The sequence below is a fragment of the Aspergillus pseudotamarii genome (genome assembly GCF_009193445.1).
Source record: "Aspergillus pseudotamarii strain CBS 117625 unplaced genomic scaffold BDV38scaffold_121, whole genome shotgun sequence".
Classification (NCBI taxonomy): Eukaryota; Fungi; Ascomycota; class Eurotiomycetes; order Eurotiales; family Aspergillaceae; genus Aspergillus; species Aspergillus pseudotamarii.
The window spans coordinates 1-60,623 of NW_022475135.1; the positions used below are offsets into that span (position 1 = coordinate 1).

General features: G+C 44.4%; 22 protein-coding genes across 22 annotated transcripts; 13 read left to right on the forward strand and 9 right to left on the reverse strand.

Moving 5' to 3' along the window:
* Nucleotides 1-1,772: 1,772 nt before the first annotated feature.
* BDV38DRAFT_290610 (uncharacterized protein) lies at nucleotides 1,773-2,702 on the forward strand (the record flags this gene model as incomplete). Its single annotated transcript, XM_032061521.1, has 2 exons — nucleotides 1,773-2,177; nucleotides 2,244-2,702. 2 exons carry the CDS (start codon nucleotides 1,773-1,775, stop codon nucleotides 2,700-2,702), a joined length of 864 nt encoding a protein of 287 aa, XP_031907255.1.
* Nucleotides 2,703-4,204: 1,502 nt separating this feature from the next.
* On the forward strand, nucleotides 4,205-5,064 carry BDV38DRAFT_265122 (uncharacterized protein; the record flags this gene model as incomplete). Its single annotated transcript, XM_032056331.1, has 2 exons — nucleotides 4,205-4,421; nucleotides 4,443-5,064. Coding segments are annotated over exons 1-2 (245 nt in total), but the record flags the coding sequence as incomplete, so codon positions are not given.
* BDV38DRAFT_276146 (uncharacterized protein) lies at nucleotides 4,854-5,341 on the reverse strand (the record flags this gene model as incomplete). Its single annotated transcript, XM_032058161.1, has 3 exons — nucleotides 4,854-5,117; nucleotides 5,165-5,248; nucleotides 5,306-5,341. 3 exons carry the CDS (start codon nucleotides 5,339-5,341, stop codon nucleotides 4,854-4,856), a joined length of 384 nt encoding a protein of 127 aa, XP_031907257.1.
* Nucleotides 5,342-7,383: 2,042 nt separating this feature from the next.
* Nucleotides 7,384-8,564, reverse strand: BDV38DRAFT_30191 (uncharacterized protein). The gene is made up of 3 exons (XM_032063136.1): nucleotides 8,238-8,564; nucleotides 7,633-8,179; nucleotides 7,384-7,565 (listed from the first exon to the last, which is right to left on the reverse strand). The coding sequence occupies exons 1-2, from the start codon at nucleotides 8,466-8,468 to the stop codon at nucleotides 7,700-7,702; spliced, it is 711 nt and encodes a 236-aa protein (XP_031907258.1). The 5' UTR covers nucleotides 8,469-8,564; the 3' UTR covers nucleotides 7,384-7,565; nucleotides 7,633-7,699.
* Nucleotides 8,565-11,840: 3,276 nt separating this feature from the next.
* BDV38DRAFT_30243 (F0F1 ATP synthase subunit alpha) lies at nucleotides 11,841-13,978 on the reverse strand. The gene has a single exon (XM_032063137.1). The coding sequence runs from the start codon at nucleotides 13,860-13,862 to the stop codon at nucleotides 12,201-12,203; it is 1,662 nt and encodes a 553-aa protein (XP_031907259.1). The 5' UTR covers nucleotides 13,863-13,978; the 3' UTR covers nucleotides 11,841-12,200.
* BDV38DRAFT_265130 (SBDS family protein) lies at nucleotides 13,977-15,800 on the reverse strand. The gene is made up of 3 exons (XM_032056332.1): nucleotides 14,965-15,800; nucleotides 14,717-14,840; nucleotides 13,977-14,617 (listed from the first exon to the last, which is right to left on the reverse strand). Exons 1-3 carry the CDS (start codon nucleotides 15,126-15,128, stop codon nucleotides 14,561-14,563), a joined length of 345 nt encoding a protein of 114 aa, XP_031907260.1. The 5' UTR covers nucleotides 15,129-15,800; the 3' UTR covers nucleotides 13,977-14,560.
* A 143-nt stretch (nucleotides 15,801-15,943) lies between these two features.
* On the forward strand, nucleotides 15,944-19,340 carry BDV38DRAFT_30272 (V-type ATPase subunit a family protein). The gene is made up of 5 exons (XM_032063138.1): nucleotides 15,944-16,281; nucleotides 16,347-16,576; nucleotides 16,656-16,734; nucleotides 16,805-18,264; nucleotides 18,311-19,340. Exons 2-5 carry the CDS (start codon nucleotides 16,451-16,453, stop codon nucleotides 19,211-19,213), a joined length of 2,568 nt encoding a protein of 855 aa, XP_031907261.1. The 5' UTR covers nucleotides 15,944-16,281; nucleotides 16,347-16,450; the 3' UTR covers nucleotides 19,214-19,340.
* A 1,779-nt stretch (nucleotides 19,341-21,119) lies between these two features.
* On the reverse strand, nucleotides 21,120-21,942 carry BDV38DRAFT_30322 (uncharacterized protein). The gene is made up of 2 exons (XM_032063139.1): nucleotides 21,677-21,942; nucleotides 21,120-21,542 (listed from the first exon to the last, which is right to left on the reverse strand). Exons 1-2 carry the CDS (start codon nucleotides 21,909-21,911, stop codon nucleotides 21,349-21,351), a joined length of 429 nt encoding a protein of 142 aa, XP_031907262.1. The 5' UTR covers nucleotides 21,912-21,942; the 3' UTR covers nucleotides 21,120-21,348.
* Nucleotides 21,943-25,295: 3,353 nt separating this feature from the next.
* BDV38DRAFT_290613 (mitochondrial carrier domain-containing protein) lies at nucleotides 25,296-26,918 on the reverse strand. Its single transcript, XM_032061522.1, has 2 exons — nucleotides 26,231-26,918; nucleotides 25,296-26,161 (listed from the first exon to the last, which is right to left on the reverse strand). Exons 1-2 carry the CDS (start codon nucleotides 26,604-26,606, stop codon nucleotides 25,503-25,505), a joined length of 1,035 nt encoding a protein of 344 aa, XP_031907263.1. The 5' UTR covers nucleotides 26,607-26,918; the 3' UTR covers nucleotides 25,296-25,502.
* Nucleotides 26,919-27,847: 929 nt separating this feature from the next.
* On the forward strand, nucleotides 27,848-29,333 carry BDV38DRAFT_265141 (zinc-dependent alcohol dehydrogenase family protein). Its single transcript, XM_032056333.1, has 2 exons — nucleotides 27,848-28,595; nucleotides 28,647-29,333. Exons 1-2 carry the CDS (start codon nucleotides 28,061-28,063, stop codon nucleotides 29,174-29,176), a joined length of 1,065 nt encoding a protein of 354 aa, XP_031907264.1. The 5' UTR covers nucleotides 27,848-28,060; the 3' UTR covers nucleotides 29,177-29,333.
* A 3,131-nt stretch (nucleotides 29,334-32,464) lies between these two features.
* BDV38DRAFT_276152 (eukaryotic translation initiation factor 5A-2) lies at nucleotides 32,465-33,669 on the reverse strand (the record flags this gene model as incomplete). The annotated part of the gene is made up of 6 exons (XM_032058162.1): nucleotides 32,465-32,482; nucleotides 32,631-32,701; nucleotides 32,764-32,890; nucleotides 32,941-33,180; nucleotides 33,341-33,366; nucleotides 33,618-33,669. 6 exons carry the CDS (start codon nucleotides 33,667-33,669, stop codon nucleotides 32,465-32,467), a joined length of 534 nt encoding a protein of 177 aa, XP_031907265.1.
* A 2,266-nt stretch (nucleotides 33,670-35,935) lies between these two features.
* On the forward strand, nucleotides 35,936-36,574 carry BDV38DRAFT_30393 (uncharacterized protein). The gene has a single exon (XM_032063141.1). It carries the CDS (start codon nucleotides 36,047-36,049, stop codon nucleotides 36,368-36,370), a length of 324 nt encoding a protein of 107 aa, XP_031907266.1. The 5' UTR covers nucleotides 35,936-36,046; the 3' UTR covers nucleotides 36,371-36,574.
* A 205-nt stretch (nucleotides 36,575-36,779) lies between these two features.
* BDV38DRAFT_276154 (uncharacterized protein) lies at nucleotides 36,780-37,257 on the reverse strand (the record flags this gene model as incomplete). The annotated part of the gene is made up of 3 exons (XM_032058163.1): nucleotides 36,780-37,023; nucleotides 37,084-37,116; nucleotides 37,196-37,257. The coding sequence occupies 3 exons, from the start codon at nucleotides 37,255-37,257 to the stop codon at nucleotides 36,780-36,782; spliced, it is 339 nt and encodes a 112-aa protein (XP_031907267.1).
* A 3,542-nt stretch (nucleotides 37,258-40,799) lies between these two features.
* Nucleotides 40,800-41,748, forward strand: BDV38DRAFT_265148 (SBDS family protein). The gene is made up of 3 exons (XM_032056334.1): nucleotides 40,800-41,087; nucleotides 41,191-41,314; nucleotides 41,438-41,748. Exons 1-3 carry the CDS (start codon nucleotides 40,924-40,926, stop codon nucleotides 41,492-41,494), a joined length of 345 nt encoding a protein of 114 aa, XP_031907268.1. The 5' UTR covers nucleotides 40,800-40,923; the 3' UTR covers nucleotides 41,495-41,748.
* A 309-nt stretch (nucleotides 41,749-42,057) lies between these two features.
* Nucleotides 42,058-43,713, forward strand: BDV38DRAFT_265151 (uncharacterized protein). The gene is made up of 2 exons (XM_032056335.1): nucleotides 42,058-42,195; nucleotides 42,249-43,713. Exons 1-2 carry the CDS (start codon nucleotides 42,129-42,131, stop codon nucleotides 43,553-43,555), a joined length of 1,374 nt encoding a protein of 457 aa, XP_031907269.1. The 5' UTR covers nucleotides 42,058-42,128; the 3' UTR covers nucleotides 43,556-43,713.
* A 60-nt stretch (nucleotides 43,714-43,773) lies between these two features.
* BDV38DRAFT_265153 (uncharacterized protein) lies at nucleotides 43,774-43,982 on the forward strand. Its single transcript, XM_032056336.1, has one exon. It carries the CDS (start codon nucleotides 43,782-43,784, stop codon nucleotides 43,968-43,970), a length of 189 nt encoding a protein of 62 aa, XP_031907270.1. The 5' UTR covers nucleotides 43,774-43,781; the 3' UTR covers nucleotides 43,971-43,982.
* Nucleotides 43,983-44,463: 481 nt separating this feature from the next.
* Nucleotides 44,464-47,459, forward strand: BDV38DRAFT_265156 (E1-E2 ATPase-domain-containing protein). The gene has a single exon (XM_032056337.1). The coding sequence runs from the start codon at nucleotides 44,690-44,692 to the stop codon at nucleotides 47,348-47,350; it is 2,661 nt and encodes an 886-aa protein (XP_031907271.1). The 5' UTR covers nucleotides 44,464-44,689; the 3' UTR covers nucleotides 47,351-47,459.
* A 163-nt stretch (nucleotides 47,460-47,622) lies between these two features.
* Nucleotides 47,623-48,517, forward strand: BDV38DRAFT_30436 (uncharacterized protein). Its single transcript, XM_032063142.1, has one exon. The coding sequence runs from the start codon at nucleotides 47,896-47,898 to the stop codon at nucleotides 48,433-48,435; it is 540 nt and encodes a 179-aa protein (XP_031907272.1). The 5' UTR covers nucleotides 47,623-47,895; the 3' UTR covers nucleotides 48,436-48,517.
* Nucleotides 48,518-48,922: 405 nt separating this feature from the next.
* BDV38DRAFT_265158 (uncharacterized protein) lies at nucleotides 48,923-49,342 on the forward strand. Its single transcript, XM_032056338.1, has one exon. The coding sequence runs from the start codon at nucleotides 48,951-48,953 to the stop codon at nucleotides 49,131-49,133; it is 183 nt and encodes a 60-aa protein (XP_031907273.1). The 5' UTR covers nucleotides 48,923-48,950; the 3' UTR covers nucleotides 49,134-49,342.
* A 920-nt stretch (nucleotides 49,343-50,262) lies between these two features.
* BDV38DRAFT_276157 (hemolysin III family protein) lies at nucleotides 50,263-51,223 on the forward strand (the record flags this gene model as incomplete). Its single annotated transcript, XM_032058164.1, has 3 exons — nucleotides 50,263-50,712; nucleotides 50,778-51,008; nucleotides 51,065-51,223. 3 exons carry the CDS (start codon nucleotides 50,263-50,265, stop codon nucleotides 51,221-51,223), a joined length of 840 nt encoding a protein of 279 aa, XP_031907274.1.
* A 1,367-nt stretch (nucleotides 51,224-52,590) lies between these two features.
* BDV38DRAFT_30447 (aegerolysin family protein) lies at nucleotides 52,591-53,328 on the forward strand. The gene is made up of 2 exons (XM_032063143.1): nucleotides 52,591-52,898; nucleotides 52,951-53,328. The coding sequence occupies exons 1-2, from the start codon at nucleotides 52,804-52,806 to the stop codon at nucleotides 53,279-53,281; spliced, it is 426 nt and encodes a 141-aa protein (XP_031907275.1). The 5' UTR covers nucleotides 52,591-52,803; the 3' UTR covers nucleotides 53,282-53,328.
* Nucleotides 53,329-54,555: 1,227 nt separating this feature from the next.
* Nucleotides 54,556-56,267, reverse strand: BDV38DRAFT_290619 (uncharacterized protein; the record flags this gene model as incomplete). The annotated part of the gene is made up of 2 exons (XM_032061523.1): nucleotides 54,556-56,045; nucleotides 56,088-56,267. 2 exons carry the CDS (start codon nucleotides 56,265-56,267, stop codon nucleotides 54,642-54,644), a joined length of 1,584 nt encoding a protein of 527 aa, XP_031907276.1. The 3' UTR covers nucleotides 54,556-54,641.
* Between the last annotated feature and the right edge of the window lie 4,356 nt (nucleotides 56,268-60,623).

Here is a 60,623-nt window from a genome sequence, read left to right on the forward strand (position 1 = left end):
AAATCCCTTAACGCTGCACCGTACCAGCAACGGTACCAAAACGGAAAGAGGGCACACCGGAGAGCTCCTCGATCTTTTCTCGAATGGTGTTATTTATGTGCCCAGTGGTTTCGTACAGAGGAAGATTGGCAAGAACACTGTCGCTTCCACTTGGATCATCTAGAACCACGTTGTGGACCAATGACATTCCGATACACAATGGTAGCTCCTGGATTCTGTCCGTTCTGCTTAGGCGACGAGTCTAAAAAGCCTGAAGAGCGGTTCCAACAATGGCGTGTAAAGTCCACCCTAATCAACCACATTGACAGCCAACATCTATCTGGGAAAAGAAAAGGCGACCTAATTGAATGCCCCCATCCCTGTTGTTTAAATAAGTCCTATGAAGGCCCTTCGCGTCTGCGCCGTCACTTTCTTGATGCACATTCAATTGAAGAGCCACGTCGCAACTGTGTCTCCGTGAAGAGGAAATGGATCCATGACACTGATGATATCGGGCACCAGCAAATGAAAAAGGTCTTAAAAGCAGACGAGAAGCACCCAGACCCAGTTCATTTACTGACGCCAGCTTCAACACCACCTACTCTCAAAGTTGAATTTCATATAGAGAAGGAACATTATTAGTAGGCTAGTCATTTGTTACTTAGTAAAGATTTAGAGCTATGTGTTCAAAGAATTGAAATTTACATCTTATAAGAGACCAAAGCAACAACTGCCCCTATTTAGTATTTATTATTTCTTGTCATGATAGACATATACATTTGTAATTCCTTACAATAACAATATAGATTAATGTATAAGAGAAACAGAGGGCCTATTACTAACTGTGATGAAAGTGTCAGACATCGGGCTTTTTGGATTATTATCAGCTGGGTATAGGTTCAGCTATAGAACACTCCAGCACCGAATACCCTAAATGTAGAGCTAACCGTCTTGCACTCTATACACGCTTAGTCTCAATTCGTATCATGCTACCAGTCGACATATGAAAACATCGTCGTTAGATGATGCCCCTATTAGAATGTGGAAAGCAATCCGTCCAGGGCATGTCGTTTATTTCGAGAAAAATAATACGCTCCTGCTCCCACAATGCTGAATTCTATTGCTTCAATATTTGATAGTCTCCAAAGTCGCCGAAGCGACAGAAAAAGTCCTGAATACATGCCACTTGAATCGGAAAGCTATTGGAAATTAGCTCAAATTGAGTCCCGTTACAAAAATCTTCAATAGATTCAAGAAATCGCCGGTGTTGGCAGTACAATACTTTGAAACTCTTTTACTGAGTAAAAGAAGCCCGGTCTGCAAGCTGATTCGGGGTCGCACAACCCGGTCTAATCTCCACTGGTTGGTTGCGACCCCATTCCGTACCGCAAACCCCACAGAGAGCGATCGTATCCATCTAGCTAAGCTTACGAAATCAAAGGTGAAAATACTTTTTCGTTTTAAGGATCGGCTTTACCTAGTAACGGGGAAGCTAGCTCTCCCAAGTATTAATAATCCTTATATTAGACAGTAAAGTTTCATGCAATCATTTATATTAATATAATCTTTGTAGAGCCGGGACTATTCTTGAGTCAAGTTCACATAGGAACACCAATGAATGTCTTTTCTACAAGATATGCTGCTGATTATACATCTGTTATCAAAGTCTGGGTCATGATCACAACATGACGACAACAAATTCTATACATCCTTTATTATTAGGGTCATCCTGCTAATATTTTATTTAATACGATGAAGTGAGTGGTATTAATACCAGTGTTCCTACAAGCAATATGTCTTCAGCAGCAGCAGTATACATTGAGTCGCACAAACGTCTTTCTGACTGGAACGATAAGTTAGAATTTTTAGGTTTTGTTTTATTAGAAATTGTTGACCCAGAAGGTATTGAAGAGAGGGGTTTCTGTTGGCATCAAGCTGTCGACCTGCCGACGATAATCGACACGCTGCAACATGCATGTTCCATTCCCAATGAAAAGCTTCGCCAGACTTTAATTAAGAAATCCCTGAAATACTTCAAAACCCTGCTTGATCAGTGCAGGCAGATACGAAACGCCGTGGCTCACCATCAATCACCGGATGAAACCAGACTGAGAATACTCCAAGAAAAGAAAGAGAACCTAAGTAGTTGGCTGCAGTCTATCATCAGACTCGTAGCATCAGAGTTCGACATTCATGAGGTAAGAGCTTTGTAAAAGTCACATTGGCTGACTTGTCAGTAATTGCTAACCTTCTGTTTAACTCAGGTTAAATGGTGTCCTTATACCGCCCAGTCGCAAACGAAAGCAACGTATCACAAGAGCACTATTTCACTTGACGATGGGCCACTATTGCTGCAACGCGAGAAAATTTTGGAGAGCGTAAAGAAGCCGCAAATTAAGCCTACATCAGTAAAACGTAAAAGCAAAGCCACGGAGGAAGGTCGTAAAAGACACTGGGAGGCATTCAAGATCGCCCAAAGGCGCAAGGTTGAGAGAAGGAGGAGGATCGATACCCAAAAAGACGAATATAGGAGATATAAACTCCAGGAACTGGATGGTGACTACTACCAGCGGCGGCAGCTGAGGTTAATGCAGGTTGATCGAATTCATTATCTTATGGCGAGTGAGGAAAAGGAGTGGAGATTTCAACGCACAAGGTATCTTGAATATGAAGCCTCAGCCGTAACTTCAGTTCATGTATATCCTTCACGCTGGCGTTGCTAGCCGTAAGTGCACCCCTGTGGCTTGGCCTATTTATCCGCTGCGTATGGAAAGGAGCACAAGAGAGTTTCAGGAGATTGTTCAGCATTAAGGAGGTATCCTTCTAGATACACTAGTTGGTTGGTTGGTTGGTTGATTTCATTTACCCTGACCCCTCGCATCAAAAAGCGATATGCAGGCTACAACTACTTTCTAAATACATGCTAATTGATCCCTGAGATTGTTCCAAACTTCCTGAACGGTGAACTTTGAGCCTCACCTGGTAAAGCCTGTCGTGGCCTTGTTACCGTTTGCGGTATTAGGCTGCCCTCATGGCGCGGCTGTAATGAATTTGCGAATGAGACGGACAACAGATGTCCGATTTTGGCTGCATCTCAGATAAGAACCGCGATAATGCAGGTAATGCTGAAGTCAAGAATCTGGACAATGACTTTGTTGCTGATAGGGTTTTGTTACGAGTTAGAGCTGAGCGTTTCCTTGCCTTTGTCTCGAGCTGGAACGGTGACGGTTTATTGTGAAATCGGTGGTGAAGATCTTCCATTGTGAGTATAGGTCTGGTATGTATGATAGGTTCTCGGGGTTTAGAAATCAATTGAGGTGAGGTTGTGGCAGGATGCCGAAGGACCGATGCATAGGTTGGTTGAGTATTTAGAGGGAAAGTTATATTTGGGGTCGGATAAGGAGGCTGAGGAGAGTAGGTCGCTCGTGTGGAGTGGCGGGAGTTGCGGATTTGGAGAGAGAGGATGGTCGGCGGAGGGTTGGGAACGGCTTCCTGCCCGCCCCGGGGCCTGGAAGCTGAGGATTCATGCCTCGTCGGTCCGCCATCCAATCCCGCGTCGGCACCCGTCTTTTCTTTTGAAGTACACCATCTCCTTTAACTACACTCTAAACGTTTACACTCCTCGGTTCTCTCTCGTTACAGCTCTGAGGGATCTCTAGATACACTAAAATTCAAAACCGGCGCCCGGGTCTTGTATCCTTTCATTGTTTCCCAACCCTATGCCAAGAAAGCCCTAACCTCTTATGGAATACCCCGATCCTTGGTGAAGGTATTGTATCGTACTCATGCATATTATTACAGTAATATTATCGTACTGTATGTTTTGCTAATACAATACCATATGGCCCTACACCTCCATACCCCTCCCTGGTGATGATCTGTCAATCATGCTTGTTCTCCCGAAACGATCTAACGGCAGAAATGACACCTAATCTTGGTGCATCAAAGATAGAGGCCGCCAATATGATAATGACAACCGGTGAACTCACAGCGGCCCAGATGGTTGATTTTTGTTGACTGTCACGAACGTACAATTAGAAGGCTACGTACTTACAAACGCTTATTTGGGAGCGTGAAAGCACCCCAAGGGTGGGCGGCCGCTGTTACGCCCGGGTATCCATCCAAGGACTCTGCGACCAGTTAGCTATCTTGGTTAGATACGACTTACCCCGATGACTAGAATTCCCTAGTGATCGATGATAACAACGAATAAGTGCGAATCGAGTATCACACAAGCAAAGACTTCAAGTAATGACGACTATGCGCCGCTCCCCAACAGCATTAAATGAGTACAGCAATGCTATGAGCCTATATACGAGAGTTCAGCTAGGGACAGTTATGACACCAGACTTAATAGTCCCAAGAACAGCAGCGATAGTGCTTAACGTCACTTGTACTCTACCTCAGGAAGCAGCTACCGCAAGCTATAATTTAACACATGGGTTTCCCGAAACTGGTCCTAGGAAAGTTTTGACCATGAACGATGCAAGCGTGAAGAGCGGGCGCATTCCTCACTTGTATTAGCCTTTTGGGAGATAGCATGGAGATCATAGTGGGGGAATAGTACTGCTGCTCGAGTAGTTTCACGCGTGGTAGAAACCCTGAGAATGGCCTGGTGGGTGGCACCGATTTTTTATATTGAACGTCTTTGTATCACTGTCCTAGCGGGAAAATATTTCCATTTGGTAGTAAGCTCGACATGATTATATCTGGGTAAAAGTGATACCCCAGCAGAAACGACAATAGTGGTATAAAATTGCTGTAACTAAACATGTGGTCTCTTTCTACCAAACCGGACATGGGTATCACATAAGGTTTTTCTGAATTGAAATCAAACTGAAACAAATGTCAGAAAAGCATCCATCCTAAACTGTTCATTCTGGTTTCTGCATCTTCCTATTCGCATTGTTGATTTGTTGGTGCAGAGGGCTATCTATCATTTCTGGAATTTGGGGTTTCTTGCCACTAAAGCCTTTGTTTGCATCTTTTTTGGCATTAGTGGCGTTGGGAACCGGGGCATAAGGGCGAGAAATGCTGTCACGTATAGGATGGGCTGTGCCGGTTTGAATTGCACCTTCATCAGTCACTCTATCGGCTGTAGAGAGAGCCAAATCACCCGAATCAAAGTACCTCCGTTCCTTTCACTTGTCAGTAGCTGCCTTGAGCTGCCTTATCAGAAACATACTCTAGACTGCTGTCTGAGCAGTCCTCCTCCATGAGGCAGCCGATCATAAAGACGGAGGCGGCGTTTCTCATCTTCGGAGAGAGTCTAGTAACATATTGGCCCAGTGCGCTATATCTTAATGATGCTGGTGAATCGTCTAACCTGCGAATGGGTTTCCTTATCCTCTTTTGCTTCCATTATGATTTTTGTCACGTACATAGGTTATTTTCGTTAATAGTGAAGAACAAAGAATGATGCATATTAAGATGTTGAACTATATTTATTGCCACTTAATATAAATGCCAGTGTTAGCCCTATGGATGAGAGCCGCCCAACCGAATCATCATGTCATCATTTGATCACTTGCCTTCCCATCCATAGAGTATTAACCCCTTTAGAGTTAAATATGGGAGGTCACATGTCGGGGCCTGAAAGACAGAAAAGCATTTTTAGAACACTTGTATAGATTAGTCACCGTATCGTACAAGTAAGGTGTAACTATTAGGAATATGATACATAAATTAGGTCATAATTATAGTTCCCATGGACTTAGGTACCTCGTCATTTTGCCAACGCTCATGGCCTTTGGATACATAAGAGTTAGATGTCCTAAACCACTTAGTAATTAATTTATATATAGAAATGCAGTTGTTTTGGTGAAGAAGACTCTAGTAATTGGCCCGCAGGCAGAAATCGGAGTGGAGGTGCGGCGCTCGTTGGTGTGCGGCGCTCACTAGTGAAATACGTTAATCGTCGGCTCTTAGTAAGCAATCTAATAGACCCTCAGTCCCTGCCGTATAACAATCCCACGGCCCCTAGATAGCCGTGCACAATAATTTTATGGAATAGCAGAGAATATTCTAGCCTCACCACAGGCACTACATCTGTGCACATTAATTGCTGCCTAGTAGTCTTACGGGAGGCAAGAAAGTTTAGTACGTATTTAAGCGAAGTGGGCCCAATTGGCTAACTGGGTTCCAGTGGGCCTCTGTTGTACTACACAGTATCTTACTACCCCGAGGCCTGGGTCAAAATGACTCCAATAGTACCGGTCCGATGGTCTTATCTTCTTTGGATTCTGCTTCTTTGATTTACTGTAATATTGCATTTCAGGATCTTAGGGACTGATAGTGAAGCAATGATTCAACCAGTAATTCTCCCCGTCGGTGGATCTCTCCGTCAGCATAAGTACGAGATTACAGGCAGATGTGTTGCTGTGCCAGAAGACGGCTTCTTGAGGCGCACATGAAACGCAACCGGAACACACCTGGGATACTCTTTTCACGCAACTGACGTCCTTTGATACATATTGCAGCGAGTCCATCTATATGGTGGAATGGAAGATATATGCTGAACCCAAATACCACAATTCATATGGTAATCTGGTTAGTCATTCCGTATGCAGCAGGTCATCAGTAACAACAGGCGGTGGATAGAGAAATGTTCAATATTGGATATCTGCAATTACAAGAGTCATCCTACTATATTCTTTTTAGCCTCTGTCAATATGTTAAGTCGCACTCATCGGGAGTCTAATATATCTTTCGACAGCTCATTATCCTGGCTCCACGTGGAACTATTTCTGTGACTGATAAAGGATTATCCTATTTCTTATTTACTGATATTGCCCTCCCAGGTAGCTAATACTTCTGATGAGAGGCCCATACCCAAGCTATCCTTAGACATGTGTCCAATGATTTCAATGGATTTATTCCGGTGGCTTTGTTCTATAAACCTTTTTCTGATTGTTAAGAATACATTGACCTATTCTATTCATGGATCAGGGGTCGACTGACAGGCCTTTGTCCAACATCCTTCGAAAGTGTACTTGGATAGTGCGGCTGACGTCACTTCCTTGTCCACCATCTTGCCAGCAAGCTGCCGTTCGCTATCGATCGCCGGATACTCATTCCTATAACCTTCTTGATTCTCCTGTATCAGCCCTGCCGCTGCCGTTGCTTGTCATTCTGCAATCCGCGCATACACGTTGATAGCTCTGGTTTGCACGGATATACTTATCATGAGATCTCTTCGCACGTTTCCGTGCCCGATGATGGTGATATGACAGCTTCTTGTCGTCCCTAACCTTCTTCAGATGCTGCCGTTCACCAGAGACTTGCTAGAATTCTTGGTGGTCGTTTCCATTTGAACGTTTTTTCTTGTCTCGAATCTTCTTCCGCTTTTGAATAAGCTCTTGTAGGCCACGTACACGGGGGATGACAAAAGATTCTTCGACCATGTAGAGCTTGACGGGGATTAATAGATTGCCCCAGTGATCATCCGAACCGTCTCAACTGCTTCTGGGCGGGTGGAGCCCAAACAAAGGCGATGCATGTCGATATGGATCCCAACGCTGGAGTTCCAAACAAAGGTGTGTATTTCAGCATGTTGCAGCATTACGTTTTGAAGTCATTCATCACATCTGCTCCGGATGACAGTGTTAGTCGTTATGATACGACTAAAAAAAGCAAAGGGGGCGCGACACTTACGGCTGTCGTTGAATGAAAGTCAGGGCCATCCTTGTCCAGGAAGTAGATAATGATCCAGAATACAACTTCACAAAGCTTCTATCTCCGTCTGCAATGTTTTGAGCTTAGTCTGAAGACTTATAATACGATCAGATGCATTCTGTAGAATCGATGCCTTCCTACCCGGTCTCCTGCCCTTCGCAGACTTAGCATCAGAACCTGCAGCTGCAGTTCCTTGTCTGGTGGCATCATCGAGTTGCTTGAATCTAGCATCTAGATCTGCTCGGTAGCGCTTTTCAACTTGATTGTGCCTTATTTTCCGCAGAATGTGGATTGTTGGATCATCTTTATTACCGGAGTGTGTAGATCGGCGCCTATGCTGTACGGAAGTGTCTTGTGATAATAGCTGTTTTGCAACTGGCTTCGATCTTATAGAAGGCGCGGATGAAGATTCCGAATTAGCCATAGGAGTGAGAGACCCAAGTAAAAGCTTCGGCTTTAACTGCTGTGAAGTGTCCATCATGACGCAACCTTCGATAACAGGCTTTAATGGTTCTCCAAACTGCGTCTGTTTATGTGTTAGGCCCGTAGGTAGAGCATTCAGTGGACAGTCGATCGAATCTTACATTGAATGGTATGTAAGGATCATGCAAAACCTCCTTTGTCATATCAACGCTACCGTACTCGATAGGTGGAGAGTCCGTATTTTGCAACTCAGTAGTGAATGCTGCCCAGTTGCTTTCAGAAGGCGTAAGGCCAGATCCCGACCTGTTTCCACATGTAAGGAGTGGGTATTCCATTGACCATTCATCAGTTTGGTCAACCTGGATAATGCTTTCTGCAGGGTAGAATTCCATCCTAATAATGTGAGATGATATGATTTAAGGAATAGAACCAATATGGAAATAGATGTATAGTAAGCGGAAATTAAGGGATACTTTTTCCACACCTTTAATCATGGGGTTCTGGAGGCAGAGGAGAGCCTCCAAGGTGAAACTATGCATGACGACAGTGGCGGGACCATGTGATCTCAAAAGCTAGAGTCACTAGGCATTGGAACAGTGGTTCTATCCGACGGTTCCTTTGGAACTCTATTCTAAGAAGTACCCGCTGACTATTCGACTTGAATACATATAACTAGTTAAAATTGCAGCTAAGTGCGAGTCCTGAACCCTCCGTAACCATGACGCTCGGCTCCTTTTCGTCATGCCTGGCTTATCTGGCTAAGTGGTGGTCAGCTTCGGAACAATGAAGCTTTTCCTCGGCCAGTGATTGACTTTTGACTACGGAGACGACTACAGTCTAATAAACTGTCCTACTGAAGGGACCTGTAAAGTGCCAGTGCTTTGCAAGCCAAATACTTGGCGCGGGATTCCACGGTTCTGTATGACAGGGATCCGCTCATGTAGTTATCGTATTCCCTCCTTGTACCCACCTATGTCAAACCCATGGGACAATGCTGTGAATAAATCTTCTCTGCTGAGCCTTTCAATTTACACAAGCATGCTTGACGGTGATTGATGCCAGAAAGCTGAGGGCCGACGATGAACTAGTGCCTCAGGCTCCTCAGCGCCACGGTCTGCAAAAGCATGAAGAATTCATAACTCATTGACGTATGGAGTAAAGCTCAGGGTATTCTCTGTCGTGTTACCCCACTTACGGGACACAGCGACTGAAGGTTTATCAGTAGGACAGAACACTATTGGACTGCGGCCAGCTCCATAGGTAACGTGCGACCACTGCTGGCAGAGGAGAAATTTCCTTGGGTCTTAAGACATATCTCAGCGTAGTTACGTATTGAAATGAGACAAACGGTAGAGAGGAGGACGGAAAACAATTAGTGTGCCGGATAGTACGCTAGATGTGGGCGTAATTTACGATGCAATGAACGCCGTGTGAGTTCAGGCGAACGCCATGGAAGGAGCCAGAGAAAAGCACCCAAGCAGAAATAACGACAAAGTCATGCTTAGCTTCTACCTATAACGGCTAGAAGTGTAACCTGTGGATAGTTGGTAAGTATATGGTCGTATCGTAACACATTACGCAAGGAAGTTCTATTCTAAATCGTCTATAGAAAATATCAGTCACATTGATACCAGACAAATATTGTGGTCGAGGTCGAAGCGAGACCTCCGCCCAGTGTAGGACTGCCGTCGAAGAGCTCACATCAAACATTTCCCGCCCACTGCCGTCTTCCTGTTGCAAAAACTAAATGTAGGCTAGACTACGCGCCAATAATTTTCCTTGATCCCAAAGCCACTAATCAGCCAAAATATCCCGGAAAATCACGTGACTAACATGCGCCTCACCTGTATACGAATACATTCTTCCGTGTTCCCCGTGCGCAATTTTTCAATGGTTCTGTATGGTAATCCTAATATCTCGCGTGTTGTCTTTCATATTAACTCTAGACCCTACTTCTACCTCAATATCAGTCCCCAGGCATCCTTCTTGTTCTGTTCGGCCTTGATTGCTAGTTCAGCGAATCCTGCTTCACACTACCGTGGCAGTGTGCGATGGGGCAACGCCTGAGCGGTCAAGATTAACTATTGTTCACTGCCGTGGTGCTTACATAGTACAATGTGAACGGCAAGATATTTAATTCATGTGCCATTCCAACAGTTGAGCGTTAATACGATGTATTATATATGTTAAGCCGAAGCAATGTGATATTAAAAGGCGTTGGGATATACTTAGAAGTATACAGCGTCGCGACTTGGAAATTGACAGTGCATCACAAATCACTACTATTATATGATCCTAGAAAAGAATAAGAAAGGTAATGTTGGGACTCCTAGTCTCTCATTGTAGTGGGGCTGCTTTCCGTCCCTTTGAGAATACCTCATTAGTAACTAAAACCCTGCCTCCACCTACAATGATCGACTAGGCTATCCACATTATTAACTAAAGTGCGATTTCTGTTGGACCCCAATTGCCATTGAACTTTAGAAAAAGCTCTTTGGCCCACGTAAATCTTCCAGGTAAATTACTGGGTAGTGTGTTCACTGACAGCACTCACCCTAAAAGCTAGCCATAGCTTGGCAAAACATGGTATGCCTTTGGGTATCGGCTAAACCTATGTACGATAAGTCATGTGGGACGCCATAATATACAATGGAAAGTGAAGCCTTTTATGTAGTTATTGCCTGATAAGATATGAAGGCAAGCGAGTCGAACCATAGGATATTTTGGGCCTTCTGGTACACCACACTAAACTAAATTCATTTCATACCTTGCCGGGAGCCATAATCGTTCCAAATATAGAGTTCCTTGCGGTGATTATAGGCAAACGGCATTCGAGACCATCTGGCGGGCCATGCTTTCCCGTGGCGAACCACACTTTTACGATTCCTGCATACCCTGTGACAGTTTCGGCCTTATGGGAAATTTCTCCCCGTGAAGCGCCATGTAGTGCAACATAATAAGCGCCCCACGAGGAATCTTGGCATGCGGATGGCTAGTCCTCGCGGAGAACCACACTTCCACGCAACCATGAACACCTTAGGGGAGGTGGGGACGTATGGGGCTTCTAGCCCTGTGGAACACCACAATTCCGAGGAACTGTTTAACCCCCCTGGGTTAATTTAGGCGCATGGAGATATAGGCCGTATGGCAAGCCACATTTTTACATATTCGCGAACACCCTACGGGCATTTCAAGCCTATGGACCGTTCAACCCTATGTAGAGCCACTCTTTGATAGACTTAAATGCACCCTTTGAAAATAATATCCGCAGGAATGTTTTCCCCTTGTGGGACGCCACGTTTCTACCAAATTTATCACAACCTGCGGTCGCTCCAGCCCCGGGGAAACGTTGACCCCATGAAGGTCCACACTTATCATAGACTCCACGGTATCCTATCGACATCTACAGAAGCTATAATGCCCTGCGGGTTTTCTTGACATAAGGGAGCGTCGATCCTACGGTATGCCATGGTTAACAGATTTGGTAACTTTATTTGCGGCCCTGAGGGTTACTCACCTTCACGGACCGCCACGGCTGATTATCCATAGCAAAATCGCCTGGCGATTGTCTCATACACTCGAATTTTATGATAGGGAATAGAGAATCTTTGTATATAGGGTGCTGAGATCCCTACGACACGCCATAACTAAAGTGACTTCATTTTCTCTGCTTTCATAATGAATGATCTCTCCTGTGCTTTCTCAACTCAACGCCTTGTCCAAGACCTGTTAGGCGGCGGCCGAAAAGGGCTACTTCTGCGGCCGTTTTTGGTGTCTCACTAATGGGCGACGGTCTTGGCACAACCTCTGCTTAAACCCACGGTCGACAGCCTCTACCGCCACACCCAGCTCTCGTTGGTCTCAGCCCGTTCCTGGTGCTTGGCAGTTCCTTTTTACTCGTGATGGTGCCGCAGGGCTCCTTTGTTGCACAACCACAGCTAAGGGGAGCCAGAATCGGCTCCCCAACGACCACTTTATTCGCTGCGATTCTATAAATATCCCCCCGACCGCCGTGCTTGCACCATTGCATAATGTGGTCGAGCATTAATGGTGTCCGTGCAGGTATGACAAAATGACAGCATGGATTTGAATCGAACCAGGTCAATCGGGAATGATTGGCTAACTTATGAGAAAACTCTGTTGAATGCCATAATTTTTTCCTTGATTTGTGTTTCTAGCTCATGGCTTAAAATGCCGTCCTTTTCGATCCTGGAAAGCAGCTCAGGCTCAGAATACTTGAAATGGGCGAGCACGTTAGCTTCCCAGCGTTGGATCTGACTAACAGGAATTCCGTCGATAAGACCGTTGATCCCAGCATATAGCAAGGGCACCATTTCATTGACAGCCATCGGAGCGTACTGCTTTTGCTTCAGCAGCTCTGTCAGATGCTCACCACGTCTGAGAGTTTGCTTGGTGGCAGCATCAAGGTCTGATCCAAATTGAGAAAACGCAGCAATCTCGCGGTACTGTGCTAGGTAGAGCTTGAGTGAGCGAGCAACTTGTTTCATGGGCCCGAGTTGAGCTGCGGAGCCAACCCGAGAAACGGAAAGCCCAACATTAATAGCAGGCCGAATGCCCCTATAGAAGAGTTCGGGTTCTAAATATATCTGACCATCTGTGATCGAGATAACATTTGTAGGGATGTACGCTGACACATCGCCGCCTTGTGTCTCGATGATGGGAAGAGCAGTGAGAGAACCGCCGCCATGCTTATCGCTCATCTTTGCTGCACGCTCCAAGAGGCGAGAATGAAGGTAAAAAACGTCTCCTGGGTAGGCTTCACGTCCAGGGGGGCGACGAAGTAATAGTGACATCTGACGGTAGGCGACTGCATGCTTCGACAAATCATCATAGATGATAATGGCGTGTCGACCATTGTCGCGAAACCACTCACCCATAGCGCAGCCAGAGAACGGAGCAATATATTGTAGCGGAGCAGCTTCAGATGCCGTGGCAGCGACAATGATAGAATATTTCAGAGCATCATTTTCTTCCAGGATCTTGACAAATTGAGCTACCGTGGACCGCTTCTGTCCGATAGCTACGTAAACGCAGTACAATTTCTTTGACTCGTCATTCGAGTTGTTCCATCTCCGCTGATTTAAAATAGTGTCCAGGGCAATAGCAGTCTTTCCAGTCTGTCGATCACCAATTATCAGTTCACGTTGGCCTCTACCAATAGGTACCATAGCATCAATCGCCTTCAGGCCTGTCTGAACAGGTTGATTGACGGAGCGGCGAGGCAAGATGCCGGGAGCCTTAAGTTGAGCACGACTCCTTTCGGTGGTCTCAATGGGCCCCCTTCCATCAATAGGGTTTCCTAATGCATCAACAACCCGTCCAAGCATCTTAGGACCAACGGGAGCATCAACAATTTCACCGGTTCGCCAAACGGCCTCACCTTGTTTAACGAGACGATCAGAACCAAAAAGCACGATACTAACATGAGCAGCTTCCAGATTCATACACATTCCATTCACTCCAGATTCAAACTCAACAAGTTCTTCAGCTTGGACATTTCTCAGCCCGTGGGCGCGAACAATACCGTCACAAACAGACAAGACATGGCCAGTTTCAGCAAGGTTAGGTGGCCCTCTGACACCATGTACCCTCTGCTGTAGCAGCGAGGATACTTCGGTGAATGTATCTGTTGCATTACTGGCAGAGGAATAATGTTGCTTCCGAACAAAGACCCGGACAACTGTAGGTTTGGGGATGGATTTCCGTCCAAGAATCAAGGTAGCTGCAGTCGGCCGACTAACTAATTGCAAAGTATATTTTAACATACCTAAATATCAAAAAATCAAGCTGAATGAAACGGCCTGAACGGAACATGTGGAGCCCACCAACACCTTAATATTCTTCATGGTCGATGACGTAATTATGATGGTCAATCAGATGCTCATTCAATACCTACAATTGTACCATGGTTGGTGTACTTGTCTGTTCAGACAGGGGAACAGTTTTTGTTCGAATGTTGTTGAAGATCTGAAAGAACTCCTGACAAGCAGCGTATCCTATGAGCCAGCGCCGTACTGCATGGATGAATTAAGAGTATAAAGCAAAAGGTCGATGATAGTTTTCCATGATCTGATGATGTTCGAGGTTTTACTTCTGGGAAGTATAAGAACCTCATGTAACCTCGTCTCGGAGGCTTTTAACAAGGAAACACAGTATGAAACGTATATGTTTGAAGTGAGTTTTACCATTCTTTTCATAGTTGTGAATATAGAACTAAAGGGTATATGGCACACTACACCTGTATGAAGGAGGTATATCATGGAGAATTCCTGCAATGTGATAACTCACAAAGAATTCGACGCCTATGCATTGAAAATACAACGAATGGAACTCTTTAGATGTTAAGCGGCAAATAAAAAGACGGAACAATAAGCCAACCACATATCCAACTTTTCAAGAATTTTCTGCCTTGGCAACATAACACTTATGTAAATTACTACTCAGATATCTTCCCTTTAAACTCTCAGTGGATCCCCCGGGGCCCTTGTGATTCATTTCTTATGCCCTGTCTTTCAGTGTTCTGTGCTCTCACCAATGGTTAGCCAGATGCTGACATATAGGAAAGACTTTGCGATAGAAAATTGAACATAGTAGGATCTGGATAGAGGACATTACGGACAATATTCTCCTGGATTTCTCCTTCGTTTAATATCCTTGAGATAACGTCATTGTAATTTGACGTCCCGAACTCGCGTTCAAGCGTAGCTCTGCTAGCTTCATTATGAATCCCTTGAGGCCCATGTCTAGCCACATCGCAGATGTGGAGCAATAGTTAATTTCTTCTGCTCAGTAGACCCACCTAACCGATGCGTTTTCTTGAAACGACATAATTTCTGAGAATAAAAATACACAGGGCCGAATACTCACTGACGAGAAGTAAATATCTTCCATCCGTCCAGCACCTGCGCAAGAGGAACGGAGTGGTCTCTTCTCCAGTTCTGCACGGCAGTGACATCCTCAACCATGATGACGAAATCTTCAGTCAGTCCTTTGTAGAAAACCTTAGATTGCCTGGTATTCCCTCGGGTCATTTTGAATGATTTTGGTTCGGTTGTCTGTGCTATGCTTGCTGATCGCTAATTTGACCAAGATTAGACGGGAGTTTTCTTATAAAACCACGCAAACTGTATATCTCTGCAATATCTTGAGTTTCCGACAGGTAAAAATGGTGGCGATACGAAGAGAGGAGACGCCACCATATCCTCCTCCCCCGTCATCATGACGGGCAAAACACTTTCTATTGTAGGGTCTTGGAAGGCCTCGCCTCCTTGCACAGACTATCACATCCACCTGGTGGTAGCAGGGAGTACCACGGTCCAGAGTGTCTGAACTCTCAACCATTGCCATATTTCTTTTCATCTGCCTATATAGCAAAAATACAACTGGCTAGGTTATTGCTCCTTCTGTCATTGGCAAATATATGCTATATTGTGGCGAACAAACACCGCTTTCTCGATCGTGATCAGCTAGTAAAATATGTTGTGACTATCGTAGCAGTTGGGTTTGATTTATCATTAAATCTGGGTCTGAAGAGAAAATTTGTAATGTCAGAGCAACCACGTTTGCCCTTGGCACAGAGAAAGGAATACAAATATTAAGATAATGATATTCGGTATTACCTAGTGATCTAGGCCTAAAACTAAAAGGGTCTAATTGACGGCAAATTCAAGACTGATTCTTCCTATTCAGTAGCCTACGTGACCAAAATACTGAGCGTAGGTCAGCTAACTATCGGCAAGGCAGGCAGCTTCTTAATCATATATATAATGTAGGTCAAATCCGTAGCTAGCGGTATTTTACGGTTGACGACAAGTGACATCATTCAGATGAACTAAAGCCATATAAAGTTTAATACCTAATATACACCATATTCAACAAGGGTGGCAATCTTTGAATGATTGATATACTTTATTTTTTTCCTTTTTTAGGCATGGTTAGGTGAGTATTTAATCTGCAGTCTTAACGTTTCATAGCCATCATCATAACGGTGGTAAATATATCATTTTGGTTGAATGACACCGATGCCGGGAATTTTTGGCCGATGATTTTGTTGTAAAATATGTATTGGGATACAGAAAAAAGGGAGGTTATGCGGTGCGCTGACGTCATATTATCGTCGACATCTGATTTAAGCCAAATGGGATGATATAATCTCAGACACTAAGATCACGTCATGCACACTTGGTAATCGCATTTATGTCGTCTTCATCACCTTGGACATTTCACTTATGTCATATCTATTGCTCTAGGAATGAATAAGGGGCCTCCTCGCTCTTTGTTGTCTATTTTCAGAATCCCTGAGGTTTTTATGTCCTGGTAGTTGAAAGACACTGCTTCAACTTTCCCTTATACCATGGCTCCCAAAGACACTTTCTTTCGCTCAGTTGATATGAGCTTAATCCAGCTCTATATTGCTAACGAAAATGGACGTGAGGTTGTTAAGGCTCTTGGTGAACTTGGTCAAGTTCAGTTCAGGGATGTGAGTCGAAGATCTGACGCTGAGATTAAGACGGCCCACTCCATACCCCGCAAGGAGGCTGATGATGGACCTCACATAGCTTAATCAAGATAGCAATGCTTTAAAAAGGACTTTCACTGGAGACATCCTTCGCCTGAATGAGGTTGAGAGACAACTGCGTAGGTTATTTGAATCTTGGACAAGCTGCTGCGTTTTGATCCGCGAGTCTGAATTGACTACCTACGATAGATTACATCCGTTCACAGCTAGATAAAGCAGATATTACATTACAACCTTCATCTGAATGCTCAGATACATCGGCAGCTAATCTGACATCAGAGATTGACGAGCTCATGGGCCGCATTCAGTGTCTGGAGCAGCAGATATCTTCCTTGAGCGAGAGCTACGAGAACCTAGTGAGACGTGAGTTAGAGCTGGTCGAATGGCACTGGGTGCTATCAACAGCTGGTAGCTATTTTGAACATGCTCAGGGCCATGGAGAAGAGATATATCGGTCACTTAGCAATGCTGAAACTCCCTTGCTGCGCGACATTGAGCAGCAGGCTCGCCTGAACGATGTTGGGGTCCCGCATAGGCTCCAGGATATGAGCATCGGAATTATTGCTGGAATGATACCACGAACTAGGATGGGGTTACTCCAACGCACCCTTTGGCGAACACTCCGTGGTAACCTCTATATGAATCAGTCCGATATCCTTGTGCCTATTGTCGACCCAACCAACAACGAGGAGATCCACAAAAGTGCATTCATGATCCTTGCACATGGCAAATCCATTACTGCGAAGATCCGACAGATTTCTAAATCTCTCGGTGCTTCTCTGTATAGTGTCGATGAGGACTATGACCTACGAAGGGAACAGATGCATGAAGTAAGCACCAGATTGAATGATACGAGGAATGTGGTGGAAAGGACAAAAAATATGCTTCATGCAGAACTGACACAGATTGCCCCTTTTCTGACGGCTTGGATGACTATTATCAAGAAAGAGAGGGCCATATATGACACGCTGAATCAATTCACCTATGACCAGGCCAGAACGACACATATCGCAGAGGCATGGTGTCCTACTAGCTCGCTTCCATCAATCAAGATGGCTTTGCGGGACGTTAATGATCGCGCTGGATTGACTGTGCCTACAATTGTCAATCGGGTCAGAACGAATAATACTCCACCCACCTTTGTCAGAACAAATAAGTTCACTGATGGCTTCCAGAACATTGTCAATGCGTACAATATTCCAAAATATGAAGAGTCTAATCCCGGGTTGTATACAGCTGTTACCTTTCCCTTCATGTTTGCAGTTATGTTCGGAGACGTTGGCCATGGTGCATTGATAACCATCGCTGCCACTGCTATGATCTGCTGGGAGGGGACGCTGAAGAAATCACAGCTGGACGAATTGGTTCAGATGGCCTTCTACGGCCGCTATACCCTGCTAATGATGGGTCTTTTCTCCATATACACTGGTTTGCTTTACAACGATGTTTTTTCAAAGTCGTTCACTTTCTTCCCGAGCCAGTGGAAGTGGCCTGACAACATACGACCAAGCGAAACGATCGAGGCTTCGCTAAGGGACGGCTATCGGTTTCCATTTGGAGTGGACTGGAACTGGCATGACGCCGAGAATTATCTTCTTTTTACTAACAGTATGAAAATGAAGATGAGTATTCTGCTGGGTTGGATGCATGTGCGTGCTGTATGTCTTCCAATAGACAATATAATAACACTCTTAGATGACATACGCACTCTGCTTACAATATGTGAACGCCCATCACTTCCGCCAGAAGGTCGATATTATAGGTAACTTTATCCCAGAAATGATCTTCTTTCAATCAATTTTTGGTTACCTTGCCTTTACGGTCCTCTACAAGTGGTCTGTTGATTGGGAATCCCGTGAACAGTCCCCGCCGAACCTTCTGAATATGTTGATCTCTATGCTTTTGTCTCCTGGCAAAGTTCAAGAGCAGCTTTATGAGGGCCAGGCAGTCGTTCAAGTTATTCTATTGTTTCTGGCTTTTATTCAGATACCTATTATGCTTTTCTTCAAGCCACTCTATCTCCGCTGGGAGAATAACAATGCCAGAACTGTTGGTCGCAGGGCCTTTGAAGAGCGGTCCAGAGAGAGCGTACTGGGGGAGGACAGGTTTCTAGGCGAGCATGTCTCCGGATCTCGCGATCACATAGCTGACGAGAATGAGAGCGCCGCTCTGAGTGCTCAAAGCATAGCTGAGGAAGAGTGTTTTGTCTTTAATTTCGACGACCTCATGATCTACCAAGTTATCCATACCATTGAATTCTGCTTGAATTCCATTTCTCACACCGCATCCTATCTCCGTCTGTGGGCCCTCTCTCTAGCTCACCAGCAGCTTTCAATCGTATTGTGGGACAGAACAATCGGCGGTGCTTTCAAAATTGAATCATTTACCAGCCGTGTGATTATGATCATTGTTACATTCTATCTGTGGTTCACCATAACCATATGCATCTTGTGTGTGATGGAGGGTTCTAGCGCAATGTTGCACTCTCTCCGTCTCCACTGGATCGAAGCTATGAGCAAGCATTTTATTGGTGGAGGGACGCCATTCACTCCTTTTGACTTCAAGAGATTGCTCGCTGAGGATTCAGGCATATACTAGTTAAGATGACTCATTTCGAGTTAGATTAACAGTCGAGCAAACAAAAGTCAGTGTGCCGTAAAACAAAGCTTTCAATCTATGTGACCCATGTTCAAGACTTTTGGCAATACGTTCCAAAACATAAGCGAAACAAAGGATCTGAATATATGCAAAGGCATTGACACCATTTGCCAGTAGTTAGGGGAATGGGAAGACAGATTAAATGGAGCGTTTGCATAGTCAAATTAGGGTCTAGCAAAGCAGCGCCAGGTTCACTAGCCAGAAATAGAGCTTTGAAATCTCTTGTCATTTCTAATATCATACCAGTCAGCAATGATCGCCGCCCCAACCGCTATACCCAATGAGCTCAGAGATATCAAGTTAGGTTCATGTGTTACCGTGGTTACACTTATGAGACTCTGTTTTGTTCTACGTAAAAGAAAAGGGAAAAGAAAAATCAAGAGAAAAGAAACGCGACAAAAGGACATTCGAGTCTGTTGATAAAGAACAAGATTCAGGCTGCAATCTTGCGGCGCAGACATTAGTGTATCGTTCTTTGAATATAACTGATATTACTTTACCATTCGGGTTCGGTTAAGTGGAAAAATCTGTGCTGAAAGATCGTGCACTCGTATTACGGTCAATGTAGGCTCGTCTCAGTCAATATCCACGGTTCGATCCAATGTGGTAAGTCATAATTAAGTTACGTGCCCTGTCGCTTTAGTTGTTTTTCAATGCATTCTAAGTCTCAATGGGTGTCTAGTAGCTATCGAGTTTAAGTCCATTGTGATGTGTCAAACGGAAATGTGTGTATAATTTATCCCCCAGAGCATCAGTGTGAATATACAAAGAGTAATACCAGTTCAGACACATTCTAGTGTGCAATGGAGGTGAACACAGAAATTATTGAGGCTTTCTTCATGAGGTGCTTATTAGGAGGAAAGGATCAGAAATTGACCACCGGTACCTTCTGCCCCTAATGTCCAGAGACAATTAGCTAATCGGTGACATATTTGGATATCGTATTTTGGACATCATATGAACTTCTGGAGTGGCTAGAATAAACGATAATGATAGGATCACATGGTCTTAAAGTATCTACACGATTCACGCATAGTTGTAGTAAAAGAAAGTAATGTTCCTTTTGCACCGTGGTAAAATATAATTTATACTTTCTCTTTCCTGGCTTTAGTGGCTTACCGGGAGAGGCCCTTTACTTTCATTAATGATTACGGATGCTTTATTTGCACCACTCAACAAAAGCTATATATAACTGGTTTCCTACAATACTCTTTGCACATCGTCCGTATCTACTTAGGAAGTTTAGACCACAAATTTGTCCTGCTTCGACTTATTCGCCTTTCGGGCACATCTTCTTAACACAAAGAAGAACTTGAGCTTGATGACGTGATCAATGCCGGCATTAATTAATAGCACCTTAGGGTGGAGGTGGGCTCACCTACGGAGGCTCCTTTTTTTTCGCGGTTGGCTGATGCATTCAGTTAGCTTACTCGGTTTCTCCATTGGGTCTGTGACAGCCGTTGTATCCATGTACCATTACACGTTCACAAGATATAAAGTACCGAGCGAAATTGATATCATTGTGCGTACAAGGTTTATTAAGTTTTGACATGACCCCTTCCTCCTTTTCCGCAACGTAGTAATGTGTGTCGCATGATGTGACCCGGCCGCGCTGGACCACTATGCTACCACCTTGGGGCGATAGAGCCAGCTTTTTAGTTTTTGTTTTGAAACAGAGGGCTGACAAATATTGTTGCCATTCGTGGGCACGGTACTGTGGACAACAGGATCTACAAACAAAGGTTCTCGAGTTGTATCCACGCGTCACGGAATTGAACACCAAGATTAAACTGTTGGAGAACGATGGCCGATAAGCTAGTGGTGGGCAATACAAAATTGGCGGATCAAATAATTATAGTTGCGATTGTTGTTATCTTTCTGATACTCAGTGCACATTTTAAGTACATCTTGCTCACATCTCCTTATGCATTCTTCTGGACTGCATTTAGAATTGCTAAAGTTACGATTGCAAGATAAGAATAATATATTTCATCCTTACGGCCAGGGCTCTCAATGATGTAAATCATTACCCGGTCGGATCTTGTAAGTACCCTTGAGTCTCACTGTGACAAGAACTAATACCTGTCATGCCTATCTTTCATATCCTTATTATGTGCTTTAACTCCTTCCTCATCACGTTTACTGCCTAATTCACCACTTTCGGTGTTAGGCCCCTCTCGATAATTCTTAAGGCTATAGTATTTCTGCTGTCCTTCTGTGCTTTTGGGTTCTGCGGACGTCTGATGTGAAGGGTTTTTAGATAAGGATCCTTTTTTTTTTTCCATGACTGTTAGCCAACTTGAAGTCTGTGTTCAAAATGTTTCATGATTTTTGCCTCTACCATTATAGATTGACCGCTTATTCGATATTTTGTGCGCTTTCTTCGGATGCCTAGTCACTAACCTTGGTTTTTGACGTCTTTCTCAATTACTTTATCTTCGACCAAGTCATTACTGTTTGATTCTCCATTCTGAGTTGTTCTATCTTTGGAGCTAGCATAACGGTGAATCGATGTGGTGATCGAAGCGCTAGAGTTTGAGGAAGTGGATTTGATCTGGCGGCACCTTGGTGTCAGATATAATCGACGTATGATATGCATGTTCAACAGTAATCCTTTTTTGAAAGCAACAAGAGCCATAAAGGACGATCATGTAGGTTAGATGTAGTCGGAGGGTAGAGATTTTGTTTCCAAAGAATCAGGCGTCTTATATTTACTAACTGTGGCAAAAGGTTTGTGAGCCAGATGGCATCTTTCTATTCAGTTTAATAGGTAACTGCCTCCAAGGGTACGGTAATATTAACTGGAAAAGGTCTTGCTAAGGTGACCTGCGTGCTGCTAGCTAACTACACTCAAGGTTGAGTGAGAATATGATCTCTATGTATAATATATCCATACTTTAAAAAAGCAAGTATTTCTCACTAAGAGAGGAAATACTGGCTTATAGGGTCAGTGCGTAATATCCGATGAGGCTCAGACTGGTGGGTATCAAAGAGCTAGTATTTTATTCAGTATGATCCTGTATTGCCTCTGTCTTGAGACCTACATAATATGATAACCATGGAATCCGGACGCAATATTTCTAGTATGACGCGCATCTGACAGGGCTTTATGAGCATTGATCAACTAAGTTTGTTGCACAAGGAGATTAAATTTAAGCCAAGTACATAGAGATGCCTAAACTAGCGACCAGGATAATGATCCAGAGCCTTTTGAAAAGCTGAGGCAGTGCTAAGGTTTTCACGACCTGGTGATGACAGCATTTCGGTAGTTGACAATGAGATGTACGAGGTGATTGTAAACAGGCTTGAGCGAGGTTGCAAAGCTTTAGCTATTGAACTCGTACTCTGGCTTGCCCATGGCATCTGGGATTTGCGCTCAACTCAAAGAGTTCAAACTCATCCTTGGCTCAATTTTCTAGCTGACCTAGGATAGCAGATCAGCCTTTCAGAAAATGACGTCAGCTAGCCTCAGGAAAAGGTTAATGGTATGGATTTCACGCTACTGAGCTTTAATTTGCTGATTGAATTTGTCATATTTGTTAATCTAATTTTTAAATGAGACTCCTTCCACTGCCCGAGGAAATTTGATACAATATTTTCATCTGCCTGACTCTTGTCATATGTTGCTATTTTCTATTTCAAAATTCTAAGTTACTCTTGTAAAGCGTCTCTCACTATTCGGCCACCCGTTTATTCACGCTATGGATTTCCTTCTTATGTAATATGCTAAACATAGATTGAACTCTACGATCACTAGTTATGATGTCAGTGAGATTATATGATTAAGCAAGGAAACAGAAAGAAGCAAGCAGAAGAAAATAAGTTGCGGGAGAGAGGCAACACTATATAATAACTTGGTCAGCTAGAAGGAACAGTGTATAACTTTTCAACCCACTTCTGCCAAGCTTTTATTTTCCTATAATTCTTAGGTATGTCCAGAAATACTGGAAACTCAGCAAGACTCTTACTTCCTAAAACCTCAATACAGGAAGACCCTCAACGAGACTCTAATTTCGGTACTGTCTTGAAGCGAAGGCGACAAACTACGGCTTGCACGACCTGCCAAAGGAAACGTGCAAAGGTGATTATATGTTCCTTTCCTTCTCTTTTCAGGTTTCTGACAACTAACAGTGCACCGGTACGACGCCTTGTCAGGGATGTACAGCCTCGGGTTCTGAGTGCGTATTTGATTTCTCGAAGGACAAACGCCGCAAGGAAACCTTGCTAAAAGCACAGAGAGATGCATTGGACACCTACCAAATTCTTTTACAGTTAGTCTGCATTTTGTATGATGGCACTGATGAAGCTGTCAAGAGACTCCGAGGAAATATACAAGGCGTTCCCTCACTCCAAGAGGCCATGGTAAATTTGCGATCATTATTCCCTTAGTGATCATCTTCGAGCTTGTTCGCTGGGTAAGGCCACTGGCGCACTGTTAGCCAGCCTTAATTTGACCCCGAATAGCAGTTCCAGAAGGCTTGGAGAATCAATATTAAAAGGCGCCAATTTACAAATTGATGTTTAGTTTTGAGAAACTTAATAGTCCTACGGATACAAATGTGGTGGTGGCTGCTTTCTTCTACCTTACCTCCCTTCTTTTGTGCAATACATACGCTACCACAACTATAGCAATTCAGTTTTATACAGTACCGTTACAAGGCAGAAGCAGAATGAGGGCCTTGTCAAGGTCTGTGCTAGCCTTTTTGCCCTTGAAAATTTTGGTTTGATTATCGACCCTAGAAAAGCTTCTAAAATTGACTATCCTTCCGATTGAGACTGGTATAGCTTATATATGGGACATAATGTGGTTGAACGACGGATAGTCCACAATACATGTCTTATTCTGATGGATCCATTATTTTCATTAGCGCACAGTTGCGGCGTGGTTCCTCAACTGAATAAATGTGGTAGAAATATCCTAGATCAACAGACTCAAGTCCGAATATTCCGTCCTATCACCTTTTGCAATCGTTAGATTTGTATTTTAACTTTGATCTCCCTGCGATACAGAGCGAGACCCACATAAATAATTCACATTCTACCGGACGGCGAGTGCCAAAGCGGCGAAATAGTTGCCCGTAAGATAAGTGGTTTCCTTGGCTTATCGTGGGAGACCTCCTTAGAAACTATGCTTTTTTGCCTTTGGTACAGCTAACGCTCTCAACGGGAAGGCCTCAGCAGAAAACTATGTATCTAATACTCGGACAAAGACAGTGAATTTTGGATGTGATGCGATTTGCAAGGCAACAGCTGGAGTAGTTAGTTTGCGTTGGATTATATAAAACAATATATTAACTAACTTGTCACTTTTCGAGATGTCCCTCGCGCGAGCTGACATACCAACGAATACGAGCCTTTTCATGTACAGTCATGCAGACCGGGTCGCAAGGTGGCTAGTTCAGCTCATTGTAGTACAGATTAAAATATAGGTGACATAACAGAATGACAGTGAGGTGGGGAAGCTTCATTTCTCCGTGATTTGGGGCTTATAGCCAGCCGCTTATAGCTTACATGATGTGATGTACTTGGGTGTCAGGACGAGACTTTATGAATGAACAAATAGAATGTAATCCTTCTCTGATATACCCCTGTTGATAATTCCTTCCTTGGAACTATCAAAGGTAACCATGAACTAGCGAGCCATTGTACCAAAGAAGTACATCTAAATGTCAATCGAGCACTGGGGCGGCCACTAAATCTGCATTTGACGTGGCTACATTATTGTTATTATTATTATTTTAAGATGCAAGATGGCGATTGCAGCACAATATGGTCTACACTAGGAAGTTTCAGAAATGGTTATACCTCCATTCATGCCGCCACACATCGGCTCTCTCGAAGCGGATACTATAATATAAATAGACTTTGACTGTATTACGTGGCTATTCAGTGGTAGTGATACTGCATATGCTCATCATGCTGGGCTATTCCTCTATCTGTACACACCAAAATATCAAGGAGTTAACGCTGTTTCTGGACGAACGGTACTTAGATTGCTCTATAGGTCAAAACGGGTGTGCATACGGAGTCTAGCTCGTATGAAAGTTCAGAAACACTTCCCGTATGTGCTACGTTCGGTAGGGCAGTCAGCATGGTATTGCTGTACTTGGAAACAGCAATGTCCTTGTTGCACCGTACTAACTGCTAAAAATAGTAGCATAGGTTGGTTAGCTGTATAGGGTGTGGCCAGGTAGCACCGCCTCAGTGCAAATTGTTACTTGACACAGCTTTACCAACCCAATTTCCTTTCCCCATTGGCTTTAAGCTCAGTTAATTTACTGAGCATATTCTCGTAGACCAACATGGTGGCTATCGAGGCTGGTACAGCTCGCATCAAATTTGTCCCGAAGCCTGCATATAAAGCATGCCACCCCTCTTCCAACCAAATAGTTCGGGCGGTTTGCACAATCCCTGTATACCGTTGGTATAACGGTGTAGAAGATTTCAAAATCTGCTGGGTTTGAAGCCGTGTTCGGATAACTTCGTGAGGGTACGCCAAAGACGTGGAAACTATCTTACTCAGGAATCCGGCGGCTATAATCCCCGAGGTTTTATTTTGGCAGTCTTTGATTTCACCAAGCCCTGACCCTGTTAGTCCTCTCTTTAGCGTCTCGTAAAGAGGAAATTGGATTGCAAGCTGCGATAGGCCGAGAAGGGCCGGTGTTAAACCTGAATAGAAGGCTAATATGCCCTCATTGCGATAAATTTGCTGAGCTGCATCAAATGCCGACTTGTACTGCCACTTCGGCATCGCATATGTCTGACTAGATGTGTTGGTCTGAGACATTAGTCTGGTCTTGATAAATTGAATTGGGATAGTAGCAACTATAGAACAAGTGCCCGCTGTCGCTGAGGCCATTAGGGAAGAGACCCATTGGCTCTCGAGGTCTGCCCCTGATAAATCAGTTCTCAATGCACGGTACGTTGGCCAACTAAGCTGGGTCGACTGACCAAGACATGCATGAAATATTTCACGGCTTCGGTGGTAGGTACTGAAAAAGATAGCCCATCTAGGTACATGCCCTAGGAGAGTTGGGCCCAGTCCCTGGTACATCCCCTTCAGACCCTTCTCATGCCAAACTGCGTGGCCCACGCCAAGTAGGCCTCGACTTGCGAACGGTATGTTTGTGGAAATCGACTTATGTCGAAAGCCACCTTGAGCTTGCAGCCTTGTTTTAACCACATCCAGCGGGCATGTCACTATGCTGGAGGCAATACCGCTGCTTGCGCCAGCCAAAGTTCTAATAATACCTACTGAGCAATGAGCGGCTACATATTCCGCATATGATGTAGTTTCGGCATTCTTGAGTATAATTTGGTGATTGCAACGCATCGTGCGTTATGTATGTGCACCAGCATGTTGCAAAGTTGAAACAGGGGAAACGCTGTGTAATAAAGGTGTTTCTCTCACCCGACCCGTAGGAAAGTTATTCCGGGAACACAGCCAAGTGCCCAAGACCAAGCCAGCCGTCGGTACATATGTGGGGAGCAGAGATTATGACCTGGTTATTGAAACACTCAGATGGCGGTCACAGCAAGAGTACGGCTCACTATGTTGTTGAGAGAGCATGATCCCCAGGGGTTCAATTGATGGTATTAGATGTATGAAAAATCACTGCACCTTGTCTAGCATAATAATATGATGTAATAATGTAAGTTGGTTGGGTGAAATGCGATATCTATGATGGTACACACGATACTGTCGTCATAGACTACGTGTTAACATATTCTAGGCAGTACCTGTGAATGGCATCACTGCTCCGGTATTTTTCTAATCTTGTTTTCAGGGCCTTTGATATCTAAGATTGATCACACCTTTATGATTCTCATGGAGCCTTATCTACGAAAGCATGTTGACCCCAGTTTCCCACCATGAAACCAAATCTTGTCTATTTGGAATAGAGGCAGGAGCACAGCTATCCATATTGCATATAATTGGTCGTGGACCAGATGGAAAAGTATGATCATCGAGACAATCTTGGACAGTAAACATTTGATAGCCAAGTCGTATTCCTTTTTCGTAAGGGAAGTTTACCGGTAATCTCACCCAGACCAGGAAGAAGAACCGTAAGTAGTATAACAGGAAATCTAGGAGCGTATCTCGCCACTATTGAATCCTGGGAGATATATCATCATAACCGTTATTTTTTCACGCGATACTGCTTGACAGTGTGATAATAGTCAGAATCCCAAATGTGGTACCATGAGTCGTTCCAGCACATTATAATGCGATCATTCTAACCAGGCATACCTGCGATGTAGAAGTCCGTCATTATGGATATTGTTGTGAAGCATCAGTTCTGATGCCTCGTTGATATTATCCAACAGTAGTGTCTACATCGGTTTTGATATGAGCAGCTAGGATTATTGTGAGACTTTGGTCGCAGAATCTCAGCAATTCAGAGATTATTTGTGAATGGTATGTAGAAATAGGATGGTGGGTTTAGTGGTTGTGTTTTCATCCACCGTCACGTCATTGTTACGTGATATGTGACAAACCTTATAACAAGCGGTATATCTTGTTTCGAATACACATTTACAGAACTCTCAGCAGTGCTACCTCCTTTCCACCAGCGACATACGCCATCTCCATGGTGCAACCTAGCTTGTGTTTGAGAGAAATCATAGACACTATGCTTAGCAATACCGAACAAATCTAAGGGCAAGACATCTGAAAAGAACGGTAGGATACTGGGACATTCCGGGAATTCACAAGCCAATATTGACTTAGAAATCTCTTTCCGTCTCTTTTTTACTTCCTTTTTTCGTCTTTTTTCTTTTTTCTTAATGAGAAAAACCTCGCCCAAATACAGAATGCCTTCTCAAGCTGTTCTTCGTCTTCTAGGCCACGATTCCTGGGAACAACTTGCTGAATTCAAAGAGTCGGTGCCTTCCGCTGGCAAGCATGAAGTAGCCATCAAAGTGCGCAGTGTAGCATTGAACTTCCGGGATATTGCTATATCCACTGGCAAGTACCCTTTTCCTGTAAAAAATAATGTTGTGCCTGGATCTGATGCTGCTGGTGATATTGTTGGTGTTGGGGAGGGGGTTCAAGGATTCACGAAAGGAGACAAGGTGATTGTGACTTTTGATCTTGCTACCTTATATGGTCCGATCAGAAACTGGAATAATGGACTTGGTGGCCCAATTGACGGTGTTCTAAGAGAATATGTAGCAGTTCCATCGACGGCAGTCGTCAAGCTTCCGGATTCCCATCTTAGCTATAGCCAATGGGCTAGTGTTGTTTGCACCGGGACCACTGTATGGAACTCTTTCTACGGGAATATTCCTCTGAAGCCAGGAGATACTGTTCTCTGCCTTGGTAAGTCATCCGGAATTTGTAGTAGAATAGAGATCTAACTGGAAGTGATAGGTACTGGAGGGGTGTCTGTCACTGGTCTCGTTCTTGCAAAGGCTGCTGGTGCCACTACTATTATCACATCTTCTTCGGAGGAGAAGCTACAGTATATTCAGCAAAAGTACGGAGCTGATTATACCATCAACTACAAGACCACTCCAAAATGGGCAGAAGAGGTACAGAAGATCACCCACGGCAGCGGTGTAGACTACATACTTGAAAACGGTGGCTCTGGGACTATCAAGCAGTCCTTGGAAGCTGTTGCCTACGGTGGTAATATTGCAGTTATAGGCTTTCTCTCACCTTCTCTCCAGCATACCATGCCGGATGTAGCCGGTCTTGCATTGGCAAAAGGAGTAATTGTTCGTGGCATCATGGTTGGCTCTAAGCAGCTGCTTGAGGATGCTGTTCGATTCATCGGAGCTCGTAACATACCTGTCCCTGTTGAGAAGACTTTCAAGTTCGGCCGGGACCAAGTGGTTGATGCATACGCATACCTTGCGAGCAGACAGCATACAGGAAAAGTCTGTATCGACTTTTGTTAGCAAGCCTTGAAGTTTTCCATTTGCTTTTAATGAGTAGGGTGAAACGATACGCCTATAAATCCGTAACATAATATTTACGAATTTACAACTAAAGTCAGTCTCAGCCCCTAAGCGCGCCCCATTCAGATGTTCTACTGTGGCATACAGGGCTATAAATTTACGCACTGTCCGACTTGATAGGATTACTCATTTTTATATCGGTCTTAAATTCATGCTTTTTTGACCATTCTAAATTTCTATATGGCCACGCGTTGGGCCACTGGTTCACCGAGTACGTCAACTACGATATCAGTAAAATCATATAAACCGGTTAGAAAGAAGAAGCAAGCAGCACAAAACGATCGCGGAGGCGAAACGACTATATATCAACTCAGCTAACCAGAAGGATGTATTAATTTCCTAACTACATCAAGCTTTTATTTTCCAGTAAATCTAGGAAGATCGTCAACGAGGGTCCATATTGGGTACTGTCTTGAAGCGGAAGTGACAACCTACGGCTTGCCCAATCTGCCAAGGGAAACATGCAAAGATCATTATATGATCCTTTTCTTTACTTCTTTTTTCAGGTTTCTCACAACTAATAGTGCACCGATACAGCTATTTATCAAGGAAGTACAGCCTCGGGTTCTGGGTGTGTATTTGATTTCTCGAAGGACAAACGCCGCAAAGAACATTGGTAGAAGCACAAAGATGCATCAGATACCTAACAAATTCTTTTACAGTTAGTCCGCGTTCTGTATGAAGGCATCAATGAAACTGTCAAGAAACTCCGAGGAAATATACAAGGTATTCCCTCACCTCAGGAGGCTATGATAAAGTTGCGATCACTCTTCACATAGCGATTATCTTTTGAGCTTGTTCTCCTGGTAAGGTCTGTATTAAGCTCACTGGTCCACTGTTAACCTAGTCTTAATTTGACCCGAAAAAAGGTTACAGAAGAAGTAATAATCGGAATGTGGCCGGTAATATATAAGGGGAGGAGGGTGATAGCCATATTTGTCTAGATGACTGGCGGTTGCAATACTCTGCAAATTGGCCACTCTAGGCTCTATCTTACATAGATGGAGAGTGACACTAGATACCACTATCGTGATAGCGGACCACAAAGAAATATACCACGAATGTAAGTCAACCCTGTGTAGAATTCAAAGGCCATGTGTAATCGGAAGCACACCCATTAACGTCACAGTCTTAACCATGGAGGTGTTCGATGTAAGCTGCGCCAAACTAGTTGCTTTATAGAGCTGCGGGCCAGCTACAAGAGCAGTCAGGGCAGTAAACTGAAAGGACAGCATGTAGAAGCATTGAGCCTCCTGAAACTCCACTAACGTGAACTTAAGGGCGGAGAAGTGGCGGTGTCGTATGCATCTTGTGACTCCCGGAAAGAATTTTAGTATGAGTACAGCGAAATGGATAAAGGCAAGGATGCCAGATTGCATCGCCAATGAGAGCAACGCCTGCGATTCGCGCGAAAAGATAAATATTAATAAGTCATGCAGTCAAGATACAGAACCTTCTAGGCAGATTCACCCCTACACCACTAATATCTCGATTTGCGCTAACGTTGATACTACGACAGGTCACAGTTTCGAATTCTGGTTCGGGGCGGGCGAACAGGCGATAAAACTCGTCCGGAGGGTACCCCTCTGAACTGCATCCCTTCAACTGTGGATCTGGCATTTGACAGTACTGGTTAAGGCACTTCCTGATAAGGTCCCCCAAAGTACTGTTGACATGCAGATAGCAGCGTTCTGAGGATGGACCAGAGTTATCTGTGCGCTCCCGAAGACCCAACGATACTAAAGCACCTAGCCAAGGTATTGAACGATTCGAATACCTCTGATGGGTCTAGGCAGAAAGTGGCCGTTAGGTCAGATAGATCCCTTGCCATAATCGGTTAAACGAGGAAGTGGCATGTATTGGAGATTCATGGGTTGTTTGCTTTGTAAAGAGCAGAACCAGTAATTGCCAAAGATTAAATATTTATGTTGTTGTGCCTTTTGTGGAAACCCTGAGACCAGACTTATGTTATTAATAAATTCTCAGACATTGCTGTTCTTTGTTAATCCAATCAATGGGAAAGGAAGCAGTGAGACATTTGTTAAGTGGAGTACCACTTTATCTGTTATGTGAGTCGTTTTTGAATCAGTCCTACATTCGTTAATTGGTTATTTGACTGGCGTAGCTGAGCTAATCATCCTCTTTAGGATAACCACATGAAACCTGCAAAAACGGTTCGAGAGGTTCCCATGAACCAATCATATACTTATAATGTCAAATTGTCCTTTAAAGAGCCAATTCGGCTTCCTGCTCTTTCTCCCTCAAATTATATTTTATCAAGGAACTTCTGTCTTGGGTTCTTCGGTTCTTTATAGTCTAACAAACAGACTATATTTGGCCCAGAATACTATCGGCAATATTGTCGAGATCTGGAAAACACAGGCGTTTTTCGGAAACGATATACTAAAGTAAGGAAGAACAATATCAAAGGTGTCAAGGATAAGTAGACGAAGTGAGAATCTATTCCTTGTACTAGAATAAGCTCGTAGGATGCTTGCAGTGGATTGGCATGAGGTACTGCGACTTTCTCAGGGAATACTGGCTAAAATTCATTGCGGCAGCCTGGAAAAAAGATGCCATGATCTTTTAAAATCGATACTTAATAATATGTAATAAAAAGGTTCAGCAGTTCACATGAAAACTGGAGGTAATGGTGCCAAGTATATTACCAAGCTATTGGCTGCAGTCTTGACGCCAAATGCCATAGTGACATTAATGATGTAAGCTCTATCAGTGTCTCTCCCTGCTCTGTTCACTAACTACTGGCCAGTACATGACCGGCACCCTGGTGCCCTTATATAAACTAGACCTGTCTGCCGGAGACAAACCCGTTATGAATGTCGATGACTTATACCTGGTGCTTCATCATCACTGGGTACTAGACAGCACGCCATATCCTGATGGCAGGCAGATTATCCTGCCAACCTTTCTTCTTCTGATTTCCGCTTACACCGTCAGTCGGCCAGGGGCAATAGTATACGTGGCGATAAAACAAGTCGCTAGAAAACGAATCGTCGCAGAGACGGACGCAAGCTCATTGACTATATGGCAATAGGAGAGACAAGGACTACTGGCGAACAAGAAAAGTAATACGGTAAGGGAGCGCACAGAGCCTGAATAGGAACTATCAGAGAAGCAATCAGAAGAGAGTCCTCTGGTTATCCATGATATCTTTACTTCCATAAGCTAGGTGTAAAGATCTACTATCCAGTGCAAGTGGTCCGTACACTAGGTAAGGTAGGATACCTGGGAAGAATTGTAGTCTTATTCAATCAAAAATAGGCGTGGCTGCGGTGACCCTGGCACACATGTTGCAATATTTGGGAGGCTGAGGCCGCAACAATCCTTCGCAGAAGCAAAACCGGTAGAAACTGAATAGACCATAACAGCACACCTTATGCACCTTTTGGGACTCCTTACATCCAACAGCAGCTTCCTCGCCCATGGCCGAGACAACCGTAACTACTAGAGACAAAATATTCGGTCAGTGTCCTTAAATGTTGACGATATGTTCTAGTATCACTTACAGACGTCCTTGCCCGCATCGAAGTCGCTTGTAATCTGATTACCAATGTCACCTACAGGAACCTTGACATCGTCTTTTGCGACCCAATCCTGCGTCACTAGGTTGAGGAAACCTTCATCAACATTGATCTATATATGATAAGGATACTCTTTGCGTTTGCCATGTATCGTTAACTTACAAGCTGATACTCCAAACACCGCACCGCCGGGATATCGACGGAATGGTCAGGAAGAAACTCCATTTCAAGCTGTCTGCCAGTAAAGATGTCCACACCTTTCACTTGTGTCATAGCCCGACTCTCTTCGACAGAAATATCAACAACTTTGCACGGCCGGCCCTCAATAATGATGTAAGCATTCTTACGTAAATCCGAGCTCTTTTCAGACCATGTTACAGGTTTGACAGCGTTCTCCTCATCCTAGGGCATGTTAATAACTTGGTTCGACCTTTAAAGTTTCGCGTGTGCTCTAGGTGATTGTAAACACGGGGGGTCCACATAGATTTGAGGTAGCAACAGACCTCCGGTTAAATTAAGACTGTGCAGATATAAGGGAAGAGTGAGCTTTAGAGAGACATACGAAAGTGTGATCATTTTCTTTGCGGTCTGATATTGTGAATGACTACGGAAGAAAAGTCCGAGAGAAGGGTAGAAATGATGAAGAGTTCAGAGGTTGTGAAAAAATCGGTGGTAGGGGAAGCGTGCAGTGTTTAAGTAGCCTACACCCACGAGGACGATTGAATTGGATCGAATTGCTCTCGATTCACCCCCGAAGGAATTGGGTTCCGGACACCAAGGTTGGGCACTGGATCAATTCTCCGTATCCGTGCTTGCTCTTGCGCCACAATAGTTAATACCTTCAGATCGTGGAAAATACTCTCCATGCCCCGCTGAGTAGCGTGTGGGCATCACAGTCGTGGTTTGAAAGTTTTGTGAGTACAGAGCATGATCTTTGGCCTGATACTTACCTACATAATAGTTACTTCAAAGGCACAGGAAAATTACTCAGTTGGTCCGGCAAACTCTTAGCTCACCGCTCATACACTGACGCGGTAAGAGGTTCAACAGCCCCTCGTGGAACGTTTAGCTCTGAAAAGTTAGATCAAAAGCGGGCATCTGACCAAGTGCTCTACTATAACAAATTCATTTAAGAGAGCAGATAGCTTAAGTTATGATCTTGAGTTTGCAATAGGTCGTGTGGTGGGGCGTAGGCGAAGCAAAATATTTTAGGGGCTGCGCGAAAGGATCTGGGTTCTAATTGGTTTCCAATCCACTACTTAACTACTCCATTTCCTACTTTCTCTTATAATCTATCTGTATAATTAACTAGTTATTTTGATTGGTCCAGAGGTTTATATAACTATAACTATATGCAAGTTTCAACAACAACGCTATATATACGACCAACAATATATAGTTTAAATGATAAGTTAGGTATAGATAGAACACTAAGACCGATAGATCTCAATATTTATTATACATACAGTCTATTATAAGGAGATAGTCAAGTTATACCGAATCCTGCGTCGGCCTAAGACTTAGTTAATTCAAACTAGTAAGCCAATCGCCGTCGGGTGTGTATATATCCTAGCCAATAATGATATTAGTCCAATCTTTTCAGACTCCTATGTCTCATTTCCGGTTTTCACTGTAGTTCAGATAGACCCCAGTGTTTTCTAACTTTATTCCCTTTAGTTTTATGGTCCCTTTCTTCTCACTTTTCGCATGGGTTGGTCTTGCCCTTCCGCCACGCAGAAATCCAACAACCATCATAGTGGAACGTCGCACAAACACTATACGCGTGGCCTCGCTGTCGTCGAAGGCAAGAGCTGAGGATCTGGGTCCAGTATGAAGTGTGTCTAACTAATCATGATTAGTTAGGAAATAGCGGCTCTCACTGATGATCGCTGCGGATTGCTGTGGAGGGTTGCTTGTGGGATTGCCCCACCTGCTCCAGGAAACATTCCATTGTGCCTTTTCTTACCCACCCATCCCTGTGTTCATTTTAGATTAACGCTTTCAGTTGGCTTTACTGCCCCGTCCATTCTCGCCCCAAAGGGCATGCTCGTTAAAATGTAAGCTGCGCGAATACCGATTTTGAAAGCTGTTATTCATGTAAACAACTTGCGAAAGTACAATCTGTGAAACATTCTTCGCTCTTAGTAACAGGTAGCTCTGTGGCATAGTGGCAAGGCAATCCAGAGAATTGGGTCGCAATTGTACATTGTAAAAAGTTGTAGACATACTTAAATCTGGGCATTATCTCGATACATGAACTCGTATGTATATAAACGAAGTGAAAGAAGCCAAAGGACGTCTAAACAGACTCCATACTACCCTGACCCAACATGGTCTTTTTTTTCCCCCGCTTCCGGCTATTCGAAATAGAAGATCAGTCCTGGTGTCCTGACTCGATGGATAATTTCATCGAAAACTATCACTGCACCCTGGAATCTTCGCATCCCCGCTGTGAGACATACTGCCCCCAAGATCGCCAGAAGTATTATCCGTGAGAACCTCCCCAACGCTTTTCTATATACTTTTGTCAATCCTTGTGCCGGTGCTGGAGGTTGGCTCGGAACTTTGATAAGAAGATACTCTCACTCATTCTATTCTGCTAGTCGTAAAGACATGTTTGATCTGCTACTGCACGCCCAATCTGCAGAATTATTCTACTATCTCATGCTATCTGCATCTCGAATGACGCTGTTTAGTATTTGTATAATTTTGATAAAGAACGGCTAGTGGAATGGAACAAGATCACTAAATGGGAGAGGAAGGAGGGAGCTATGATATGTTGCAGAGAATCAGACGCTTCGAGCGTAGTCTGTGGCGAAAACCCCTTTCAGCGGGGCTATATTCAGTTGTGGGGTAGGGCGACCGTTGAAAGAGTGACTGGTACGCCTATTGATATCTAAGAGGAAACTCGACAAATCAATAAGGTTTGCGTTCCAAATATGCACGAGGCTGATGAGAGTCTGCATGCAGTAGCACTCCAGGGTCTAGTTATTATTGTCCGATAGTGAACGTTTATCAGAGAGGAAATTTTAGGTTCAGTGCCATGATGCAATAGTTAGGTCATACCCATATGATTTGAGAGCAGAGCCCCTACGAAATATGTGACTATAAATTCTGCTGGTTTCACATAATAGCTCTCTAACATTCCATGACATTATATGCCTTCAATGATTAAGGGAAGGTATATTGTACCAAGACACACGCAACCAGTCAACTTGGATCCTCTGCGTATCCAGTCTCCACTTTAATATTAACGTTCTGCGTCGAGATGTCTCGCAGCATACCTCTTATGCTACGAATTGGAGCAGTCATGACACCTATTATTGTCAGCGAGAACCTTTCTTACAAAGAACTTTTTGAAATTATCAGCAGACATGTCGGTACAGAGGAAGACTCATACAAACAAAGTCTCGAAGGATTTTCGGTCCTCTGGGAACGTGCCAGCCCATCTAGTCCATTCCCTGAGAGGACCCTCGTTAGTGAAGAAAACTTACAGGCTACTTTGGAGCTTATGACTTTGAGGCATGGAAGGGATGTTTTGGAAGCTGACCGCAAATTGGAGCATACATCATCTTCCGGGGTGTTTGGATAATGTCGTATCATTTCGAATTCAATTGGGTATAGCAAGTCCATATCCAGTGAAACATGGTCCTTGTTTTGAGTACCTCTACCAATGCTAGGTGATCAAATTGTTTAATCTTTCGTTGGACTTTTTAGTCCACTGGAATTCTAAGCGCTCGGAGAAGATGATAATCTGAATTAGCCAATTTTTCGGATATATGCTACAGAAAATGGTGGCACACCGTGCCAGTTTCCGAGCGTTGGAAACCAGAGATATGAACGCTTGTGCTAAAATAATTTTGTAATGCAACGGGATTGATCATGTCCTAGAGAAAATAATAGGCTTCCCTGCTACCTTCGAAATGGGCTACCAAGTCTTTTGTGAGCTTTTTGGTGAAAGTTAAAAAGTCTGATTCATACTGAAGTGCTTTTTCTGGCTTCTACATCTCCTTCTTCCCACTATCGATTTGCTGATGCAAGGGACTATCTATCATTTCCGGAGTTGGGCTTTTATTGCCACCCAATTCCCTGTTGGCATCTTTGTTGGCATTACTTGTGTTGGGAACCGGAGCATAAGGACGCGAAATGCTCTCACGTATAGGATGGGCTGCGCCAGTTTGAATTGCACCGTTATCCGTCACAATGTCAGCTGCAGAGAGAGCTAAATCACCCGAGTCAAAGTATCTCCGTTCCTATTGCTCATCAGTAACTAGTATGGGCCAGTGTCTTGTAAACATGCCTTACTGCTGTCCGAGTAATCCTCCTCCATAAGGCAGCCTTCCATAAATGCGGAGGCACCGTTTCTCATTCTCGGAGAGAGCCTGGCAATATATTAGCTCAGAGTGCCATATATTACGATGACGACGAGAGATTTCTTCCAGCCTGGGAATCGGACTTTTTGTCCCGTCCAGATTCCATTGTAAAATGCAGGGAACATATGTAGTTAATTGTTTGAGAACGAAGAACAGCGCATTGAGGAAATTGCACTTTATGAATTGCCACCAATATACCTTGACAGAGATTGCTCGATGGATTACACTAGGACAGACGAATCTCCACGTCATCGCCTTGTTTCACTTCCATGGATGAACCCTTTTGAGCTCAAAACGGAGAGTCACGTGTTAAACCTTAGAGGTTGCCATGATATAGATCATAGTCGATTCCGCAGTCCTTGTCCCATTCCTTCTCTGAAAAAAGCTTGCAAACAGAAAAGTCTTTCCTCACGAGATACATCGACAAGCTAATTGGGAGGGGCGAAGGAATTTCTGAATCGACAATCCTTTGGTGGCCTAGAGAATTCCCAGTACCGTTATTTGTTGTCAAAGATCTTCGATTTGTATCATAGTTACCCCGTTCCTCAGGGTACAGGACCCATACCCATGAATCCCTAAGGCCCTATTCATCTTTGCGCTCAAGAACCTCTTGGCAGCTTGACAGAGATGAGTTGAATACCCCAAGAGTATTCCAGTAGATATTAGGTAACCCTCTGCACATGACCACAGCAACTTTATGGACTCTCTGTTTCGCTAACGTGGAGTCAAGAATTCTCCCACCGACCATCAGCTAGAAGCTGATGCTAATATTCTCATCATCACCAGTAGCCAAACTACAGCGACATTGCCCTCGGGCGACATACTGGTTGTTACAGACACCTGATACCCTTAGGAAGGTCACGAGGGACCTCTGATCGACGATGAACGCTGAAATTGGCACTAACTTCAATACTGTCAGCTTACCGCTCCCTTATGTACTTGCTTGTATCGAGGAGACGTTTCGACTGTACCCAACAGCCCTAGGTGGTTTACAGTGCCAGGTTGTGATTCCCGTTCGAATTTCTGGCTATGATATTCCAGCCGGAGTAAGCCTATACCAACTTATCTCAGGAAATGCTGTATTAGAAATAGTACTTAGGTGTTGAACCATGTCATAGGATAAAGTCTCAGTCCATCGATCTGCGCGGCATACTAGTCTAGGGATTTCTTTATCCGGAATATTCGAAAGTATTTAAAAGGTTTGCCAAAAAAATCTGCTATGTGACCTTATTCGTTGACACTCTATGAATTTTGTTCTTCATCTACTGTATTGTCTTTCAAATATGGACCCAAAGTATTTCAGATTCAGCTTGAACTTTATCGAAATTGATGACAGCTTCTCTTGCATACGCAGCCGCGCTCAACGATCACATGTTGATTATCATCTGCTGAACGATGGAAGCGGTGATGAACTGCTGCCAGATGACCATATCTTCAAAAGACTCGTTTGGGAAATGCTAAAGAAAGCCCGAGCCCATGAACCCAGAGTATTTAGCAAGTCAATTCGATGCAACTCAAAATCATCCTACAGGGTCAGTTCCGTAGATAGAGTTTCTAGATTGGGGGTCTTGAGGTATCTCAGCGGTCTCCTCCATCCTCATCAGCCCGTGGCAGACCACGGAATGATTTGCTATGGGCACAGTTAATAGTTTCGCCACTTACAGGGAAACTATGATCACGGAAAGGAGGCAAACAGCCTACTGAATGCAGGAAAATGCAGTGTCCAACATGAACCTGGTAGACTTTCGAATAGGCTACCTTTAACGAGAAGATTCATCTCGTTAAACACAGGGTTCCTCTCGCGAATCTCCCCACCATCACCCTTATCTTCAGGCGACACAATTATGCTAGTACCGGTCTCCACTTGCTCTTCTTCGCCCCCTTTCGATGGGGCCCTTCCTTTCTTTCTTACATATGTTTCCTTTTTCTTTCTTTTTCTCGGCGTGAAATAGTTAATGACCTATAGGGTAAATTACTGGTATTCATTTGAAGTTAGATTAGCAAACATATTAGTACTTTTGAACCTTAAATCACTATTATGGCCAGCCAATTCGATCACATCAAAGCTTATGAGATAGAGTATTTGTCTCCATATAATAAAAAGGGCTGATAAGGGGTGCGGATACAACCCACTAGGCTAGGAGTAGATCATACCACAGTGCTTGATTTTCTCCCCACGACTTCGGTCCGCCCGGGATACATACCACCTTAGAGAAAAGTAAATTATTATCTCAACATAGCCAGTAAACGCCAAGAATTTCTTTGTAATGCATCTTCCAGCTGTCGTTCTGAAGAGCTTGAAAGCTTCTGGATCAGGGACTGTAGCCACCATAAATCTCTTGTGATTGGACGAACAGCCCAATACTTCATATCCCGTGTGATTCTGCTCAGTTCTCTCCTCGGCAAGAGGCCAACTGAGAGACCAAACTTAACCAGTTCGCGTCACGTAAGGGTGGCAACCATTGAAGGCCTTCTGCAGAGCTCTGCCCTGGGTCGGCTCTGTCATTTTTGCCAGGGGAGGGGAGCATACGGGGGACTACCCTCTCCTTGCTTATTGTAATCTTTCAGTTACTTGTCAACCTTTCATTATTATTATATAGTCTTTCCTACCGTTGCTCACATTGATAGACCACGAAAATGGACATGTATGCATTAATGATTCGCGTAACGGTTTGTATTGTTGATAATGCTGATTCATGGCCACGATTTGCTTCCCGGGGTCCTACGGACCATATCAACCAGAAAAGTCGAAAGATATGTTGTAGAGCTCATGCTGACATCAACGAGGTAGCCAAGAAAATCTTCTGTTCTCTTTCCTGACTTCTTCGGAAAATGACATCCAACCTCCAAAGCCGAAAGTCGTGAGGTCGACACATCTCCTGATTCTGGGTCAAAAACGTGCGCCCTACGCTATCCACACCCGGCCTTAAATTTGCCAGAAATAACTACGTCTCTAAGCGAAATTATTAAAGGAAGACCCTTGTATTTGACTTTATCTTGCAATCCTTCCGGGAAGTGAAACGTTTTCCGACGAGGAATTCATTGAACTAGACGATGCGATGCGTCCCATCGAATCTATCTCAGACCGGCAGCCACTGATATTTCCAAAATCCGAACCACGCACAACCATTCCCTGGGTAATATTTAACGCTGAAATCAACAGATCCACACAGCTCCTTCCCCACCATACTTGAGGTGTTAGCGACTTTAGTGTTTGGAAGTAGGCCGAACTTGTACTGTGCCTCATAGAATGTCTTCAGAGTTAATTGAGCTCTGATTGTTTGGGAATCAGACTTCAGTCTACCACTGACTGGGGAGCAAAGATCAAAGGATACGAATAATTAAAATCCCGCGGTGTCCAAGGAAGTTTCTGGAACAGCATTGATTCTTTCATATCCGACGAAGGACACCGTTTTCACTTAATAGTATGAAATTGATACGTATCATTACATGAAACCAATACTGGCATATCTTATCAAATTGGCGTAAACAGCCTAGAGTGTTACATCTTAGAAAGCCATCCAGCAGAAGTCCTACTTCAGTGACCTCCGACGTCCCGTGATCCAAGCGCTGCGGCATGTGTCATAATGACGCCCCATAACATTGAGAGCGCCTCCCCTCACTTCTGAAGCACCATCAAATTTGTCTCGCCGACTTATGCTTAAAAGCACTCTATGCTACGTTCTCCAAAAATCGTTGAATTATCGTCGATTGAAGAGCAATCAGCAATCAGCAATCATAGTAAATTCAAAGCGAACTAGGACTTTCCAGAATGACCCGAGGGAACAAAGAACAATCCAAGGTTATCTACAAAGGTCGGACTCAAGACTTTGTCATAATGGTTGAAAATACTGCTGCTGTTCAGAGCTGGAGAAGGGATCATTCTATTCCACTAGCCCAGGTGCTCGATGGTTGGAAGATATTTACTTCTCATCAGTAAGTGCTCCGTCCTGATATAACCTATACATTCTTCCATGGGCAATATAGTGTATATCAACTAGGAAAAATCAAGTATTAATCGAGTTTGCAATCTACCTAGACATGGAGCAGGAGGAATTCATAATGAAGCAAGCAGGGCCACAATTGAGACCGAGATCGGCACATCCGATGATAACGAAGCCATCTTAAGAATACTGGACCGGGGCGAAATCCAGGAGAACGTTGTTCGTATGATCCCTCGTTTTTACCCCAGCCGAAGTCCAGCGCTTACCTAGATTATTCTCTTTAATGAACTTACCGCCCCAAAGCCTTGTTTACCATATGGCTAACCGCTGGAGATAATGCAGAATACTGAGCGACAGGGCATCCGGAATGAGTCTCAAGGCACAAGGGGGATATACTAAGGGTATAAGCCAAGGAGTGTCTGGCAGGATAAATATACATTGTCATTCACCCATCCAGGCAAAAATCCTGAATGACAGTCACTGGCTGCCAGAAACTCTTGTCTCTGTTTCTTTACCTGTGTCATCTCAATCTTCCTATCGTATTATATTATGGATCCTCTGAAAGCCAGACTAAGATATCTACGATCCTTGTCTTCTGCCAATACATATTAGTTAGCTAGATTTATTTGCACTGTCGTATGTGTGAACTACGGAATAGCAGCCGAAACGCCCGTAAGGCGTTGGAAGCAAAAGAAAGCCAGTGAAGGCGAGAGATGACCTGGCCAGGAAGGCGGTCCCTGGCTATTTGACAAATACTGTAGCAATTATAAGAGTATTAGGACAGACCAGCAACGGCGAGCGTCATACAACAGATAGGGTTGCTACCCAACGTCATCATGATCAAAGATGGCAAAAAAAAATAAAAATAATAAAAAAATAAAAATAAAAACAAAAATGGAAACAGTAGAATTCTCAAAGGGTTATTATATTACCGGAAGAATCATATATAACGGACCGATTAACTGCACAACGCCACTCTTTGTTTCTTCCTTCATACAACTGCCTTACCTATTACAATTATCACCAGAAAAGCATGGATACTCTGCCTGAACCACTGCCGTCCTGCAGCCTGATAGGACGTACTTTCACTCTCTTCCCAGGTATTACTGTTCCTCTACATATCATTTACAGAGACAAGCTGATGAAGCATAAGGCTCGAATTTATTCGACTACCAAGAAACATTAGAGAGCGCTGAAAAAGTTCAGCTTCTAAATCTCAACTTTGATAAGGAAATAACTATCGCTCTAGGACTAAATAAGAAATATATAGTTCCCGACAATGTTTTAATTGCTCCTGGTGGGACAGACATCGTGGCAGAAGATTTACTTTGCACGACTGGAGCTGCTTTAGCGAATGATTTGGTAGCCAATCCATCATTGGGCCATCGTTACCTGGGAATCTCGACAGAAGGTGATGGAAAATTTGGTCACAGAGTTTCGTTCAATCCTAGATCTCTGTTTGGCCTCTGGAGCATTGGTAAGCTCCACTATACTGCCCAGTTCAACATAAAAAGCCTGGAAAGAGATAAGATCAACGCGGACTTTATCAAGACAGCAAGGAAACTTCCCTCCTGGAACGAGAATGATCCTTCAGCACGTGATGCATTTGCCAAGTTTTTTGCAAAATGGGGCACGCATGTTATCACAGGCTGTTCATCTGGAGCGCGGTACCACCTTCAGGTCACGAGGCATGATGCATCCAACGAATCGAAAGACAATTTCCGCGAACATATTGGAACAGAGTATAGCTCGGTTTTAGGCGTCGAAGGTAGAGCGAAAGGTACATCCCAATACAGAGAATACTTATGCCGACGTGAAAGCAAATGCTCTGTTATGGGAGGAAACCTACAGTTAAACACAGCCTTGGCTAGGGACCCTACTAGCTCGAAGCTATTCAATCAATGGAGAGAAAGTATCGGGTCAGATGGAACGCATGATATTACTGGTGTGTTCGTTGACAGCATTTGCAATTTCCTTCTCAGGAGCCCCATTCAGGAACACAAGGAAATCGCGGAGAAGGTCCAGAGAGCTTCGCTTTTCCATTCAAAATTCATTACCGCAAGAGGAGTTTTTAAAGTGAAGGGCATTGGAAATGCAACAGGCCGTGTCAGCTCATGTGAAGTTCAGGGTGCTCCTGGTATCAGCTTACAGGCGATCCCTCGTCCTGGAACTACAGTTTCTGCGCTTTCAAGGACCATGTTTGAAGCACAGCAATTGTCTGGTGACCAGATTGAGTGTGATGTCATTATGAGTGCACCTCCTCTGGCGCCGATTGATGTGATCCTCGTATCATCCAAAAAGCCGTTATCGCAAGACAACCCGTTCGTCTTTGACCTACAGTTGCAGATTTATCCGGAGGGTCTATCAGGAGCAGTAACTGTGGTTTTGGGTAACAAAGGTAATGAAGGAAAGGTTAGACTTCCTAATTTGACCGCAATAGGCGATTATGTTGCAGAATAAGTGATCTGCCATCAGCTTCTATTTTCAAGAAACCAGTACCCTTATAGTGCCAGACACAATCTCAACTTTGCCATAGGCTCGTTAAGTAGTAAATAAGATGCAGAATAGCTAAAAATTGGAGGAAGAGGAGAGAAAATAGTCTAAAACGAAGGCTACTGTTACATCATCTCGAATACGGTATCGATATTTAGGGGGTAAGGCTCCTATCCAACTGTTGAGATTATTAATGCAGCCTTGGAGAGTAGCAATCTGTTCCTCATGCTCCTTTAGTTTTAAAACTCTAGCTTTCATTGCAGTGTATGGCTATCATATTCTATATACTGAAGGTAAATTCTCTTCAGGATGCTTTTTAGAATATCGTCAGTTATCAAACTTTAAAATACTGATGGCATGCTATTTGGTGGAATGCGTTTGAGCCTTGGATTCCTTCACGCGTCGGCTTGGGCTGGTGTGACTCCGGCGCGATTAACATCATCAATTAATCGATTCCGTTTCTAGGTAACCCACTTGTGTACTTCTAGTACTGGAGCAAAGTAGGTTTCGCGGGATCATATCGGTGAGAATGAAACTACATAAGCAGATCTATATTAGTTTCCAGCTGAATAGGATGTGTTGTATTTTCTACCTCCACGTCACAGAAATTGACATGTCCCCTCAACACCAAAATGGGAAATTATCAAAAGTATGTGAGGAGTATGTAGCGATGCTTGGCACACCTCTGGTTAGCGATAAGTGCTTTAGTTTTATATTTTAACTTCTTCTAGTCATGTACCATAAATCGCCGACCATTGCGTCATAACAACGTCAATTCTAGTAACCTTTTCAACAAAAGTCTGTTCTAAAGAGAACTACTAGCCAGCCACCAGCAAGTTTAAGGCATTACACTAGACTGCCTGGTTGAATGGGCCGGAATAGGCAATTCTCGCCCCTCAGAGTTATATTGTCGTTTCTTCGTCCGTGGTCGTCCTTCGGACAAGCTCTCTGAGGCGCCGACCTCCCTATGGCCCATATACCCTTACTACTTTTACATTGAGCTTGTGCATTAAAACTTCCGTTCAACGTGAGCTTCTGCTAAAGACCGGTTCAACAAAGCCGTATACACTTGCGCACAAACTCCTCTCGCCAAAAACTAACATGATTGAGCCCGATTCCCCCTTGCGGTCCATGCCCTTTACGCAGACTTGTGGCTGGCCAGTACAACCAGAGTACAGCACTCAAATATCGAATAACTATGGAGACACCCATGTGCCGACGTCGCCTCGCAGAGTACTCGGCGAGGACAACGCCGGTGATGAAGGAACTACCAGACTGGACCCCAGCAGGAAACCCGACCCCGAAGTACAGAACAGCAAGTTTGGCTTCTCACCTGACCAGCTGAATAAACTCTTGAACCCCAAGAATTTGGAAGCTTTCCGCACTGTTGGGGGACTGCGCGGGCTGGAAAAAGGGCTGCGAACCGACGTGCGGAGCGGTTTGAGCATGGATGAGACAGTGTTGGACGGTACGGTGAGTGTTGACGAGATGGTCCCACGGGCCTTCGTGCGTCCAACCAGGTCAGCCTCTTCAGTGGCATCACCGCATGATGCCACTGTGGATGCTCCGGCAATCAAGCAGGCAGAGGACCGATTTGCGGACCGGCGGCGAGTGTTTGGAACCAACAAGCTTCCCGAGAAGCAGCTCAAATCCATTTGGGAGTTCGTGTGGATCGCGTACAATGATAAGGTGCTAATCCTACTATCAATTGCTGCTGTTGTCTCCCTCGCCGTGGGCATTCCCCAATCTGTGAGAGGAACGGGCGTGGAATGGGTGGAGGGTGCCGCGATCATCGTTGCGATCATCGTTGTTGTCACCGTCGGCGCTGCGAATGATTGGCAGAAGGAACGCCAGTTCGCGAAGCTTAACAAGAAGAAAGAGGATCGATATGTCAAGGTCATCCGATCCGGTAAGATAGCGGTTGTGTCGACTTATGATATTGTTGTAGGGGACGTGGTGTACTTGGAACCGGGCGATGTGCTCCCAACCGATGGGGTCCTGATTAACGGACATGACGTCAAATGTGACGAGTCTTCAGTAACGGGCGAGTCAGATCTCCTTCGGAAAACTCCCAGCGACAAAGTCTATTGGGCTATTGAACAGAACACAGACCTGAAGAAGATGGATCCCTTCATCATGTCGGGGTCCAAGGTTGAAGAGGGGACGGGCACTTTTCTGGTCACTGCTATCGCAGCCCACACAACGTACGGCCGGACGATGATGTCTCTCCAGGATGAGGGCGAGACTACCCCGTTGCAAATCAAGCTAAACGTGCTGGCAGACTATATTGCCAAGGTCGGCCTTACTGCAGGCCTGGTACTGTTCGTCGTGTTGTTCATCAAGTTTCTGGTCCGCCTCAAGGACATTCAGGGTGGTCCGGAGGCGAAAGGTCAAGCCTTTCTCCGAATATTTATCGTAGCCGTCACCGTTGTTGTTGTAGCAGTGCCAGAGGGCCTGCCGTTAGCGGTCACGCTCGCTCTCGCCTTTGCAACAACAAGGATGATCCAGGACAACAACCTCGTGCGCTTGCTCCGGGCATGTGAAACCATGGGGAATGCCACGGCTATATGCTCCGATAAGACTGGCACGCTCACCGAGAACAAGATGAGTGTCGTGGCTGCTACTCTAGGCACCACGTCAACATTTGGGGACCAACTGCCTTCGAATGATGCGACCAATGCACCGGATCGAGGGAGCCTCTCAGCTTTGGAGTTTATATCCATGCTTTCTATATCGGCGAAAAACCACTTACTCCAATCAATCGTGCTCAACTCAACTGCGTTTGAGAGTGACCATGACGGAGTGGGCAAGTTTATTGGATCTAAGACGGAGACGGCCTTGCTGTCATTCGCGCGAGAGCAGCTTGGGCTTGGGCCAGTGGGCGAGGCTAGAGCAAACACGAAGATTGTGCAAATGTTCCCGTTCGATTCGAGCCGAAAATGCATGGCGGTGGTCGTCCAGTTGGATAACGGAAAGTATCGGATGCTGGTTAAAGGTGCCGCAGAAATCTTACTCCGCCAATCGACGCAGATAGTGCAGGATCCAACTAATGGTCTGGCGGAGTCACCGCTCTCCGAGGAGAAAAGGGCTGCGCTAGATGCCATTATCACCAACTACGCGTCTCGCTCTCTGAGATGTATCGCTCTTGTGCACCGGGACTTCGAAAATTGGCCGCCTCATGGGACACCGACGGACGAAATCGACTGCGAAAGGGCGGTCTTTGAGCCAATCTTCAAAGACATGACGATTATAGGCATCTTCGGCATCCAAGACCCCGTCCGCCAAGGAGTCGCTGACGCCGTCCAGCAGTGTCAGCGGGCCGGCGTTCTTGTCAGGATGGTAACTGGCGACAACATTGTCACCGCCAAGGCCATCGCCCAGCAATGCAATATCTACACGCCTGGTGGTGTCGCCATCGAAGGGCCCAAATTCCGCCAGTTAAGCTCTCATCAGATGAATGAGCTAATCCCAAGTCTACAAGTCATCGCGCGGTCAAGCCCAGAGGACAAGAAGATTTTGGTCAGCCAGCTCAGGAAACTGGGGGAGACCGTCGCCGTGACTGGAGATGGAACGAATGATGCGCAGGCACTTAAGACTGCCGATGTTGGCTTCGCAATGGGCATCACAGGCACCGAAGTTGCCAAAGAGGCCTCAGATATCATCCTGATGGACGACAAGTTTGCATCTATTGTCAAGGCGATAGCCTGGGGACGCACAGTTAATGACGCCATCAAAAAGTTCCTTCAAGTAAGATCAATATAACCTGGCCCAAGACAAAAAGCTCATTGACTGTTCAGTTCCAAATAACTGTCAACATCACTGCTGTTGTTCTCACCTTTGTTTCGGCCGTTGCCAGCAATGACGAAGATTCTGTCCTCAGCGCAGTCCAGCTATTATGGGTTAACCTCATCATGGACACCTTCGCCGCACTTGCACTTGGTATTCTCTCCCCATGTTCTATAATTTTGCGGGTTGCCTGACATTGCTGTAGCAACGGACCCTCCTTCGCCGTACGTTCTCGAGCGGAAACCCTATCCCAAATCTGCCCCGCTAATCACCTTGACAATGTGGAAAATGATCATGGGACAAGCCATATATCAGCTGGCTGTAACTCTCACCCTGAACTTTGATGGCGAATCCATCTTCCCAACGTGGGATAACAGACATATCCAGACAGTGGTGTTCAATACCTTCGTCTTCATGCAGGTATTCAATCAGTACAAGCAAGTAGTGGAATTTCCTCCTTGTCGAGACACTTATTAACTAGTTTCTGCAGCTGCCGCCGGGTTGACAATCGTTTAAATATTATGGAGGGCATCCTAAGCAACAGATGGTTTATCTTTATTCAGCTCATCATCGTTGGTGGCCAGGTCCTGATCATCTTTCTCGGCGGGAAAGCCTTTTCCGTGCAGCCTCTCAACCAGGCCTCTCAGTGGGCAGTGAGCGTGTTGCTTGGAGCTCTTGCAGTACCGCTGGCGGTAATCATTCGCCTGATCCCGGATCAGTTTATCACTAAGCTCATTCTATATATGTGGCCCGGCACAAAGAGCCCTGAGTTAGGCGTCCCCGGGGAAAGCCGCCAGGACGGGTGGAATGCAGTACTGGAGGAGATCCGCGACCACCCGGTGTTCATGAAGAAGGTCCGAGGAGGGCGGCTAAGGCATATAATACAAAAACACCGCCAAGATTTGCTCCAGTCCTGCGGCAGCTCACATCCATATTCTTCTACTCTTCCCACGGTGGCTAATGACCAAATCGTGGCTGAGCATTTGGCATCTCCGCCTGCATCTGAGCGGACACCTTTAATTCATGGCCTTCGAACGAGTCAGAACCAGGCACAGGTTTAAATATCGGACAATCAGCATCTTAACATTGCCGTTATGTTGATGATACATGTTTAGCGTATTGCAATGGTGCGAATCGATGTACATATGAACTTCTCGCAATTGGTCTCATCAAGCGGTGGCCACTTATTTTTCTGCTTACTGTTATATGTAAACAGTCTAGGGACGTTAAAGCCTGGTTTTACTACGCCCACTATCTAGAGGAAGATCGGCCCTTAACACTACAAAGCTCCTATTGCGTGGGGCATGGTATGCGCGCGGCCTATTTCGGTAGAATCTACGAAAAAGGGCTCGAAAGACCCGCGGATATTTTGTTGTACCTGATAGTCAATGGTTTCTATAATACCAAAATTACATACCTTGTCATACGGGCGGGCATGCTCTTCAAGATCACAAGGGATGGAACTGCTTTATTCGGATTTGCGGCCTGTTCTTCATAATATCCAATAAATTAGTATTTTATGTAGCATTCAGTAGTCCTTGATCAATTCTATCATCTGCCAGTTTATCTCGAATGCATGCCTTACCCTATTCAAATATGGATTCCTGCGAAGGCAATCTGCTTCACTACTGTCATGGTGCCACTGAATTACTGTCTCAATCGTTCTACTATCTACCACAGACCTTTATCCATAGAGTGCAGAGAAATTTTTAGTGGCTACAATACCAAGGTGACAAATCCAGAGAAATATCTCAGCTGATGGCTTATCGTCTCGGAAACTCAATACATCAAGCGCGATAACGTAAAAGACTATATCAGAGGGGCATCCTTCTGATTTGAATATAGGCAAGAGCAGGGCCAACAAAGTGAGAGGTCAACCGAGAGCCATATAACAGAAATTAAGACACTAAGTTGGAAAGATGTTGTCGCCGGAAAGGTTGAATGTGAAAGGCCTGGACAGCTTCTATGTAGGAAAAAACAGCTTACATCATAGTTTGTTATAGTACACGGTCAGTCGTCCCTCTCTCGATGTGTAAGGGGACCCTATTAGGCTAATTCAGTTCACCTTGTATGCCACTTCCATCGCAGTTTGCTCTCGTGATCATTTACCGTCTTTCCATTTCACTCACACGGCACCCACGGCCAATATTTCACTAGCATAACATCTTACATATGAACATCGATGGCATATATCCAAGAAACGGCTACTTGTGCTACTCAACGCTATTCCAAAACAAAAAAAAAAAAAAAAAAAAAAAAAAAACAAAAAAAAAAAAAAAAAAAAAAAAAAAAAAAGAATTCTGAGGAGCGTCAACGAGTAATGTGCGAAACCCGCTGTATTTCGGTTGTTACTAATTAGTAGACACAAGTAAATAAAATATCACCGATCAGCGGAAGGCCGGCGCGAAATGAAGAATTGTTCACGGGCTCCAGCCTATTGGGTTGCGTGCCGGACTGCTGTTGGAAGAAAAGCCTCACGTCTTCCGGCTACACGAAACTCTTGTTGGTTGGCACGACCATGAAGCAGAAGGGGCTAGTGCTGTCTGAATGACCTCACTTTGACGTAGCACCTTTCTTCAGATCTCCAACTATTTGACAGAATAATGACCTCATCGTAAAAAGGAAAGAAACAAATTATTTGTTAAATAGTATTGACTCTTCAGCATTTGATGCCACTGACTTGTATGAGCAGATGTGGTTCTCGCTTGAGGTGAACATCAAATATATCAAACTCTCCATGGTAAAATTGGCGGTAAACAAGTATGCATCATCGGAAAATTGATAAGGACCTACATTGCTTTTTGGTTCATTTCACCCTTCGTGTGGTCAATGTTGAGTCCCTCACCGAAAGATTGAGCAGCCGGAACCCACTATAACTGTGTCGGAAAATGTCATTACACTGGGATCAACTACCTTCTTGGCAACGTGACAACCAATACATCCTTTCAGGTTATCGGACTGCTTCCAATTCCTTTCACAGATCATTTGCGAGCCTTGCTTATATCCATAATGAGTCCGTCAACATCTACTCCCACCTTATCCCTGCCATTCTCCTGTTATTTATTAGCTTGACGCTCCATGCATCACTCACAGCTAGGTATACGAGCGTATCAACAGCAGATACCATAGCTTTGGGGTGTTTTGTGCTTGGGGCTGTTCTGTGCCTGGTCATATCAGCAACCTTTCACACCATTCAGAATCATTCCTCGCATGTAGCACGCATTGCAAATCAAATGGATTATATTGGTATTGTATTTCTGATAGTTGGGAGCTTTATTCCAAGCATATTTTATGGGTTTTACTGTCACCCTATCCTACAAAAACTCTATATATCTATGGTCTGTCCTCACTTTTCTTCCATTTCCCGCGTTCTTGAACGAGAGACCTCACATATATTTCCAAGATAGCTTCCCTCGGTCTCCTTTGTACCGCAATTTCAATAATTCCTCAATTTCGACACCCCACCTGGCGATCCTTTCGTGCGAGGATGTTCATCGCCCTTGGGCTATCAGCACTCTTCCCTGTCATTCATGGAGTTATGAAGTTTGGTATTAGACAAATGAACAAACAGATTGGTCTTTTCTGGGTTGTTCTCCAGGGATTGCTCTATATTGCAGGAGCCTGCATATATGCCGTGAGTTAAAAGAGAATGGTGTCTTACAATCCAGCATCTAATATACAAATTCCCAGATCCAAGTACCGGAACGTATATATCCTGGCATGTTCGATATTTGGATAACCTCCCACCAAATCTTTCATTTTATGGTGGTATTGGCTATAATATCTCACCTTTATGGATTGATCAATGCCTTTGACTACAACCATAGTTTTATGGCCGTACACTGCTGACAGGAGGTATGTTACATAGCTTATATTTCTGTGATGCAGCTCATATGTCATCTCCGCAACAAGCTAAAGAGCTTCTTTAGTGAGTCAATCTGCTGCGTCGTTTACGAGGCTGTCGTAGGGCCCGGGAACCTAGGAGAGCAAACGTTTTTTGAAATTACTCACATACCTTGATCCCGAAGTTCGACGAGCTCTGGAGTCAAATTGTATTGCGTCTGAGGGAGATTAAACTGGGCTTCAGATGCTAGATATGATCTCGGAGGCGCAGGTTCGCTGCTGTTAGTGTCCAGATGCAGGGGGGTTAGCATAAAATAGTAGCTCGTTCTCCAATACTTGGACAAAGATAGTGAATGTAGGATGTGACGCGATTTACAAGGCAACAGCTGGAGTAGTTAGTTTACGTTGAATTATATAAGACAATTACTAACTTGTCACCTTTTCGAGATATACCTCGCGCGAGCTGACATACCAACGAATACAAGCCCTTTTGTGTACAGCCATACAGACCAGGTCACAGGGTGGCTAGTTCAGCTCATTGTACTGCAGATATAAAATATAAATGACATAGCAGAATGACAGTGAGGCGAGGAAGCTTTCTTTCTCCGTGACTTGAGGCTTATAGCCAGCAGTTTATAGCTTGCATGATGTGATGTACTTGGGTGTCAGGACAAAACTTTATGGATGAACACATAGAATACAATCCTTGTCTGCTATACCCCTGTTGATAATTCATTCCTTGCATCTGTCAAAGATAACCATGAACTAGCTAGCAATTGCACCAAAGAAGTACATCTAAATATCAATCGAGCACTGGGGCGGCCACTAAATCTACATTTGACGTGGCTTCATTATTATTAATATTTTGTAGATGAAATATGGCGATTGCAGCACATATATGGTCTACACTTTTCCATCAGCACTTTGCAAACGGTGTGAACAAAGCTGGAAAGACTTGGTCATGAGGGATTTACAGCAATGGGGTTATGTTGGTGGTTCTCTTAGAGTATTTTGATCACGTCAGGATACATTCATTGGCTCTTTCAGAGATAGTCTACGAGTTGGTTGCACCTCAGGAGGCCACAGCAATAATCATGCCACATCACCATCGAGCAGCTATTCGGTGCCAACAAATTCGCACAATTTCGATCACACGATAAGTGCTGTAAAATTCCTGAATGCACCTTCAAACTCAAACAACCAAGGTTCTGTGAACCTTAATTGCGCTAGTTGGTTCAAATTTGGAGCCTATGCACTTAGTAGTCGTAAAAGTGTCACGAGGGCGTCACGTCTGAAATGTAGCTCAATATTCTGTCCAACGTTTTATCAAGTACACAATGTCTACCTAAAGCTTCTTATCCTGAAAGAGTTTCTGATCTTCAAACTACGATACTCTCTTGTTCACGATCTATGAGGGAAAGCTTCCAAGTTGCAAGCAGAAAGACATTCTCTATAAACAATTGCTATCTAGTGGTGGTCACCGGCTAAAGAAAACTGCTTTCACCACCAATACGTTGATATATGACATATATCGATTTTGTCATTTTCTCAAAGCCATTTCCCAGTTTCAACCACCATATCAGGCTATGATGGCTGCTGGAGCCTTCGGTCAATATATTGATATTCAAATCCAGGATGACTTGAACTGTGATATCACGATTAAAAACGCGCACATTTCCAGGTATTTAGTCTAAGTCCCAGATATAAATCAGCTGGATTTGACAGCAACACAGTGGCCAGTTCTACACGCACGGTGTTCGACGCGATGTTGTGTCGCCGAGCGATGTCGATGACCTGACCATTCGCCATAATGGTGGCAGAAGGAATATATATGCATGTGGCGAATTGGGTTCTATCTCAGAAACTCGAGGAATGTTTGATCTTTACGACGATAAAAGAGCTACCCGAATCTGCACCTTATACTGGAGTGCATCTGTGGAACCTGAAAGACGCAATGAAATTTTGAAATTCAATCATGATGTCAGATATGATGTTGGTATTGGTAATTGGAATGAATCTGGTACTATGGGTATGATTCAAGTAACCATCACGGAGCAGGCTTGAAGTTGGTACCTGTGAAGCTACTTCAATTGGCTGGTGATTTCGACGAATTTTCTCTCCACACCTTAAAACGGAAAAGAAAGTGTTTTGCGCAGCTCAAATTCGATTTTGACGGTGGGCGCTAGTTGAGGGAACAAGATCCCGATAAAAGATACAGAAAAAGGGAGAGCTCGTGGCCAAGTTGTCATGCATCTTTGCCATTGGATTTAAAATTATCGTGAACTGTTTCATTACAGGTTCAATTAACAAGAGTATGGGGCCACCTGTGTATAAAATAGCATTATTTGTAGCTTCAATTTCTGGAGCGCTAAAAAAAGAAATACGAACCACTGAGATACCTATCGGTACACGTTAAATCCTCTTTCAAGTGTATTCTTTATTTTTTAATTTGGAAAAGGATTTCACACGCTTTGAATTCTGCCGCGTCACCGTGGCGCCGCATGAGAAGCCATGATATTTTGGTCAGAAATGACGCAACGCACCCCAGGCCATCCGCAAATGGTAATTTCATGGCTTAAAAAATTACAGCTAGAAATATCTGCTTATATTGGAAAGGTTATTGAGGAGAAGTGTTGCAGAGCATGAAAAAGAAGGGGTGAGGGTTTCTAACCAATCCGCCATACTTATAGGGTGACAGATATCTCACAGCCATGACCACCAAGCAGTCACCTGGAATCTTACAGGGTGTGTGCTGGTACCACCGAACAAGATTTTAGCATTGAGAGTGACACTATAACTGCTGTTTACATTATTCAGAGCGTTATATGGCCACCGGGGAAGTCATGGACAAAATGTACATTAGGCAACAAGTGAGCCGCGAACTACAATACGCCTACAATAACACAATACTGTAACCACCAATATGCATAGTAGATAGAGATGAAGCTGGTTGATTATTTTGTCTGGAAATAAACCAAAATAGAACCTGATTCTATAGAATATGCGTGACAGGGCTACGGTTCAACTACTTTAATATAAATGATAGTACTGTCTTTGTTAATATAATGCATCTGCGCATGTTCATAACAACCGTGCGACGCAGGAACATGCACGTAATTAGTATTTGGACATCCACGTATCCGTATGAAGGATCTCAGGGAAGACTGACAGCAGAATATCACGGATAATGAAACATAACTACATCAGAATTATTCTTACGTGACAAGTACCAGGTCAGAACAATGAATTAAAGTAGCTAGATTTGTATTCACCACAAAGGTTTGTGCCTCTCCATGCAGTGATGCATTATCTAGCCTAGAAAGACCGAGGGATAATATAGTCTGAGAAAATGAATGTGACGAATCAATCTGGTAACAAGGATAATAAGCGGACAACGGTGAGAGAAAAGTTATTAACAATGAGACTATGCTCTGGCCAACTGCCCTAGCCTTTTCTCCAGTATTTGCCTGCCTTCCAGTGTCCTCCAAACTTCGTGCGGTGCATCTTTCACAGTATCCCATGCAACAAGGGTCTCAGTTATCTCAGTCAAGTCTTCCTGCTTCCTAGACCACTCCTCATTCTTCCTTGCCTCGACACCCGAACTTACAACCGCAAGAGAAATCTTCGAAGATAAGTTATTCCGAGCACTTGAAATCTCTCCGTAGGTCATAGATTTAGCAACCAGGTTTTCTTGCAACCTCGCTTTAATATATCTTCCGCCCACATATGCATACTTGCCAAACACACGGTCCTCCCTTGTTGAATGATGAAATATCGTGCTTGCGAGTGTCTCAAGGCCCAAAGGGGATATCATACCGCGGAACCAGAGCAAGATACCACGACTTGGACTGGCAAGATCGGATAGGAAATCCTCATGAACAACATCAATGAGGAGCATTCCCTTGATGTCTCCACCGTGCCGACTTGCGAAAATACGGCTATAGACCCCTCCAATTCCGGCAGAGACGAGTACCCACGGTCCCCTCTCATCCATGGCAGTTAAGACTTCTGAGAGTGCGTCCGCTGCCATGCCGGCAGAATATGGGGAGGGGGCATTATCGGACCACCCGAAGCCAGGCCGGTCCCAGTAACAGTAACGGCCGATTGTGCCATGGCGGTATGCATCATGTATCCAACGCTGGAAGGTATCCTCAACTGGCATTTCTCCTGCCTCGAGCAGGATGGTATAGCCTTCATGTGTAATGTTACCGACACAGGCGATGTGCACTTGATATTCATGGCTATCAACGTAGTAACGATGACCCGGTGGTGCTAGGCTAAGTTCTCTCGAGCGTAGAGTCAAACTAGCGGTGATTAGAATTGCCGTGATCGCCTGGATACCCATGATCACGGCAGAGACAAAGACGGCTAACCATTCCCGCAGAGTACGGCGCGTTTCTTCTCGGCCAGTGAGACGCTCCTCCTCTTCTCCTTTTCCCCATCCAACATAGTGGTTCTGCGCGGTGTTATATAGTCCAATAAATGTTGCCCATACCACAGATGCAACACCAATCCAGCCTTCTTCGTGCCGGATGCGGGGAACTGCAAGTGTAATAATCATATCCACCCCTAGAAACAGTGAAAGTATTGAACCGAACAATTTCATGGGTTTTGAAGGGATAGTAAAAAATACCAATGCGATCAAAATATTCTCGATTGTTAGGGTCGTGAAGGAGAGCGCGAAGAAACCTGAACCGCGACTATGCATCGCCGGTGGGCTGATGAAGAGTGAGATAAGAAGAAGTACCCACCATATAAGGCTCGCGACAAAGAATAATAAGGACATATACCGAAGCACTCGAATGAGCAGTAGGTTATAAGGAGTGACCTATAATATTAGCTCATTGTAACGCATTTACGGGGGACTTACTGCAGGGTCGTCCGGGCTTAGGTGCGCCCATTCATCTGAAAGTAAGCGAGTCCCCTCATCTGGGTCCTGAGGCCGTTCATTCCCAATTGAAGGGGTAGGTTGGGGCACATCATCTTCCAAGGTGCCATCATCGTGATAATGCCTCCTTCGTTGCGCTCTATATCCCCAGAGCGATATCATCACTGAGGCAAATTTATTGGAGTGTGGTACTAGCAGCGCGATTAGAACACCTCTTACGAGGGTAGTTTAAGATTTTCACAACATTTGAAAGACGTGACTTATGTCCTTTTGAAAAATCACTAGTCAGAATGGCATCTTGAGCCAAGGGCTCCTTGTCCACGTCAAAGACGTCAATGACCTCATACTGCGTCAGTCGCAAGACAGCTGGGCGGGAAAGATATTACTAAGGGCCCAGGTATTTTCCAAGTGATTTTTATGAACTGAACATATACAGAATATTTACCTTAATATCCGTTCCTGTCTGTGTCTTATAAAACTAACCAATAATGGGAACCTTCTTTGCCCTGCAAGCGGGACCTACTTGATCCCTCTCAAGAGTAAGCTCACCCGTTATACTACATATCACAACTACTTGAATAAATTATATAGTTGCTTTGTTTGTTTGCAGCATGAAATGTTTTGGGATTTATTGACCAGGGTAAATGGTACCTAGAAAGCCCTCATTAAACATAGTAATTTACATAACCTACCAAACAAACCCATGGTAGTAAGTATGGCGAACTCTCTGCTTACTGCACAGCAAAACTTACGAGTTTCTAGCCTACCATATGCGACCGAGGAAATTTATGTATGCCCTGAATCGAGGTCTTCGGCATACGGAGAGAACACTAGCCTTTGTCGGATATCTATAAGCCCGGCTAGGATGTCTAAACCGACCTATAACACTTTACAATGAGCGTGCCATGTTATCTACTGCATGGTCTGAAAATACATTTGTAGCCATAATGATCATATGCCTTTTCCAAAAATGCGTTTCCGCATTAAATTTCTTATGTATTTTCCTTGATAACATAGTTCTTACTTTCAGCTGCGAGAGAATATTATTTTTTTGTCAAAAGTCCAACCTGGTGTGCAGAGTCATGATCTCAACTGTCTGGTCTACGCACTGCTTTTACGGCACACTTGACCCATATGTCAACAGCAGAGGGTCCGGCTCCTCATTAGTTCCAGCCTCAGGTAGACGCCTATACACTGGATGAGCTTTTTAGCAGTTTCGTCGCGTATGTATTCCCTTTCAAATCCACGCTTGCGGAGAGGGGCATCGTACACAATCTTTGACAGTTGCAGTCCGATCTGTGTAACAACCACTCGCTGAAGGGCAGCTTGCAAGCTCAAGTCTACTCCACCGACTGCATCGGTAGGCGTAGTCCAGATCTTAGGCACGTTCTCATCAGAAACGGGCAGCTGAAGGAGAAGAATATGAAGTTGAAAGCAATTACTTGACCCATGATGGCAGCTGTCTTTTGAACAGAGTTTATGACGGGACCATGAAAAAATGAGAGCACTTATTGTGAGATAATAGTCAGTACCGCGGATATTGAACCGACTGCACGAAGTATGTAAGGCAGCGAGATTCTCCTCGCAATCAAGACGGAGGTCTCCATATGCCCATTCCGATACATCAGTCACTGCTAACCATGGGTCGTTTCTATACTGTAAAAGAAAGTTTTGGATCTCTGCCGCAGTGTGCCGTTTTGGAGGAACCGTGTCTGCGAATACCCTAGACAGAGTAGCGATATCTTTCTGGGTCCAGTCTGGAGAGGCTGGCGGGCTCAGTGGGTAGATGCAGCCATTCGGCATTTGATTTGCCATGAAATGTCCGTCTGCAAGCTCCGAGTACATGAGAAGAAATGGTTCTGCTATGGCCAACCGTTCAGCATGGTTGTCCTTCTACTTATTCTGAGGCCGATTTCAAGAACGAAAGCCGAATGGATAGTGTTATATGTAGCCGTAATCTGTACCGCTTTGGCTCCGAAGGCGAGTTATTTTCTTTTTCTAAAACGACATCTTTTACATTCTTACGGCACAATTTATTCAATTGTATTCGTCATCACGCAGGAGAAACGACTCCATACCAACGCAACCCAAGCATAGCACCTAGCAAAATCCCGACCGCAGGAGGAACCTTGAACCACGCACTCTCAGTATAAGTAACAGCGGCGACAATAACCCACCACGGCTCCTTCGCCAGACTTTGACCATCGCGTTCCCCCGGACTCAAGTACCCTATTTCCCAAAGCCGTTACACAGCCGTAAAGACCAATCCTACTGCTGACGCATTCACACCGCGGAGGAAATCAATAACATACTTTCGCTTCCGTAGAACATGCCAGAAGGCTGAACCACTGAGGCACTTCAGAATTGAACACTTGAGAAGCTTGAGACGCTAGCGCTCAGGATGTAGCCGCCAGGTTCACGTGAGATCTAATTTTAGGGCCAATCAAGGCTGACTATTTTTTCTCCACATCTCCTTCTCCAGTATGATTGAGCTGAGGTAGCTGCCAACATTGGTTGAGGGGGTATAAAGAGTAAAGAGAGGTTTGTCCAGACAGAAGGCACCATCACTCAGAAATGCACTAACTGCAACTCTTCTTCGTTATATCAATTCACATACGTGAACTTCTACTCACCCCTTCATTTCTTCCGGTCCCCGCTTTACTACTTGATATCAAATTACCAATAGTTTTTACCGGCGAGATGTCAAATACTGTACGCACTGGACCCCTCGCTTGAAGCAATGCAAAATTCACTGCTGAAAGACGTAAAGATCGAAGTCCGTCTTCGTTCGGCTTCAAAAGCCGCCCGCAATGATCCGAGGGCGACACCACCTCCCGAGAACTATATCCGTCTAATAGATGAGGGTTTCTCTGTCGACACCTCTGACGATAGCTCAGATGATATGTCCCTCGCCAGCCACTTCTCTGAGGACGACATATTTACTGAATTCAAGTGGCTGGGAGCAGATCGATGGGCTTCTAATTGACCAAGACACTTTCAACTCGGGCGAGAAACTGGTCAAAAGCATCCTAGGAGATGAAAAATTGGCATGATGCCCCATAATTGCCGCATAAGGAAATGAATTTAATTGAATGAATTTTCACCTAATTCACCATTCTCTTATGAAGACTACACTCTAAGTGTATAAAACAACGTATGGTCAAGTGCTCTCTAGTTCATACTTCGGCTCTCGGGCAATTTTGCAAGAATATGAAGCGGACGAAGGCACCATTGGGTCGCGCTAACCTTTAAAAATGGATGCTGAGGGTTTGATAACAGTGAACCTAAGCCATGTATTCATTAATTTTATCTGAAGAAGGGCTTTTGCCATTGCTGTAGGTGGAGCACCTGCAAAATCTTCGGCAAGAAGGCCGAAGATACCCCATACATCAACAGTTTCCTCTACTCTGAGAAGACTCCGGGCAATGTGGCAAACAACCTGGATATCCCTAGATTTACGTAAGGGATCAAGCTTTTGCAGTATGCTGTTGCCAACGCCCGCTGCCAAGGTTAGCCTCAACTCACAAGTTGTGGGGAAACGGATACGTACCAATTTCCACGTCTCCTTGTATTAATCTGATTAATCGCAGGAGGCCAGATCAAAAGAGGTCACGATCGTTGGTGACCCTTTGATTGTTAAAAAGATGATTGATTATCTCTATCGTGAGGACTATGATGATACTTCCGACATATTTCCACTCTCAAAGAATTACAAAGCTTTCACGAAATCTGCAAGAAGTCCCCTCATTTTATCTTCAAATTCTCAACTTTGTTGATGGAAAGGGTGGTACAACTGGAGACGGAATTATGGTAGGCCTCTACGTTTTCCTAAGCCTCCTAGCCGCAAAACTGAACGAGCGTGTCTGTCAGTAGTAGAAAATCTACTAATCTGGTTGTAGGGCGGGTTTTTGCCAGCCTTGGACGGTACATATGTGAAAGCCCTCCCCGATCTAGTCGTCGCAGCCGCCCCTGCCAAAATACCTATTGCAGTGACTGCTGAAAATCTTTTAGTCACAGGAGTGGACTTCGGCAACATGACACTGAAAGGCATCATTGGTGTACTGACTGTGAAGAACGTTTCTCGTCACTTCAAAAGGCTCGAAGACATCGCTCAGCGTATCATGATGGCTACTAGAGAAAATTTCAATAAAATATCCAAAACATTTCTTAACTATCTCTGCCCTACTCAAAGGCGGGGCGCACCCTGTTCCTTGTTAAGGTGTCAGGTTAAAGTAATAAGTAGTCCAAATGCAGTGGATAACATATTGGGGGCGTGATTTAATTCTCTCAGGGTGATAAGGATTCGTGTTGGTATAAGAGGAGTAAACTCGATAAGTCTAAGTAAAAGAATCCATCGCGGTATTAATGGAAAATCGGTCTTTCATATACACGCCAACTTGTGGCAACGATTCCTAAAACCCCTGGTTGCTTGCATTCAACTTCGGGGTCGCACAAACAATGCATTCGCCCGAATAGCGTCAATGAACTCACCCTCCACTTTTCCAGGGATCTGGATGG

What these genes read in the sequence shown, in the direction of transcription:
- BDV38DRAFT_30191 (XM_032063136.1), bottom strand. Translation starts at nt 8,468, where the DNA reads ATGGAATTCTACCCTGCAGAAAGCATTATCCAGGTTGACCAAACTGAT. An exon ending in ATCCTTACATACCATTCAAT is followed by an intron (nt 8,180 to 8,237) that starts GTAAGATTCGAT and finishes ACACATAAACAG; the next exon opens with ACGCAGTTTGGAGAACCATT.
- BDV38DRAFT_30243 (XM_032063137.1), bottom strand. Translation starts at nt 13,862, where the DNA reads ATGTTAAAATATACTTTGCAATTAGTTAGTCGGCCGACTGCAGCTACC.
- BDV38DRAFT_265130 (XM_032056332.1), bottom strand. Translation starts at nt 15,128, where the DNA reads ATGACCCGAGGGAATACCAGGCAATCTAAGGTTTTCTACAAAGGACTG. An exon ending in AAGATATTTACTTCTCGTCA is followed by an intron (nt 14,841 to 14,964) that starts GTGAGTATTCGG and finishes CGATGTGGCTAG; the next exon opens with ACATGGGCCTCAAGGGATTC. An exon ending in GAGAAATCCAGGAGAATATT is followed by an intron (nt 14,618 to 14,716) that starts GTCCGTAATGTC and finishes GTGAGAGCACAG; the next exon opens with AACACTGAAAGACAGGGCAT.
- BDV38DRAFT_30272 (XM_032063138.1), top strand. Translation starts at nt 16,451, where the DNA reads ATGGCTCCCAAAGACACTTTCTTTCGCTCAGTTGATATGAGCTTAATC. An exon ending in GTCAAGTTCAGTTCAGGGAT is followed by an intron (nt 16,577 to 16,655) that starts GTGAGTCGAAGA and finishes GACCTCACATAG; the next exon opens with CTTAATCAAGATAGCAATGC. An exon ending in TTCTGCTGGGTTGGATGCAT is followed by an intron (nt 18,265 to 18,310) that starts GTGCGTGCTGTA and finishes TAACACTCTTAG; the next exon opens with ATGACATACGCACTCTGCTT.
- BDV38DRAFT_30322 (XM_032063139.1), bottom strand. Translation starts at nt 21,911, where the DNA reads ATGGCTCTTGTTGCTTTCAAAAAAGGATTACTGTTGAACATGCATATC. An exon ending in GAAAGACGTCAAAAACCAAG is followed by an intron (nt 21,543 to 21,676) that starts GTTAGTGACTAG and finishes AAAAAAAAAAAG; the next exon opens with GATCCTTATCTAAAAACCCT.
- BDV38DRAFT_290613 (XM_032061522.1), bottom strand. Translation starts at nt 26,606, where the DNA reads ATGCGTTGCAATCACCAAATTATACTCAAGAATGCCGAAACTACATCA. An exon ending in CCGTGAAATATTTCATGCAT is followed by an intron (nt 26,162 to 26,230) that starts GTCTTGGTCAGT and finishes TATCAGGGGCAG; the next exon opens with ACCTCGAGAGCCAATGGGTC.
- BDV38DRAFT_265141 (XM_032056333.1), top strand. Translation starts at nt 28,061, where the DNA reads ATGAGAAAAACCTCGCCCAAATACAGAATGCCTTCTCAAGCTGTTCTT. An exon ending in AGATACTGTTCTCTGCCTTG is followed by an intron (nt 28,596 to 28,646) that starts GTAAGTCATCCG and finishes TGGAAGTGATAG; the next exon opens with GTACTGGAGGGGTGTCTGTC.
- BDV38DRAFT_30393 (XM_032063141.1), top strand. Translation starts at nt 36,047, where the DNA reads ATGTCTCGCAGCATACCTCTTATGCTACGAATTGGAGCAGTCATGACA.
- BDV38DRAFT_265148 (XM_032056334.1), top strand. Translation starts at nt 40,924, where the DNA reads ATGACCCGAGGGAACAAAGAACAATCCAAGGTTATCTACAAAGGTCGG. An exon ending in AAGATATTTACTTCTCATCA is followed by an intron (nt 41,088 to 41,190) that starts GTAAGTGCTCCG and finishes CAATCTACCTAG; the next exon opens with ACATGGAGCAGGAGGAATTC. An exon ending in GCGAAATCCAGGAGAACGTT is followed by an intron (nt 41,315 to 41,437) that starts GTTCGTATGATC and finishes GAGATAATGCAG; the next exon opens with AATACTGAGCGACAGGGCAT.
- BDV38DRAFT_265151 (XM_032056335.1), top strand. Translation starts at nt 42,129, where the DNA reads ATGGATACTCTGCCTGAACCACTGCCGTCCTGCAGCCTGATAGGACGT. An exon ending in TACTTTCACTCTCTTCCCAG is followed by an intron (nt 42,196 to 42,248) that starts GTATTACTGTTC and finishes ATGAAGCATAAG; the next exon opens with GCTCGAATTTATTCGACTAC.
- BDV38DRAFT_265153 (XM_032056336.1), top strand. Translation starts at nt 43,782, where the DNA reads ATGCAGCCTTGGAGAGTAGCAATCTGTTCCTCATGCTCCTTTAGTTTT.
- BDV38DRAFT_265156 (XM_032056337.1), top strand. Translation starts at nt 44,690, where the DNA reads ATGATTGAGCCCGATTCCCCCTTGCGGTCCATGCCCTTTACGCAGACT.
- BDV38DRAFT_30436 (XM_032063142.1), top strand. Translation starts at nt 47,896, where the DNA reads ATGGAGGGCATCCTAAGCAACAGATGGTTTATCTTTATTCAGCTCATC.
- BDV38DRAFT_265158 (XM_032056338.1), top strand. Translation starts at nt 48,951, where the DNA reads ATGCCTTACCCTATTCAAATATGGATTCCTGCGAAGGCAATCTGCTTC.
- BDV38DRAFT_30447 (XM_032063143.1), top strand. Translation starts at nt 52,804, where the DNA reads ATGATGGCTGCTGGAGCCTTCGGTCAATATATTGATATTCAAATCCAG. An exon ending in AAAAACGCGCACATTTCCAG is followed by an intron (nt 52,899 to 52,950) that starts GTATTTAGTCTA and finishes ACAGCAACACAG; the next exon opens with TGGCCAGTTCTACACGCACG.